General features: G+C 30.5%; 1 protein-coding gene across 1 annotated transcript; it reads right to left on the bottom strand.

Moving 5' to 3' along the window:
- Positions 1 to 9,832: 9,832 nt before the first annotated feature.
- Positions 9,833 to 56,260, bottom strand: LOC129959654 (CTD small phosphatase-like protein 2). Its single transcript, XM_056072542.1, has 11 exons — positions 56,063 to 56,260; positions 46,706 to 46,825; positions 45,427 to 45,498; positions 44,109 to 44,196; positions 41,917 to 41,985; positions 30,627 to 30,774; positions 29,733 to 29,844; positions 20,512 to 20,598; positions 12,737 to 12,879; positions 12,472 to 12,598; positions 9,833 to 9,856 (listed from the first exon to the last, which is right to left on the bottom strand). Exons 2-11 carry the CDS (start codon positions 46,808 to 46,810, stop codon positions 9,833 to 9,835), a joined length of 975 nt encoding a protein of 324 aa, XP_055928517.1. The 5' UTR covers positions 46,811 to 46,825; positions 56,063 to 56,260.
- Between the last annotated feature and the right edge of the window lie 8,855 nt (positions 56,261 to 65,115).

Raw genomic sequence — 65,115 nt, 5'->3', positions numbered from 1 at the left:
TAGCACTTCAAATCAGTAAGACCATCAACAGCAGAGCAAGCATTACATAAGCATTCAAAACAAGTAGACAAGTATTTTAGAACAATTAAAATACAAACAATTTATCAATGAAAAAGAAAACATAAAACCGCCAAAAGGAAAGAATTCGGTCAATTTTTAACAGAGGCATTAAATGAAAAGACCATTTGTAGAACGAAAGTATTAACTTCAGAAAATAAGAAGATAAAAACAACGATGAGATGAAAATTTTTTAAAATGCCTTATGTTTAAAACATGTTTTATCACTTTATCAATAGTAAACGATACTGCTATTTTTGGTTATACATAAAAATTCCCCAACTAATTTCGTTACAAAAAATATTAATAAATAAATAAAAATATTACTGATAAACTTTGGTTGGAAAAGGAGAGAATTTTTATAAAAACTGAAACATGTCTGTCTCATTTTCTACCTATTTTGAACATTTTTGTAATTAACAGCACTTACTTATCTTTAACGCATAAATAGTCAAAGTACGTTTCAGCTTTGGGGAGACATCCTGCATAAAGGCACGTCTTCTAATAATTAAATGATAAATTACAGAAAGTTAACAAGAGAAATCTTTCTATTAATATGTCACTTTAATTCTGTTAAATAACACAAGTCTGTGATGAAAAAATTGCCAGTAAAACAGGTGTTTTTTAAAAGCCGATTACAGGAAAAATAATGAAAAAATTCTATCAAGCACAGTTTTATCATAAATCGCAATCTATTTTTTATTAACTTATTATATTTCGGAATAAAAAAGTATTATTATGTGAATTTGATGAACAAATTTATGGATTTAAAATAAATAATTGGTGAATTAAACTACTAAATAAGTAATTACTTCAATCTAAAACATTCATCTGAATCGATAAACTGTCTTTTGATATATATAAGACCAATCAGGAAGACATTAGATCATGGAACCAAAAATAATCACAGAGAAAATCTAGTTGATCCGAAAAAAGGTGTTACCTCAGCCGCTTCACATAAAATTAGGTTTATAAAACAAATTGTAAAGGCTTTACCAGGAAAAGGGCGAATATTTCAAATACCTTTGTGACCAATTCCCAGATTTGCCTGAAGCAAAACTAAAAGAAGGTGTATTTGCAGGACCAGGTATCAGAAAAATGATAAAAGAAGAAAGTTTTGACACTGAAATGAAAATGATTGGAAATCTTTAATCCTCTAAACGCCGGAGACGAGTTTTTCTGCAAATCAAATCCGCTTCCAAATGGGCATAAACGTCTGATTCAGTCCTCTTCAGTTGTCTTCAAGATGGGTGCAAACGGTTTTTTCCTACTTAGATGCTGGCCGTTGTAATCGGCGAAGACGTCTTTTTTCGCCTTTACCGTCCCCCACCACTAATGGCCTCTTTGACAGTGTTGGACGAGAAAGGCCCCAGATAGTCCGGATGGAACTAATTTGCGCTGACTAACAAATTCCTCATCTTGAAAACGATTTAAGCAGGAAAGTTATTATGTTGCTTTCGGAATGGAAGAAATGTTTCCTTAAATTGTTTTGGATGCAAAATTTTATAAGTATTTATTTTCGGAAGCAAAGCAAAATGTTTTGGAAGATTTTATTACAAAAAGATACGACAAGACATTTTTAAAATTTTACCGATTGCCATCAAGATAATAATAATAAAAAAATTATTTCCACCCTTTTTTTTATATTAAAACTTACACACCCTACTTTGCAGAAAATATCATCCTTAACTCTGGGGTAGAATTCCATTGTAAAATAGAAATATGCACCAATTAAAATGTCGAGAGAGTTTTGCTATATTTATATTTTGACATAAGGGCGGCATGATTTACTCTATTAATAAATTTTTCTTTTCTTTCCAAATACTGAATTAAGTCTTTGTTAACGCCCCGCTTTCCTCTTGGTGATTTCATCTACAAATGGCGCGCCTGTTTATTTATATTGTGTATGCTTCGTTAATAAAATTTAGTATTACCGTCTACTTGCTCGTGTGCTGCGTGAGTCTTTGTGTGTAGCGATTGCGTAAACATTTGGTCCGACGAGCTTTAGAGAATGGTCGGTGACCTGTGGAACTCCATGTGCTGAATTCAACTTTGAAGATTTGTGAGGTAATGTGAATTGCATTTGATTGTGTGAGCGGATTCATACGGATTAATTATTAGTATCGTGCTGTTATTAATTGCTTTATGTGTAGTTTTAGATACTGAATTGTTCTCGCTGGTGGATTTGAGTATGGGATTTTACAGTGAAGTTGTTTCTATTAATATTGCAGTGTATTGTGTTGCTTGCTTTTGTGAATTATTTCTTGTTTAATGGTTGCGTTTGTCAGTGATTTTGATTTTACTTGGGTTCGAAATTTGAATATGAAGTTGGGTTTTCTGTCTAGCTGTTAAGTGTATTGAGTAGTTTAATTCTTGTGAATAGCAGAAATGGATTTTAAATTAAATTATAAGAGGACTGAGCTCATAATGCTGGCGGAGAAAATGGGTTTGAAGATTCCTGCCAAGGGTACGGTGATTGAATTGAAAAACCTAATTGCATCAAGTGATTTGTACAGGGACTATATTAACTTTGTACGTGAACTCATTTCAAATATTCAAGACGAAAATAGAGAGAAAGAGCGAGAAAGAGAGAAGGAATGAAATAGAATTAGAGAAATTAAGATTATCCCAATTTGAAAAAGAGCTAGAACTTGCGAATGCAAAGAAGAGCTTGGCTGACATATCCCAGGTTTCTGAAATAAAAGAACAGAGTTCCCTAACCGATAACTTAGAATGTCTAATTTGAAGTGTTAAAGTTTTGACAATTCCTGTCCCTGTTAAATCAGAATCTTTTGTTTTTCCATTCTTTGGAAAAATCATTCGAAAATATATCTAATGAATTAAAAGCCGAAATTCTGTTAAATATTTTAGGAGAAAAAGTAAATAATTTACTTATGTTGATCAAGACTTGGACGATTATGAAAAAATAAAAGAATTAGTAATAAAGAAATTTCAGCCCACATCCCAAGAATGCCTTAATAATTTTAAAAGAGCTAAAAAACAACTACCAGAAAATTATGTTCAATTTTCTTCTCGTTTGTGTGCTTCCTTCGACTATTACTGTCAATTACGCAAAGTAACAGAATTTAAATCTCTGTGTGATCTTATAGTTTCGGACAAACTTTATGAGAAACTAGATCGTGAATTAATGTCATATATTGGAATCAAACAGGGTGAAGGTTTTTTCAAACCTCAGCAGTTTGGACGAGAGTGTGACACTTATTTGTCATCTAGAGGTGGGAATTCGAATGAACTAGTAAATAGAAATGCCGTGGATGAACCAAAACGAGTGGTAGGAAATAAATGGCAAAGAACTCCAAATTGGAAAACAAATAAAAATGTATCCAAGATCTCCTTGTCCAGAAACTAAAAATACAACTTGTTCTTCGTAAGAGATTATCACACCACCTTTCTAAATGTGCACAATTTAGGCGACTTTTAGTCTGGGATAGAGCGGAAGTAATTAAGCGAAATAATCTTTGTTTTCGCTGTTTTATGCCTCATAAGTTGAGGGAATGCCTTTCAGTTAAAAATTGTTTTTGTTCGAAGCCTCATCATAGTATGATTCACTTCCCGCGTGAAGATTCTAGCTACCCCCTCCGTCTTAGTTGAAATTCAACGCACCTGTTTTTATTCCAAAACAGGGCGAGGAAACTCCGGAAGCGGTTTCGCAATCCCAATTGGTGGCGACTAGCCTTGAGAAGGGAAAGGCAAAAAACGCTCTTTTAAGCACTATTACAACCTTGACTTAAACAAAACCTTGAAACAATTTTGGGAAATCGAGAGCGTTGAAGTAGAGTGTAAGGGAAACACGGAGGCTTCTTTATGTGAGTACCTATAAGAGAAATAGGGATGGTAGATATGTAGTATCAATGGCTTTGAGTAAGTATTCATCGTGTTTAGGGAATTCCAAAGACAAAGCTCTAAGGCAACTTAATTCGTTGTGGAAGCGTTTGTCTAGGGATTCGGAGTATTTGTCATTGTATACGGATTTTTTGAGGAAGTATGAGGAGTTGGGTCATATGGAAAGGGTTGTTGAGTCAAATGAACCGTCCACACAATACTACATTCCACACCAAGGTATTTTTCATCCTGATAAACCAACAACTAAACTGAGAGTTGTCTTCAATGCTTCACCCCCTACAATGAAGCCCTACAACAGGCCTAAGTCTAAATGATATACTAATGAAAGGAGCGTGGTGGAAGATGTCTTTGAGACTATTACTCGATTTCGGAGAAACAAGTTTGCTTTTACTACAGATATACAAAAGATGTATAGGCAGATTCTTATAGAAGCGAGTCAGAGACCTTCAGTTTATCCTGTGGAAGGTTGGACCTGAGGCACAGATCGTAACTTATCATTTGAAAACGGTAACTTTTGGAATGTCCAACGCACCTTTTCTTGCTATAAGAACCCTGCAGCAGTTGGCTCAAGATGAGAAAACGAGATTTCCTTTGGTCTCCGAAGTGTTGCTGTACGATACCTATATGGACGATATCGTTAGTGGAGCGCCTCATATAGAGACTGCCCGCCGGCTACAGTCAGAACTACAAGATATCCTTCAATCGTGTGGAATGGTACTCCACAAGTGGTCTTCTAACTCTCCTGAGTTGTTGAACATTTCATTGTCGTCCGATGTCGAGCATTCCGTCTCAGCTGAGTCTGACTTATCTGTGAAAATGTTAGGCATCAATTTGAAGCCGTTACAGGATTGTTTTGTGTTTAAGGTATCAATTTTGAATAAACCATTGTTTACTAAACGTGAAGTACTGAGTATTATAGCGAGGAGAGCCCTCTGGGTTTCTTAGGCCCTGTGTTAACTAGAGCTAACTTTGCTGCCATAGTCCTTTTACAGAGACTATGGCAGCAAAAACTGGATTGGGATGATGTGCTACCAGATCCAATTGCCAAAGAATGGAAGGAGTTTCTGACCACCTTCAAGTGAATGGAAACAGTGAAAATAAGTAGATTTATTCTGACCGACGCATGGTTAAGAGTCATCCTTCAGGGTTTTGCAGATTCGTCTGAAGCGGCCTACGGAGCTATCGTTTACTTGCAGTGTTTCTATCAGACCGATTGTGCAAAGGCGACTATCTAGCAAGCAAGTCACATGTTGAACGTATTCGAATTATTTCAATACCTCGACTGAAGCTCTGCGGCTGTGTTCTTCTCGCTCAGCTTATGCAGAAAATACGCTCCTGTATAAAATTAGATTAGTGATACTGTGCTTCATACAGATTTAGCGATTGCCTTAGCGTGGTTAAAAATACCTGCGAGTCAACTTAAGACCTTTATAATTAATCGAGTATCAGAGACTGACGGAAAAGTGTAATTGCATTCACGTGCCATCGAATCTAAATCCTGCTAATCTTATTTCGCGTGGGCTACGCCCTCACGACCTCCGGAATCAGAATTGTGGTGGAAGGGCCCACCGTTTCTTGAGCCAGGTTAGTTATCCAGTGTGCAGTCAAGCTTTGGTCTGCTGAACGAGTTTGAGTACTCCAGTGAATTCAAGACAGTGAAGTTTGAAATGCCTAGTGTGAATGTGTTAGCAAATTGAATCTAGTGTGAATGTGTTAGCAAATTGCGAGAAGTCTCTTTTATCTGATATATTGTGTATGAAAAATAATTATGTAAAAATTCTTCGCATTTTTAACTATGTATTAAGATTTTTAAATAATGTGAAACCATCTGTGATACTGCTTGGCCCTCTAAGTGCCTCAGAACTGGACCTGGCTGAAACTAGATTGATCCGAACGGTTCAAGAGGAAGTTTTTTCAGCTGAGATTCGTAACCTCCACGGCCATAAGAGCGTCTTCCCAAATAGTAAAATCAAAAACTTAAATCCTTTCCAAGACAATGATAGGATATTGAGAGTAGGTGGACGCCTCGGAAATTCAAATGTGCCTTCTGTTACCAAATACCCAGCAATCTTGCCCAGTAATCATAAATTGACAAATAAAATCCTTATGCATTTCCACAGGAAAAATCTTCATCTTGGTGCATTCTCCCTTCTGCACTGTGTAAGACAGAAGTTTTGGCCCTACACGGTAGGTCCTTGTGAAGAAAAATAATGCACGAGGGTGTCGTTTATTTCAGAGGCAAACCAACAGCTACAACTCAATTAATGGGTAATTTACTCCGAGACAGAGTAGTTCCAGACTATTCCTTTAATTGCTCTGGTGTGGATTTTTGTGGCCCATTTATGGTCAGATATCGCAATCAGAATAAAGGCGTATTGCATAAAATGTATATTTGTATGTTTTGTCTCTACATCAATTCATATTGAAATTGTAATAGACCTCACATCTGACGCTCTGACATTAAAAGTGATTCTTTAGCCGTAGAGGTAAGTGTGCAAAGTTGTATTCCGATAATGGCACAACCTTTGTGGGAGCAAATCAAGAAATTCAGAGATTTTTAACACTGGTTAAAACGCCTGATGAGAAACTTGCAGGTTTCTTATCAAGTGAGGAAATTGACTGGAAATTCATTCCTCCAAGAGCACCTTCCTTTGGTGGTTTGTGGGAGATTGCAGTAAAATCGGTTAAATACCATCTTAAGAGACTAGTGGACAAGTAACTTAACCTATGAGGAATTCCTGACTGTATGCAACCAAATAGAGGGAATCTTAAATTCTAGACCTTCATGACCCTTATTAACCAATATTGATGACTTAAATGCTTTAACACCAGCACACGTTTTATTAGGTAGACTTGTAAATTCAATCAATGAGCCTAATTTAGTTGATCTAAATGAGAATGCCCTCAAAAGATGGCAACAAGTAACGAGATTGGTGCAGCTTATTTGGAGTAAATGGCATCGAGGTTATTTGAGTGAACTCCAACAAAGCAATAAGTGGCAATTTCTAAAGGAAAACGTTAGGATAGGAGATATGGTAGTTCTCATTGAAGACAATATGCCTCCATTTAAATGGCCATTGAGTAGAATTTCAGAGCTTTATAACGGTGATGATAATTTAGTTAAGAGTCGTGAAAGTGAAGATTGAAAAAGGAGAATTGAAGCCATTTCTCACGTGTGTTTGCCACCTGTGCCAACTTAAAATTTATTTTTTATGAGCTTCTGTGAATTGATATTAGTAAAGATTTTAGTGAATGTGTAGTTTTATTCTATGTGTGCATTTTAATTTATAGGTTTGTTTATATGTATTAATCTGAAATTAGTTGCATGTAACCATGTCAACAGGGGGGGGGGGAGAGAATGTTAACGGCCCGCCTTCCTTTTGGTGATGTCATCTACAGGTGGAGCGCCTGTTCATTATAATATGTATGCTTCGTTAATAAAAATCAGTCTACTTGCTTGTGTGCTGCGTGAGTCTTTGTGTGTAGTGACTGCGTAAATAGTCTTCAAAGAAATGTCTTCTTCATTAATTCAGAAATGGGGTTTTGTTTCAGATTTAAAACTCATTGAAATATCAATGCGTTTCAGAATTAAATTTGAGAAGGAATTCATTTCCAATAAACTTTTAAAGAAAACACCAATTTTTTCCTCTGTAGTGCTATAATATTTTATGAAGAATTATAAATGTTCAATGAGAATATTTTATGAAGAGATAAAAAAAATCTATTCTTTTAAGTTTTTTTATAGAACAGCATTCATATTTCATTCTATTTTTTTAATAATGCTTATGGCAGTTTTATTCGTTCTGAAACACCCAGGAATAAAAGAAAAATTACATATGAGTCTGTTTTTAAGGAAATGAGGTGATAATTAATCCACAACTAATTACATATAGGCGTTAACAGATTATTCTTAATTATAGTTGAAAAAATAACAATCAATAAACTTTTTGCACAGTTATGAATGAAATAAAGTAAGGTAAAAAGGTACGACCTTGGATAACATACTTGTATTTCTTGCAAACATCACTTAATAAATTTTCGCAAGCATCTGATTTTTTTTATATATATACATATTACAAAAGATTCGCAAGTAGACGAAAATTTTGTTTAAGAATTCCTGATTTAAATATTTTAATGTTTTTAAGTTGACATATTTTCTGTGAATAGCAAGAAGCAAAAATCGGTGAAAAATGCGCTCGATAAGACAACTGAGCCTAGAGTAGCTTACTTACAGAGTAAATATTCAATAAAGAAAAAAAAAAAAAAAAAATCAAAACTTAACATTTTTTTAAAAAACCTACTGAAATTTTAATCCATCGAAAATATTTCATTTTTTTTCTTTTTATTGATAATTTCTTTTTATTGTAATAATCGAATGATAATGATATTAATCGAACCGAAAAAGATGTAAAAGTTTTAATAGAAAATATTAAACTTTTTACATCTTTAAAATAGTTTTCAAATAAAAAAAAAAGTTTTCAATGTTATTTGAAAAATGTGATAGCTGATATATTTAAATAGGAAATTTATCAAAAATAAATTCTCATTCCAACGAAGAAGGTTGGACGAGTAGATGAATCTTCAAATGTAGAACATGAAACTGTTTAATTTTATAAGTTTTAATCCTTTAACATTAAAATTTATAAAATTTTTAATCCATTTTTAATGATTTATTAATTGTAATATTGGTTAAAATAACTAAAAAAAGATATTTCATCGAAATCAAATAATTTCATATGTAGTATATATGTAGTAACAATATCATTCCTGTATTATTATGTTCAGGATATTTCAGATTTTTCCACTTTTTCAAACATATAAGTTTGTTTCGAAAAACCTAGCGCTCACTGAAAGTCAGGTACAAAATATGTAGAAATACATCTACAGTAGAGTATCTGATAAAAAATAGGCATTTGTGAGAACATTCTTGAAAAAAAATGTCCTTTCATTGTACATAATCAATTGTATATATTCCATCAATATTAATTATTTCGTTTAATGTAATGTTGAATACCCTACGGAATAAGGGTGGAGGGATAGATGCAAAACATATGGTTCACGCATAATACCACATTTTTTTAAAATAAAAGAATGTTAATTTATGTCTTTGTTGAAGATTACAATTAAACGGGGAATCACGGTAATAGCGGAGTAAACATGTGCTATTCAAACTAAATACTTCAAGTTGAAGTTCATTCAAAGTAAATTTGAAGTAATATGAATAAAATGTGATTAAATTTTAGCACTTCATTGTAAGTATGATTTCGGAAAAAGAAGCGCGAAGAAATCGGGTTAAGATATTAAACACAAAAATTTTCATAAAAATTGCTTGTAAAAATATAATTTTTTCCTAATGACATTTTAAAATATACAAATAAAGAAATAGGAATTTTTTTTAAATATTAGGATTATACAAATTATTAATAGTGTTAATCATATTTAACAATAAAAAATTATTTTTTAAAACTAGAAATTAAATTTTTTTTAATCTTCTGCAATTTAAATAATCCAGTCAAATTCTACCTTTCTCTAAGAAAAAAATATGTAACAGACATTTAATTGGTATAAGCTATTGGCAAACTATACAAAACTGGCTCTGGGTTTTATCCTGAGTGTTACAAGATAAAGATAATATCAAATTTTCAAGTTTAAATTAAACACTGTTAGAGGAAAAATATATAGCAGTCCTTTAAAATGTAATGATAAATTAATGAGATCGGGAGTAAATTTAAAATAAATAAAAGTTTGGAAAAAGCTTTTTTTTCCCTTATGAGATAAAATTTTGAAATTCCATTTAAGCAGGTGCTATATAGAAGGAAATAACTGGTAAAAGTTTAAGATCGATATTTGCATTATTTTTTGAAAATTCAACTCTTTTGAGATTAAAAACCAAGGCCATCGAAAAATGGCTTTAAATGCGTTTATCAATAGAAATCTGAGAAGGAGAAAAAAAAAAAAAAAATCTACAATTTCAAGTAGTGTCATAATAACAGTTTCAAAAAAGTAAAAATTAAATTTGAAAAAAAAAAATAATTAATATTTTATCGATTGATTCTCGAGAAACATTAAAAAATGGGGATCGTGTGCGTAATGATTATAGTAAAATGAATATCCGCTTGATAATTGAAACAAACTGTTAAACGCAAGTTAAATTTTCACCCCTTTTATAAATTTAATTTCGGATTTATAACAGATTGTATTCTGCACGTGATTATGATACACACAAATAAGATGTAGATTTTGGAACAAAATATAAATTAAATCAGATCTAAATATAAGGAGATTATTCTAAAATAGGTACTTTAATTTCTTCAAGATAAGATTCTTTGAATTAGGAAACGATTAAAAAAATTTATATACAGAATCTGTGCAAAAATTTAGAATGAAAATTAGTAAAATAAATTTTGAAGGTTGCTTAGTTGATACAAACATGTTTTTGTTATCATCCTCAATAGTATTAATTTCGGTTTATATTTTATTTCGCCTTGGTTTCATAGATAAATATAGCAAATATGAAGCTATGTCATTTCGAACACTTGATTAATACACTTACATTTTTTGGCATTCATAATTTTAAAAAAGTGCACTTATCTATTAACTTTGATACTTACAATTCTATCAGAATGATTCTAATAATAGATTGTGTTGAACCACTGAAAAGTGATTCAAAACAGACAGAAAGATATTCAGACAAAATCTTTTTAAAAAACAAAACTATATCGAAAAAAAAAAAAAAAAAACAAGAATCGAGTAATTCTTAATTTTTGCAAAAGCGTTTTGCCTTATTTCAGAGCAAAATTTAGATGACTTAGGCACTTAAATATAAATCAAATAAGGAAAACTGCTGTGGCCGAAATAAAAGTTAATATCGTTTCATATCTTAATAAAAATTGATTCTATCACCTTGAAATTTTCAATAAATTAGTGAAAAATTCCTGATATTTGAGCACAAAATTGGAAGATCCCATTTTTATTAAATGTCGGAATATCCCATTGTTATTAAATGTCGGAATGCCCCTGAATGATATTTTCAAGCATTTATATAAATATCTTTATTCCAAAAGCTTGGAAATTCTTTAAAAAAAAAAAAAAAAGTTTGTCAAAGAATGATCGAGGTTATATAATCCTCTATAAAATGGCATCAATAGGTGAGGCGTTATTATTAAAAAGAAAAAGTTTCGCCTTTCAGTGCAAAATATATCTAGAAAAAAAAATGTAGGAGACACAGATTTTGAAAATTAATATATGTTCGAAAAAAATTATTTATTTGCATTAAATATTACATATATTATTTGCAGAAAAAGTGTAAATGTGTAGCATGATTTTAGCACGCTTATATTTTTAAATGCCTTTCTCTGTTTTTCCACAATATTTTTAATGAATAAACAACTTGCAACATAAGGAGCCTTTTGCAAAAATGTGGAAATAAAAAAAGATCAATTTATTTGTAGATTTGTTTAAATTTTATTTTGAAGAATTAACACTTCTAAAGGAAAATATTTTTTCCCTTTATAAGATGTGGCAGTTTATTGAAAAACGAATTCGGATCCGTTTAATTCGAAAAAAAGTTGGGGAGTGAAATGGTCAGTCAGTAAGATAAGACAACCAGTCTCCCCACTGAGGTAATTGGAACCCCGCGGCTGGGAAAAAAGGGGGAGTGAAAAATGCTGATTAATTTTTCGATCTCCCTCACATGTGAAGCTGAAACTTTTTGAAGTAATCTTTTGACAAATAGATACGTTTTAGAAAAGTCATCCTCAGAATAATTAGAAACTCGTAGTATTAAAACTAGTTATTATTAACTACCTTGGAAACAAAAAGGACCTAAACAAATTTATTGTAGAAGAGATGATCAAAAACTTGCAAGATTTTAGAATGTAGTACGAACTTAAAAGTTCCTTTTCTCGATTTTTACCTGGACTATTTTCCTGAAAACTTAAGTGCAGTTTATGAGGAACAAACTGAAAGATTTCATCACGTTATATAGGAAATGGAAAGGTGATATCATGGAAAATGGAATGTCAGCATAATATCGAGACAATCCTTACAAAATTCACAAGAGCAAAGTGGAAAAAGAACTTTTAAGATTAAAAAAAATTACTATAAGGACATGCAAACTTTTATATGTACTTAAAAAATTTCGCCATTTCTACTGTAATCTTACAAATATGAAATCATTTTGTAAAAAATCCTTAAGTGCCAGAAATAAGTAATTTCAATTTTAGAATCAACCCTAAAAATAATATGAAAATCAGGTACAAAAATTAAATCAACTTTCAAAATTTATTATTATTGTTACTGCATTTCTTTTCAATACCAATAATTATGCCAAAACCTTCATAAGTATTGGTATTAAAAGGAAATATTTAATTATGATTCTGTAAATTAAGTCTACATAAAGTTTAATTTTTTAACTAGATAATAAGAAAAGTAATTTCAATAGATCTTAGTTTGAAGTGTATTATATAACAAATTTGATTTTCAGCAATTATGATTTCTATCCCGAAATGCTGCCGTTTGAGTCCATAAAAAATGAGAAAAAAAAATTACTTGATATCCAAATGCCTGTGGAGAGTTGTCAATTATTATGGTTTTTGAAAGATCTCTTCCTAACACTGTAAGATCTTTGATGTAATTTCCAGCAATGCAAACACAGTGTTCTCTATACAAGCGATATCTATAATAAATAAATAAAAATAATAAATAGCAATACAAAAGCTGTCTTTTAAGTGTGTGTCAATCAAAAACACACTGAAAAATAATTTTAGAAGAATGAAAATATAAAAATTAAGAAATGAACTAATACACTACATACTTAATAAGCTTTCTTTCTGGGTCTAATAGATTAAGAAGATGTTGTGCATACACCTTTTTTGATGCAGTAAATATAATGATCTCAAAAATCTTTGAAAGCCTCTCCAAAAATTCCACAATAAATGGGCGAGTGCGAACAAATACCTGAAAAATGTATATATTAATTTCATTATATATACATTATTAAAAAGTATATATTAATTTCATTACAAATTGCGAGTTATAAAGACAGCATTAATCATATGCACAAATATTATGCATATAATTCAAAATAAGGAATGCACTGAAATGTTTTTAAAGCACTATTATATTTTCAATAGATGTCTATAATTCAGAAACACAAGTTTCCAATTTTCTTTATTATTAACATAATTGACTCATAATTTTATGGCTGCTTATTTTCAAGACTACAGCACATATTTTACAGAAATTAAATATACAAAAAAACTTTCGAAGTGTTCACTATAGGCAAATGCCAGACGTACTGAAAGTCTATGTTCCGACCTGTCACTGTGCTGCCCTCTTGCGGCAAAAGGAAAAACACTTCAGTGTATCGTGAGCGAGTGTGTGCGTGGCAGCAAGACAGCGTGCTGCTAGCAATGATGACCAGAATAAAAGGAAAAAGAGTCCAAATTTATTCTTGTGTGGTGATTTTTTAATAATGTGATAGCTATCGACATAAATTTAGTGCGTGTGTGTTCATATGGTCCGTCGAGCCGGAGGTGAAATAGCGATCAGCGATGGATTACGTTTTTTGTGTGTGTGTGTGTGTGAAAATATGCGAAGTGGATTAGCGTAGGCTTAGGAACCGAAACTGGTAGCTTGAGTGGTGTTTTCTGTTTCTGTTCTCTGTGTTTTCGCGTATTCTCTCGTCCCAATTCTCAAGGATAATTATTGTGGGTAAGTGTTCAATTAATTAAATTTTCATTATGTCTTTGTCTAGTTTGAAGAATGACGAATTAAAGAGTTTGTGTACGGAACTAGACATTCAATTTGCATCTTCCGCTAAAGTTGTAGATTTGATAAGTATAATTGAGAATAGTGACATTTATAAGCAAAGAATTGAGGTTGTGAAAAATTTAATTAAAGAGATTTCAGACGAAAGAAGTAAAAATTCGGATCAAGCCGAAAACGAAAGGCGTTCATTAGAACAAAAATTGGAGATTGAAAGGCTTTCGCTTTTGCGTGTAGAGAAAGAAATAGAGCTTTTAAAGCTCAAATCCTCATAGTGTGAGCTTAGCAATAATGAACAGAGTTTTAGTTTAGAGAATTTAATTAAGAGTGTCAAAGTTTTGGCGATTCCTGTTCCCAAAACTGCTGAATGTTTTAACCTCTTTTTCAATTCGCTCGAAAAAGCTTTCAAAACAAAAAGAGTGATAAATTTAAAGCGGAAATTCTATTAAATCTATTAGGGGATAGAATTGGCAATTTAATGGTTTATATCAAAGAAGAAGAGTTGAGTGACTATGAAAAAATTAAATCTATTGTCTTAAAACAATTTCAACCAACTTATCAAGAATGTCTAAAACAATTTAAAAGTGCAGTAAAATTGCCAACAGAAAATTATGCGCAATTCGCTTCAAGAGTTAGATCTGTTTTTGAGTATTACATTCAACTTCGTAATGTCAATGATTTTTCTAAATTGTGTGAGTTAATGGTTTCTGATCAGATTTTTAGTACTCTTCCTCAAGATTTAAAAAGTCATATCAGAATTAAACAAGGAGAATCTGTTTTTAATGTGCAGGAATTAAGTAGAGAATGTGATTTATTTGTGGCTTCTAAAATCGGAACCAAAACTGAGTGCAGTTCGTTTTCCCGCGCAATCGTTACGAATAAAAATGAGCAAAGGAATTTCGGTAAAGGAAATTTTGAGAATCGCAATAGAAATGTTTCTAAAGTGTTCTTATCGAATACTAATTCTAAATGCGTTATGTGCCAGAACAACCACTCAACATTTAAATGTCAGGAATTTCAAAAACATTCTGTTAGTGATGGAGTTGCATTTGTCAAATCCCAAAACTTATGTTTTAAATGCCTCTCACCAATACGCAATGTGAAAAAGTGTTCTGCAAGAAATTGCTTTTGTAATAAACCTCATAATAGGTTACTTCATCATCCCAGAGAGTCTGATCATTTCAGTGGGAGTGGTAAAAGCGAAACTAGTACCATAGTTAATAAAGGGAAAAGTTCAAAATCAACTTTAAACCCGGAAGTTAATTCCTTTTATCAAACTTCATGCGCAACTAATGAAAATGTGCAATCGACATTTTCAGCTACGAGTACGGTTGAAAATAAACAAATGAGAACTGTATTGTTAAGCACGGCTAAATTTTATATTCGAGATAAATTTGGGAATCTGCAATGTGTTAGAGGGTTGCTGGATGTAGGAAGTCAGTCCGATATTATGACTTCGGAGTGTGCAAACAGATTAGGGTTAAAACAAGAAAAAATAAATGTAACAATTTCATGTTTAAATAATTCCTCAATGACTGTTACCAAATTTATTAAAGCTGAAATTTCAAATGCTGATAAGAGCTTTAAGCAAAATTTTGAGTTTCTTGTTGTAGATAAAACCACTGAGTTAACCCCAATTAAATATTTAAGTGTTAAAGAACAAATTCCTTCTAATATTAATTTGGCTGATAATTTTATGGTTCCCCCAAAAGTTGATTGTCTCCTAGGTGCTAAATCGTTCTATCATTTGTTGAGGCCAGAAAAGATCTACTCATCAAATGCAGAGTTGTTTTTTCAAAATAGTGTTTTTGGATTTTTGGCTTGGGGTAGTGTAATGGAATTTGATTCCCCAAAAATTCATTGTGGGTTAATTATTGATGAAGATTTAAACAATACCATGAAAAAATTCTGGGAACTAGAAACTGTTGAGTTAGAGAACCCTAAATCCCATGAGGCAAAAATCGCTGAGGAACATTTTGTTAAAACTCATTATAGAGAGCCTAGTGGAAAATATGTAGTCACAATCCCACTTAAAGAGGAACCTAGTTGTTTAGGCGAGTCTAAAACTATAGCATTAAAAAGATTAAATTCACTTTGGAGTAAACTATCTCGTGATAAAACTTATTTAAAATTGTATGAAGAATTTATTAATGAATATGAAAATTTGGGACATATGAGAGACGTGACACATGAGACAGAACCAGAGACAGTGTATTACATGCCCCATCATGGAGTATATAGACCAGAAAAAAATGACCACTAAGCTGCGTGTAGTATTTAATGCCTCTAGTGAAACCACGAATGGAAATTCATTCAATAGCTTGCAAATTAATGGGGGAATTGTGCAGGAGGATTTAATTTCAATTATGATGCGATTCCGCAAACATCCATATGCATTTATTGCGGACATTGAAAAAATGTATAGGATGATTTACATTCATCCCAGTCAGAGAAACCTACAAAGAATACTTTGGAAGGACAGTGAGTTTGGTTCAGTGAAAACGTTTGAACTGTCGACAATTACTTGCGGTACTAACTAGTGCCCCATTTTTAGCTACTCGAACGCTAATTCAAATTGCAAGGGATGAGGGACACAATTTTCCCCTTGCAGCGCCTGTTGTTGAGAAAGATTTTTATGTGGATGATGTGCCATCTGGTGCTAAGACTTTACCCGTATGCATAGAGATGCAACAGCAGCTCACTTCCATGTTAAAACGAGCTGGCATGAACTTGCATAAATGGCGAGGCAATCATCCTCAGTTGTCTACCACTTCTGGGTGCAACTACGACTTTGCAGACTGTGATAATAAAACTTTAGGTGTCATCTGGGACCATACTAACGACTGTTTTTGTTTTAAGGTGTCCATAACTTCAACGGATGTTCATACTAAACGAACAGTTCTATCCACAATAGCCAAGTTGTTTGACCCTCTGGGCCTCCTTGGTCCTGTGATTTCACTAGCAAAAATCTTTCTACAAAAATTGTGGCTTCTGAATCTTCAATGGGATGATCAGCTTCTCCCGGAAAATCATAGTGAATGGGAGAAGTTTTCAAACGAATTACAGTGCATTAACAACATCAAGGTGAGCAGATGTATTCTTCCATTTTCCGACGTCGAAGCTACAGAGCTTCATGGGTTCAGCGACGCTTCTGAAGCTGCCTTTGGAGCTGTTGTGTACTGCAAATCCCAAACACCTGCTGGTGAGGTTGTTGTCAAGATGGTGGCCAGTAAATCCAGAGTGGCTCCACTGAAGAAGCTTACGATCCCGAGATTGGAGCTCTGCGCTGCTGGTGAAATTGATGCAGCGTATCCAGTCGGCTCTTCGACTGAAAGTGTCCAATACCTATTACTGGAGCGATAGTATGATTGTGCTGTCATGGATTAAAAAAGATACGTCCCAGTTAAAAACCTTCGTGGCAAACCGTGTAGCCACACTTCAAGACCTTTCGTGTCAGGAACAGTGGAGACATGTTTCGTCAGGAGATAATCCAGCGGATCTTATCAGTCATGGTGTAAATCCGTCCAAAATGCTCGAGAGTCACTTGTGGTGGGAAGGCCCTGCCTTTCTAAAAAACAGTGAGTATCCGTGCAGAGAAATCTCTGACTCTGTGATAAAGGACGATGTAGACTGTGAACTCAAAAAAGTTGACTGTGAAAGTGTTTTAGTTACTACATTGAACAATTCATTTGTTACCGATATTCTTAATTGTAGTAATAGTTATACTAAAATATTGCATGTATTAAGTTATATTTACAGGTTCTTGAATAATTGTAGAGCTAATTTTCCTAAGAATTTCGGAATCTTAAAAGCTATTGAATTAAAGGAATCTGAAATGAAGCTCCTTAAAATTGTTCAAGAGGAAGAATTTCACAAAGAAATCAAGTCTCTTAAGGTATCAGGTTTTGTCAATACTGACAGTCAGGTAAAAAATTTATTTCCCTTTTTGAATGAAAATGGCATTTTGAGAATTGGTGGAAGACTTAGCCACAGTGATTTAGATTTTGATAGTAAATTTCCAATTCTTTTATCTAAAAGTCATAGACTGTCTTATTTAATTGTAGAACATTTTCATCTAAAAAATTTGCATGCTTCACCACAATTATTATTATATCTCATACGTCAAAAATATTGGATTTTAAGTTGTCGTGATTTGTGTAAAAAAATAGTTCATTCATGTATTGTGTGTTTTAAGGCTAAACCTCTTACTTTGGACCAGATAATGGGAGATTTGCCGAGAGATCGAGTAACACCTAACTATCCATTCAATGTGAGTGGAGTTGATTTTTGTGGACCATTCTTCATAAAATATCGCAATCAGAGGAAAGGTATTTTAAACAAAGTCTATGTGTGTATTTTTATATGCTTTGTAACCAAAGCAATTCATCTAGAGATTGTGAGTGACTTAACGAGTGAAGCTTTTTTTGCTACACTAAAAAGATTTTTTTGCAAGGAGAGGCAAATCATCAAAAATTTATTCGGATAATGCTCAAACTTTTATTGGAGCGAATAGGGAAATTAAGAGATTACTTGAGATTGTAATTGATCAAGATAAAATTCTTGCTGAGTATTTACTCTCAGAGGGAGTTGAATGGAAATTTATTCCACCCCGTTCACCGAATTTTGGAGGCCTTTGGGAGGCTGGAGTGAAGTCCTTTAAGTACCATCTGAAACGTGTAGTAGGTAACGCTAGGTTAACTTATGAAGAATTTTTGACAGTTACAAATCAAATTGAAGGAATTCTAAATTCCACGCCATTATCACCATTGTCCTCAGATATAGATGACTTAAAGGTCTTGACCCCGGCACATTTTTTAATAGACAGGCCTATCAATGCAATAATTGAACCAGATATTACGAGTATAGACACTAATAGGTTAAAATTGTGGCAAAGAGTAACGAAAATTGTCCAACTTATTTGGAAACGTTGGCATATTACCTATTTAAGCCATTTACAAAATCGCACGAAATGGCAAATAATTAAAACCAATATCAAGATAGGTGATTTGGTACTGTTGAAAGAGGAAAATTTACTAAGTACCAAATGGGCCATTTGTCGTATTTTGAATATTTACCTCGGTAAGGATGGTAACGTAAGAGTTTGTGATATGAAAACACAGAAGGGTGTTTTCAAAAGAGCTATTTCCAAATTGTGTAAATTACCTATGGATAATAGAATTTAATCAGTGTAATATTGTATAGTGATTTAATGTAATTTGTATTTTTCCTATTGATGTGTAATCTTATATTAGTGTTCTTTATTGTGTGATTAATGTTATTACCTTGTAATGTGTAGTGTTTAAAATCTGAACTTGTGTGTTTTTATTCAGCATTGTGCATTGAATTGTGATATTCCATAGTTTTTCCTTGTGTGTGTGTGTGTGTGTGTTGACAACATTATGTCAAGGCGGGCGGTATGTTCCGACCTGTCACTGTGCTGCCCTCTTGCGGCAGAAGGAAAAACACTTCAGTGTATCGTGAGCGAGTGTGTGCGCGGCAGCAAGACAGCGTGCTACTAGCAATGATGACCAGAATAAAAGTAAAAAGAGTCCAAATTTATTCTTGTGTGGTGATTTTTTAATAATGTGATAGCTATCGACATAAATTTAGCGCGTGTGTGTTCAGTCTATGTGAGCGCTGTCATCCATAAAATCAAAATGCACTCACGAAAAAAAAGGCAAACAGGTCTGAAAGATCCCATTCCTATACTTCACAACAATCACATATCTTCAGTTCAAAACAATGATTTGAAAGATCCTGTACCCAGTTCAAACCATCAAACCTCTGAAATGCACTCTTTTTCAGGTATTATTAGAGCACAGGCAAAAAAACCTTTGTTTTTCCCAAATAAACAAACTTTAAGAATTAGTGGTTAAGCTAAACTGTGACTCAAAGAACAGAACAGCTCCCCCATTGATCTCTGATCCAACATTCATGTTACAGTACATGGCAATTACAGAACTTAAAAGGACAAGTTGTAGAAACCTGACTCATTCAGTAGCTTTCTGGAAAAAAGAAACCCTCAAACATGACTTCCAGTGGTTAGATGAAGATGACAAAATAATTCACAATTGCTTTATTCCTGTTTGTAACTGACAATTATTTGCCATGTTCTGGATAATTTAGTCAGTCCTGGATGACCTTCTTTCTGTGGATAAATAATCCATAAGCAGTTTATAAAAGTTGGATACAACTCTGGATATTGCAATTAATACTTAAGACTATCAATTTGCACTTCACTGTTTAAGGATCTTCCGCCTCATTCTACCATTAAAACATTGACGATGGCTTGCTTTAGAATCTAACAAAATGCAGCAAATATACCACAGAATCTGCATAAACAAACAAATGAAAGAAAGTGTTGTGAGCGATAATATATGCTTCTCTAAATGCATGAGTATACCAGCATATTCAAAGATCGCAAGCATTAGTTTTACATTAGGGAAAACATCTTTATAAAAATTCGATAACATCTCCAATTTTTTTTAAAAATTTGGATCTAAGACAACATATAGAATGTATGAAAAACAAGCATTGATTTCAATAAACTCTCGACACCAATATTATAAATGAAGTGACTTAAAAAATTAGAACTATTGTATCAAGGAGCAAAAGTAAGATAGAAAATCTGCCTAAAATAAAGAAATGTAATTTTTTAAATAGCAAACCTTGTTTCTTTCAAATATAAATATAAAAAAGTATTAATATCAAGAAGCATAGTTGTTCTTCATATAGCCGAGCAATTTTAATGTGCCAGTAAAATAGGTAAATTAAAGACCTTTCTATGAAACGTGAAAATAAGCTGCATTAATAGTAACATACCCGATATTGACTTTCTTGAAATACTACAGGAAATGTAAACGAAGCATCATCCAATTCTTCCAAACTGCAGTGAACTAAAGTTTCATCCTATAATATCACAAAAGATTAAATATGTTCTTGATTTTCTTGCAAATGTACAAAATAAAAATTCATTAAGCCATAAATTACATAGAAAACAGCATGTACATTACTATTGAACATACAACCAAAATAAATAACCGAAATTAATTAACAATTATTTTTTTAATAAATACATTTTCTAATAAATTAACACTTCAATAAATACCTACAAAAACAGGTATAAATATATTTCCACAAATATTTACTTGCAAAGCATAAATATCTTATTTACTTAGAAAATGTAGATGTCCCATTCATCACTCATGAAAAGAAAATGAAAACACAATTTACTAAGTAAGGTGCAATGGCTGAAGGTGAAGAAAAACCGATTAAGAGAAAGACATTAAACTATTTATGAAAGTGGGTACAGCTCACTGCATTTGCTTTGCACATATGGTTACAATGATCCAATAACTTTGGATAATGGAGAGGGGTAAATAATATGAGTGACAAGAGATGCTGTTCGTCGAACGATCCCGAGACAGACACTTTTCAACGAACGTACCCCACTAAAGAGTACTAGGAACAAAAACGAATGGTAATTACACATCCTACTTCCTCGAATTTTTTCAGTTCACGCTATTGCTAAATGTAAAATATCCTCCTTTCATCTCTCCTCTCATCTCTTATTTGACGAAAAAAAAAAAGCCGTCACTATGCACAATAATTACCGCCGTCATTAAGCGGAAAAGAGAAGAGATTTCTAATCCAAAGAATGAACAGCACATAATCTTGTAAGTGTACATAAATGAAAGAGCAAACTGTGAAATTACTCACATAGGCATGCGTCTTTAGTACCTAAAATTTCTTATCTACTTCACATGTATTAGTATTTTGAATTTCAGCGCTGACAGCAATAAAATTAGGTTTAAAATGATTAACTTTTTTTTTTTTTTGACAATTTTGATTTGTAATAGAATAAGATTTCTTTCAATATTATTTCGAAAATAGCTTCTTAGAGAAAACCATCATACACAAATTTTAATAGAAATTCTATGTATGTAAAATAATAATAATCCATGACCAAGGTGTAAATGTAATCCCCTTGTTCCCTTCAAGTTAAAATTTGCAACTATATTACAACTATACTTAGATTTCAAAACTAAGTTTAAAAAAATCTTTAAATTGTTCATACAGAAAATGACGCACATGTGCAATTACAAAAGATTTAATGAAAAAAATACATCTTGAGCATAAAGCATACATTCAAAACACAGGAGTGCAGCGGCCAAACAGGCGATAAATGACTGTTTGTTTCGCCAACTGGCGATAAGCATCAATCATACCTTTGGAGATGAACTTTGCTCTCCAACGGATACGAGTGACTCACTTCCTGCCTTCGCCAGCTGGCTTAGAACGTCTGTCTCCTGCTGGTCGATGGAATTACGACCAATGTATCATATTCTATATTTGTTAACTTAATTTGTAATTAAAATTTATTTTTGTTATTTACATGGCTGGCAGTTTTCATTAAGTAAAAATGTTTTAATACTTTAATTTAAAGTAAATTTGGCAATGCGTGTTAAACCACGCACCAAACTGGGGACCCGGTACTTTCTCAATTACTTTTCGTTATGGATTATTTTGGATTATGGTGCCGAGAAGTAATGCATCAAGGATCAGGTATGTGTTCGAATATTATTTTCATTTCTCTGTGATTGGTCAATATTTTATTTCCCCATTATTTTGGCGAAGAAATCGTATTATTTATATTCAGTATTATTTTTCGTGTTATTTTTTGTATTCGAAGTATTAATTTCTTATTACTTTCGTTTTGGCTACCATGTTTACTATTATGATTTTTAACTCCTAAATTTTTTTAAAAACACATGTATTTAAATAATCATAACTTTTTCTGATACTCATAAATATTGTAAAAATTATTAGTTTTCCACAACGAGAAACCAAAAATGCTTAATTCTGAAAACGAAACTGTCAATGCTGACGCTCCGACAGAGTCGCAGGTGTCCCATCTTTCGGTGAAAATACCACCGCTGTGGAAGAACAATATAAAATTGTTGTTCATCCAAGTAGAAAGCAATTTCGCTCTAGCAAAAATAACGAATGACCTTACAAAATACAATCATTTGATTGCAACTATTGATCCGGAAACTTTATCAGCGGTTGCTGATATTGTACTCGCACCCCCCGACACCAACAAATATGATGCATTAAAGGCTCGACTTACAGCAGAATTTTCCGCTTCGGAAAATGAACAGATCCGTCGACTGCTTTCGGAACTACATTTAGGCGCCGATAAACCATCGCAGTTACTTCGAAAGATGCGCGAACTCGGTGATGGCACAGGCATAAAAGACGATTTTCTCAAAACTTTATGGCTGCAAAGACTACCGTCAGAAATGCAGGCAATTTTATCAATAAGTTCTGAACTCCTGGATAATTTGGCCAACATGGCAGACAAAATTGATGAGGTCCGTATTTCCTCAACAGATAGTAGCGTCTTTGCCGTAAGCCGAAACGCGGAAAGTAATGCCATGCGGAAAGCTTCCACTCTGGATGAGTTTACTGCACTCCGAAGCGAAATCGCCGCTTTCAGTAAACAGGTGCAACGGCTTTCCCGCGACAGAAGCAGAGGCCCTTGCCATCGGAAAAACAAACACCGCAGTTTTTCGCGTGGCCGTTCCGGTGATCGTGGGAGAAGATTCTGTTATTATCATGCGCGTTTCGGAGAAAAGGCACTGAAGTGCGTAACGCCATGTGCGTACTCAACTAACGCGGATCCGGAAAACTCGCAATAGCGGCTGTCGATCAACCTACATCGACGGCAGCCGCGCAATCGTATCGTTTGCATGTTTTTGATAAGAGATCACATTTCAAATTTTTGATCGATTCTGGCTCTGATGTTTCATGCATACCACTCAATAAAAACCAAAAAAATCTAAAACCTGATTCTCTGCAACTTTTTGCAGCTAACAACTCCAAAATTTATACTTATGGATCTAAATTATTAAATGTGGACTTAGGTCTCAGGCGAAATTTTCCATGGAAATTCTTAATTGCTAATGTACCTGTTCCAATAATAGGGGCGGATTTTTTACAAACCTTTGACCTATTAATAGATCTCAAAGGGCGCAAACTTATTGATAATGTAACTAAATTTACCCAACCCGGAATAATTTCACAATCAACAAATTATGCATCTCTAAAACTTATTTCTGGTGAATCAGCATACCATAAAATTTTGGAAGAATTCCCAGAATTAACAAAATTAACATTTGGGTTAAAACCTGTTAAACATAATACGGTACATTTTATTGAAACAACCGGTCCGCCTTTCCATAGAAAACCTAGAAGGCTAAATCCAGAAATGTATGACGCCGTCAAAAAAGAATTTCAGTTCATGATGGACCAAGGCATATGCCGACCATCAAAATCACCTTGGTCATCTCCCCTTCGTGTCGTTTCCAAAAGCTCAGGCAGCATTCGACTTGTGGGTGACTATAGGAGATTAAATGCCTGTACAGTACCGGACCGTTACCCCATACCCCATATCCAGGATTTTTCCAATGCACTCCACGGAAAAAATATTTTTTCGAAACTTGATATAGTCCGTGCTTATTTTCACATACCAGTGCATCCGGATCATATACAAAAAACAGCAGTTTGTACACCATTTGGACTGTTTGAATTCCCATTCTTAAATTTTGGACTATGTGGGGCAGCGCAAACTTTTCAGCGATTCATGAATGAAATCTTGGGAGATATTAAATTTTGCTATGTTTATTTGGATGATATTTTAATATTTAGTTCCAGCCAAGAAGAGCATAAAGCTCATTTACGAATCGTACTAGAGAGATTAAATACATATGGACTAACCATAAATGTTTCAAAATGCATATTTGGCGTCTCAGAAATTCCTTTCTTAGATCATTTAATTACTAGTTCGGGAACTAAACCTTTACCCCATAAAGTTGAACCGATTCTCAAATATCCACAACCAAAAAACAGTTAAAGATCTTCAAAGATTTTTAGGTTTTTTAAATTTTTTCCGTAGATTTTTACCGAACATAGCAAAACATCAGGTACATTTAACTTCATATTTAAAAGGTGCAAAAAAGAATGATGAAACGAAATTGGACTGGTCAGATAAAGCGGAAGAAGAATTCCAAAATTGTAAACAATTAATCGCAAATGCTGTTTTACTGGCACATCCAAAACCAGATGCCACATTAATTTTACAAGTCGACGCTTCAGACTTTGCAATCGGTGGGTCATTGTCTCAATTAGTTGATGAAGAATTGCAACCACTCGCATTCTTTTCTCGGAAACTCTCCCCAGCAGAAAGAAACTATAGCGCTTACGACAGAGAGTTATTAGCAGCTTATGCTGCCATCAAACACTTTAGGCATATGCTTGAAGCTAGAAATTTCTCTTTGTTTACTGATCATAAGCCGTTAACTTACGCTTTCCAACAGCGCTTGGACAAATGCTCTCCGAGACAGGCTAGACAATTAGATTTTATATCTCAGTTTACCACCGATATTCACCAAATAAAAGGCTCTGAGAATATATTAGCAGATGCACTTTCGAGGATAAACGCAATAAGCATGCCAAATCCCATAGATTATAACGAAATTGCACAAGCACAACAAATTGATTCTGAATTAAAAAATTTAATCGATAATTCTGCAACATTACAATTTAAAAGAATTGCTTTTCCAAATTGCGAAACTCCCATTTATTGTGATGTATCAACAGGTACAGCTCGACCTTATATTCCTGAATCATTTCGTCAGCAAATTTTTGCATCACTGCATAATTTATCTCATCCTAGCATTCGCAACACTTCAAAATTAATTCGATCGCGTTTTATTTGGCCTTCCATTCGAAAAGACTGCAACAATTGGGCTAAGCATTGCATCCCGTGTCAAAAATCGAAGGTAATTCGCCATACTAAAACCCCAGTAGGAAAATTTGTAGACCAATCACAGAGGTTCGAACATGTGCACCTGGACCTTGTAGGCCCTCTACCTCCTTCTCAAGGAAACTATTATTGTTTAACAATGATAGATAGGTTCACGAGATGGCCAGAAGCCGTACCAATTCCAGACATGACAGCACAGACAGTACCACAAAATTTTTTTAAGCACTGGATAGCCAAATTTGGTTGTCTTGTAAGAATAACTACTGACCAAGGCAGACAGTTTGAGAGTGATTTGTTCCGTGCTCTCTCTCAGCTACTAGGAATTATAAGGATCAGATCTTCTCCTTATCATCCTCAGGCCAATGGCCTGATCGAAGAGTTCCACCGCCCATTAAAGGCAGCTTTGAAAGCCTACAACACAGATCAGTGGTCTGCAGCACTGCCCACCTTGTTACTAGGATTCTGGTCCGTCTTCAAAGAGGATCTGCAAGCAACGACAGCTGAGCTGGTATATGGCAAGTCTCTGCGACTACCAGGAGAGTTTTTCGATCCAACACCTGGAGACGCATCACCCAAGCAGCTCGTGGAGGACTTGAAACGTCATTTTGCAACGATGAGACCAGTTCCAACGTCCTGTCATGGCCAAAGAACAATCTTTGTACATCCTCACCTCAACGTGTGTTCACATGTATTTGTGAGACATGACGGTGTACGCAAACCCCTACAAGCACCATATGATGGACCGTACAAAGTTCTAGTCAGGCGACAGAAAACTTTCGATCTCGAGATCAAGGGAGCTTCCCATACCATCTCTATAGACCGTCTGAAACCTGCTTTTATTATTCCTCCTGAGTGTTCCAGTATACCACCAGCCAAGCAAGAAGCAAGTTCTACTACTGAGTGTACCAAGACACTTCCAGCTAAGGCATCCATCGTCGTTCCAGCAAGACAAACAACTCGCACAGGGCGACAAGTTCGACCCCCACGTCGTTATGTCCATTTCCAATGAGACTGCGGAGGGAGTGTGCAGCGGCCAAACAGGCGATAAATGACTGTTTGTTTCGCCAACTGGCGATAAGCATCAATCATACCTTTGGAGATGAACTTTGCTCTCCAACGGATACGAGTGACTCACTTCCTGCCTTCGCCAGCTGGCTTAGAACGTCTGTCTCCTGCTGGTCGATGGAATTACGGCCAATGTATCATATTCGATATTTGTTAACTTAATTTGTAATTAAAATTTATTTTTGTTATTTACATGGCTGGCAGTTTTCATTAAGTAAAAATGTTTTAATACTTTAATTTAAAGTAAATTTGGCAATGCGTGTTAAACCACGCACCAAAGGAGTAACTAAGTTAAAATAATGACATATGTTTGAAATTCGGGGTTCTTGATACAAAATAGGCACCATGTGGAACAAGAAATGCAAAATCAAAAATGAATTATATTCTGGCAGTTTAAGTGATATGTCACAGAACAAACGATAGAAAACGGGGGAGGGGGACAACACAAGCACAATCGACAAAAAAAGCACCTCTGTAATTTTGTTATTTATTATCGCATCATTACAAAATTGGTGTCAATGGACATAACTTAAAAAGAAGGTTTGTTAAGATAAAAAACACTGATTAACTGAATTAATTAAATACTATCTCAAAATTAAAGAAACCGATCCAGCAGATTTTTTTTTTATGTATGTGTATCAAAATTCATTTCGGAATATATAGTTCTTGATATATACTTTTTGTTTGCGGAAAGTTCCGCCCAAAAGGTGCCAACTCACAGGGGGCCATATATTAAGAAAATCTCAGCTTGTTAATAGTAAAAAGATTTCTCAATTTTGTTCACAGGAGTTTTGGAAGAATAAATAATACGATTCATATTTATCCTTAATATGGTTATGATCTCCAAATTATAATTTTTTTTTCTTTTTTATACGTGGTTTAACCCCCTCCACATTCTTATAAAATATCGCTGATTGGTGAGATGCGAATACTGCATGAATACCAACAAAGTTATTAGTGTTTATTAAAAAGAATGGGTTTTATTTTCTGGCGGAAATGACTATTAATCGGACAGGAGATTTATTAAGTTTCATTAGGTTATTTTGTAATAATAAAAATATTACACATTTGGTTTTTACATAGAGTACAATATTTTAATTCTTTCAATGCTCTAAGAAAATATTAAATATTTATCTGATAACATTATAATAATAAAATTTTAAATTACGAAAATAAAAGTTGGCTAGAAGAAATACCATTTATCTGGTTACTGAACTGAACGAGGACAAGCAATATTTGGAATAAACAATTTTTATTTGTCCATATGAGAATTATGCAGGGCAAAGAGATGTAGTCTTAAATAAAACGGCTACAGATTTCAGCATATTATCATAATTCAAGCCAATATGAGTTCGAGGGAAAAATATATTGGAAATTATAGCCTATCTGTGACCATGTTAACTCAAAAATGGAACGAGTTAGAAGGATGAAATTACAAATGCAAAATTCAGTTTGTAGTTAATATACCTAAATTGCCCGCTATCGAATTTTAAATTCGATCAATCAAAGAGATGACTGAAAAGGTATACTAAATTATATGATCTAAACGAAGAGGTTTAATAGAAGCAAATTTTGGCAACATATGGAAGAATTGTGGAGTTTAAAATCATGACTTGACTGAATATTCTTGATGAACTACATGATACATTTAAGTATTTTAATTCTTACTTAATTTTTAGCATGTTAATATATACTGATTGATATGCCATCCTATATATAATGCCTCATGTAATAAGGTATACGAAAACCACTCAATGAAAAAAAGAGGGGGGCATAGCGCTATAAAAAACTGATAAAGAATGACATATCTCTTAGATCAGAAAGTCTCTTACACCGATTTTCGTTTAATAAGAAAGAAGCTTCATTAAACACCGCTTCTTACACATTTTCCAAGATTATAAATTACTGAAAATTTTGACAATTAAAATGAATCTTCATCAGAAATGGTTGCATGACTAATTTCAGCATAAGCGTCTCCATCGTGAACTTCTCACTGTATAGAAGGTCCAATATTTTTTTTTTTTTTTAAGTCCAATTAAAACAAAGACTACTGGCCAGAATGACCCAAAATTTGACTTGAATATACGCAAAGAGTGAGGGAAAAATACGCTAAAAATGGAAAAAAGTTGACAGTTATTATGTTTAATGTGCATGATTGCAACGGTTTTTTTTTTTTTTACTGAAAAATTCAATGAATAAAATAATGACTTCTAAAGCATTCGATAATTGTGGAACTTTTAGTTGAAAGCTCATTCAACATGACAAGATCAAATATCAGTAATCAATTTCCAACAAACTTGCCTCCAATGTTGACCTGATCTCAATTCTTGTGGTTTCAGACATTGGGGATATCTGAAACATGCTGTGTTCAGTGATCCGACTGCAAAATTAGCTCAACTGTAGACAAGCATTGCATAATACATTCACAGCATCAACAAATATATATTCCAATCTGTTGTAGATAATGCTGTTTCTTGGTTTGAACTTGTAGTAGCAAATGATAAAAAATACATTGAAGTCTAGCAAGAATTAAAAACTGATTTCATTTTTTTCTTATCTAATATAGTACCAACTTATCATAAGATGAGCTTTCAACTAAAATTGCCATGTCTGTCAAATGTTCTAGGAAGCCACTACTTCATGGAACTTTTGTATAAAAAAACCTTTATATAACGCATATTAAACGGTACAATTCGTTTAACTTGCAACACACGCATTGGTTCTAGTACCAACACCATTGGTACCTGCGCCCATGCACATTTTATAATGTGTCAAGCACTATCATTTTTTATACCATACTTTCCACCATTTCTTCATATATAATCAAATCATTTTGACCAGTGTTTCTTATTTTATATCCTTTTGAAAATTAAACTTTAATTATAATCATCCTATAGATAAACAAATAACACATGATGCAGGTTAACATTTGATAGAAGGTTTCAGAAAATATTCAAACAATACTAGTAAAGTTCAGTGCATATAAGAAATTATAACATTTGATCGGATTTAGATGTATTTGATTATTGTTTAAAAACTATTGATCTAACAGTTAAGATATATTATCCAATCATAAAAAATACCAAAAATAATTTGTGTTTTAAATAAATTCATTTCAATTTCAAATTAAAAACACTGAAAAAATATTTACCAAGTCCAGTACAAGAGTAAATTCTGGACTACTTCTTGTTTTTAAAGGTAAAGCTGGACCACGTGCCCGTATTTCTGGAGACAATGGGGGTAAATGTTTGATGAATAGGTACCTAATAAAAGAAAGAAGTTTGAAACATGAATTTTAATTATTCATGCTGCAATTATTTGCTAGAACTATCGAATCGTTAACAATTTCGAATGCATAAAAATTATAAACTTTTTTTAATGAAAAGACTGCATCGAATTATTGCTAATAATCACTTAATATTTAAACTAAACAAGATAAACAAAATTCAAGATTAATAATTTAATGTACAATTATAATTTCTCACTCCATAGTAGAATTATCTGTCAATATAAAATTATGAGAATTCGAAGGAAGTTGAAATCTTTAAGCACTGAAAACACATGAAATAAATTGCATCAAAACCCTTAATAAAAGAAAAAAAATTAATACAATTTTTTAAATCATGATATTAAATTACCTAAGAATATTCATTAACCAGATGAATATAATCATGTTAACAATCAGTTTATTTTTGCATCTTCTCATGGTGAACTTAAAAATCTGATATTCAACTAATTCTAAATCTTATTTTATAAAAAATATACATATGCATAGAAGACAGTCCTTCAGATAAATTTTCACTTAGGTGTGTTGTCATGTTGAATGAAAATTCTTAATTAAAAAAAAATGGAAGTGGGAGTATTTTAAAATAATGGTAACGATTACATGCAATATTTTGGTTCTAAAAATGTGACTGACCGAGACTCATGTCCTAAAAATTTAAAAACTACAATTCCATATATAAAATAAATTAGATTGATAATTTTATATATTACAGGAAAAAAAATCTTAGAAAGTGAAAATACGCGATATTAATATACATACGGATCAAATGTATTTTCCCAGTCTTCCATAACTTCTACTACTTCCTCTGTAGATGAAAACTCCGCTTCATATGACAATGCAGTAGCATTTAAACTTGACTTGCAAATTAATTTCTTATCTATTACAGACTGCCCATTTGTAGTTTCACCTGTAAGAACAGCAAACTTATGAAATATCAAAACATTTAGTACAGCAATTTATTTTCGCATATAAATTTTTATCAAAATTCTTAAGAAACATGCTTACTCTTCAGATCTAGTGTCACTAATATTCATGAAAAAAAGAAGAAAAAAAAAAAGACGATAAATATTTATAATCAATATTCATCGCCTCTGCCACACAATAAACCATCAAAGAAAATTAGTTAAAATAGTTCATATTCATTGAACCAAAAAAATATGAACTTCAAGACAACTATATAATTTTTGTGAACAGAAATTATAATCCAAGATAGGCTAACTTAATAGTACATTGAAAACTACAAAATGTATCATTCCACCTAATGAAATGATTACAGTACATTTTGAAAGTTATTGCTATTTTTGATCATATTTTGGCTTTAAATGCCAATATTCGATAATCTCTGTAGTAAAAAATCTTTTTTCAAGGAGCAAATAGTTCATTTTCCCCCTCCCCCACTTTTGTCAGAGCTGACGCCATTCGAAATCCAACCTTAATATAGTCGTCAAAAAAAAAAAAAAAAAAAAAATTATCGCATTTTCACAAATTTGGTGTCGATGGAAATGATTTGGGGAGACAGGTTCGTTGACAAACTGATTAACCGAATTAATTTAACTATTATCTCAAACTTTTTTTTAATAATTCGATTCAGACCAAAAAGAGTCAACCCAGCGGTTACCGTATACTAAATAAATCTGTTAATAGCAAAATAACGACTTTTTTCGTTTCTTTATTACAGGAATTCAGGAGGAACAAACAACACGACTCATTTATTTTTAATATATAATTTTTTTTAATATTTTCTTTCTTATATAAATATTGAAGCATTTACATTACTTTTAAAACCAGTCCATCATTTAGGCCTTTTTAATCGATCCCACACCCTAAAAAATAAACATACATCTTAATTTTTATGGAGAATGTACGTAGTTTACCACCGTTTTTTTTTTTTTTTTTAATTCCTTAAAATGGTGCTGATTGGGGAAATGCGAATAGCGTAAAGCCAATGAAATGACTGGCGTTTATCAGATGGAGGAAACGATTGTTATCGAAGATTTATTAAGTTTACTACTGCAGGAATAACTGAGCGATGGGCATTCTTTCTGTTATGCAACGGCTGATGTAATTAAGATAAATAAATACAAACGAATTGAGCGAAGCACATTATCATGCTAACATACCGAACTAGATGCTCGAAAACAATATTTTTTAATAAACACAATTGCGAAGAGAAGATAATTTTATAACTCCGAGAGAATCATTTTAGAGATGTTTTTAAAATTATTTTCCACCTAATTAAAGAAATTTATTAACAAGTGTTCAAAAATAAGCCATTAAGTATATAAATAATAGTGCTAACTAATTTCCTTCTTTTAGCGGAACTCCTTGGATTTCTATTTTATTTACTTGCAAATGGTAATTGTCGGGAAAGAGAAAAAATTAATTAAATATTCTAAGAATAAATCTGTCCTGCAACCTAATTTTATATCATTTGAATGAAAAAAAAAAAAAAATTTTTCAAAAGAAAGCAGAATTCATATTAAATTAAAATAGTCTGATCCAGAAAAATAAGTATCTGCTATGTTATAATGGCCATTAAATCTCGTGCTTCACAAAAATTAGACCTATAAATACATATAAATTTAACATACGGCCCTCCCCCCCCAAAAAAATGTTGCAAATCATTTGCGGGAATTTTACAATTTTTGTGAATAATTCGAAAACCATGTGGGGTGTGAGCATAATTTTTTGGATTCCGGCATTTTAGCAAGTCAACTTTACCCTCATACAAAAATTTTACTATGTTACAATTCACTTTTTCCCACATTCATTTTTAAAAATTCATTAAAAAATGTTAAATTTGTATTATTTATGCATTTATTTCTTAACATTATGAAATGCGATAATTTGATTTAGGAATGTGAAATTTTTAAAGAAACATAATAGTTTCCCAGATATCGCTGTAAATTAAAAGAATTCATTTAACATTGGAAGCGTCATTTCTCAAAACTCTTTAACTCCCGAATTTATCATCAGAATTCCACAAACCTTTACTGAGAGGTTAATTTCATCACGGCAAATCGATTCAATAATAATAAAAAACGATGATAGCCATAATGAAAAAATTTTGAGATAGTACAAAATTAACTCGGTTAATCAATTTGTCTACCTCAACATGCCTGTCCCTTCCAGTCATTTCCATCAACACCAAATTTGTTAAGATGTTATAATAAATAACAAAGTTACAGATGTGTTCCTTTTTTGTTGTTGCTGTTATCGTCTACTGTACACTGCAGGGGGGAAAAGCAGTTGGTTTGCGGTCTGGAAACGTCAGGTTTGGCGATTTATTATTCCATTTTTTTCGAAACATATGGTTTTAATTTCTCATTTTCTTTTTTATACATCCTATAACGTCCCAAATACGACAGCTTTTAAAATTATGTATTGATATTTTTTCTTTGTTTTCGTACGAATACAAAATTATACAAGGTTATATATATACGAATGGTGGAACATTCGTATTTGCAAGAATGTAAAGAAAGTCAAAGCAAATTAGAATATTATCACAAAATGTTAGTTAAAGTATCACAAAGAGTTGATTTAAAGCAAAAAGTTAAAATAAGACAACAAAAAAATTCAAAATATTAATAGGAAAAAATTAAGATAAAAAATTTGTACTACTAACATTTTTTAAAATTATTTTTTTCAACATTAAATATAATGCTGAAGGAAATTTTCACTAGCCATGACTCATTATTTGAGCCGAAGTTGTGTCAACTCATCAGCTTCAGATTAGTAGCTTTTAGGAGGGAGATCCCCCCTCCTCCCATTCTAAAGAAATAAGAGAACGATTTGGTTCATTGCGTATGGCGTGTAATATAGTCATCCCTACTCTCTTTTAAATTTTTGGTTTCATAAACTTGCTCAGGATTTTTTATTGCAAATATTATTTCAATGTACAGTTAAATATTTTTATTTCTTTTTTAACTGTAGTATTACTGAAATGAAAGTGGAATTTCTTAAAAATAATTTTCGAGTCATTTTGAACGATGCAATTGTTTTTGATTTGCAGGAAAAATACACAAATTTCGGAATGATTACATGAGGCAAAAGAAATAATCAAGTATTAATACATTCAAAGCAACACAGGTCTCCACAAATTTTGAAAGAAATATATTTAATAAAGCTGTTTGGAATCAAACCACATTTCTTCACTGGAAAATTCGTGCAATTTTTCCATTGCCGTTTTTTTTTTTTTTTTTTTTTTCCCTGCAGAATTTTGACTTAAAGCAAGAGTTTTTGTGTTGAGTTTCTTTGACAAATACCTTTGATATAATGCATATACATGAAACAACAAAAAATTTGTTTCTTCCCATCTAACAAATCCAGAAGAATATAAAATATGTTGAACTCTGGGTTTAACGAACAATTTGGAGCAAAAGTGAACCTGTAAAATACTGAATTCTGCCACAGAAAATACTTCAAGGAAGATACAAAGCTTGTGTTTGTGCTGTATAATAGAAATGTAAAATATATGATGTGCATATCATATTAATATGAAAAAAATTTACTAGCTTTTTTTTTTCTTTTCTTTTTTCAAAACGAAAAATACTATAAACGCAGTTTAAAATTTGTGTTGCAATTTGATATTTATTGTAATTTGTAATTTGAATATAAATTTTATCATTATTCAGTATTAATACCTTAAATATTTTTAAATACTGAAACATTCCATGTATTCTTCATCTCAATAAAACAGTATGAAAGAATAACTGATGCAATCATTTTTTTTGTACAATATTTTGTACTACATACAAATTCAAATATTGTGTCACACTTTGGTTTAAATAGGTGTTTCTCAAGTTTTCATTATTTAGAATTGAAAATAGAAACTTGATTGAAGTTAAACTGAGAATGGAAAAAAAAAATGTACTTATAGCATGCAAAAAAAAAGTCAATCCATCCGTCAACTTTTCCTTTAGGCTTTGAAAGCAAAACATCAGATAATTCAAGTGGTATACCCACAATTAAAAGAATGAATCTGCCCATGATTGATGGCGCTGCGTAACTGAGGATGCATAGAAGCACGAATTGCATCATTCTTTAGAGAGGTGGTCTGTACAGCCTTTTCCATATTGTCGCCTCTCTTAAGAGGCTAGTATAATAGAGAAATTACGAAGCGCTAGCTTACGGACAATTTTTCCATTGCCTTATTTTTCTGCATTTTCATCTTTATTTCAATTCTTGCTATCACATTTTAAATCAGTTTATTTGCTTAGTTAACAAAAAGATGCTAGAAAGAAATTCTATACCTATTTCAAAGGTATTGGTGCAGTTCCATGGCAGGAAGATATATGCTTACATAACTAAATATGCAATACATGTTAGAATGTTTAATCAGTACTTATATTAGATGAGAATAAATCGTCATTTTTCATAGTTGTTAGCACCTGTAACGAAATTCATTGTTACTGATTGTTGTAAAAAATAATACATCTCATTCACTTATATCTTTCAAATTACTTTTTCTTATTCTATTTCATAAAAATGTTTCATATTAAGTTAATATTTTTCTTTAATCAGTTATGATTTTACTTTACAATAAGTTGATTTTCATCTTCGGAATTTTTGATTTAATGATTACCTTTGCAGCTTGAAAAATATATACATATAACTATTGGAATACTTTTTAGTTGTAGTAATGTGTTTTTTTGTTGATTGATTTATTGTTTTTATTTGTATAATAATAATGTTTTAAGAATTTATACAACTAAAATTTTTTTGCAAACATGTCTCAGTTAACTCTCAGATATAATGCTTATGCAAAACTTCTTTCTTACAAACCAGAGTTTATGAAAAAATAATCGATTTGTTGCACACAAATAAAAATTTGTTATACTCGATGAAAATGTTATTTTTACAAACAAAAGCAATCTTTAATATAATATTTAAAATTTAGATAAAAACCTCTATGTTATATTTTTTAATGAGTGTTACATATTTAGTACCATAATGTTTTCCAGTTTCATAATACATACAACAAATGTTTTTTAATCAATTAATCAAAGTTTCACCATATAATACATTCTTTTTAACTTGAAGCAAATCTAACTGTTAGAATTTAAATAAAAAACAGAAAACAATTAGAATAATGAGTTATAACAGTATATAATTTTAATTTTAATTAAAACTAAGCACTGTTTTTCAAAAGAATCAAAATATCATAACTCATTTTATTCTTTAATGCATTTTTTTTGTATGTGTGCTAAGTATAAAAGGTATTTGGCAAACTGAACAGATCCACTCAGTATGTTTTGCATTTTGTGTGTGCATGTGTTGCAATTGGCACATATTCTTCTAAGGAACTTTCTAGCTGATGTATTACAAATAGTTCTTTTAGTAAATTTCTGAAGTATATGAAATACTTTTAAAAGGTGGTTCACAAAATAAATTGTCTTTTCTTCATTAAATGGCTTAAAAACGAAACTACCATGTTTTAAAGAGTTGAAAGGTTTCTTTCAAATCTCAAACTAAAAATATGTAAAAAAGAAAAAGGCAATTGGAATTTAGTAGGTTAATAGCTGTCAAGAAATTAACACAAATGAAAATGCATGAAAATAAGTAAAATTTAAATAAATTTTATTTAGCAGATTAAACCTTGATGGGATCTGACTCGTTCGCCAATGACCACACATAGCGTATCCGAGATCTGAATTCAAAAGACGGATGATATCCAATTTTCCGCGCCAGCGATGACGTCGATTTGGTCGAAAATGATCGGTTCTGTTTCGAAGGGCAAATATTTCGATGGGCATTTTCCGACTTGAGTGAAACTGACCGACATCTATTTCGGCGGTCAATAACGGGTTTACGACGGGCAAATTTAGAGATTGCCCTTGCTCGCCTTTCGTAATTTCTGAAGTGTACTAGGGTTCTTAGACTATAGATATAGATATAAACAGTACAAAATTAATAAAAATTGCATATTAAAATCTAAAAATACTTGCTGAATGAAGATTACTAAAACAATCAACAAAGAACTTGTCCACTAAAAATACAATCAAGTTAAATGAAAATGTGGATATCGTATCCAAAGTGAAGTCACAACAATTCAAATATTAAGCACACATACAATAAAATTAATACAGCATACCGTATTCTACAGATTTGTAAGGAATTAGCTCGGCATCTAAACAAAGTCCTAAATAAAATTACAAGATTAAAAAATTGCAAACATTTATTCTAATAAATAGGACTAATTTTCATGAATAGAGGAAATGATGACTCTGCAAAACCAATATTCTCAATCATAGATTAGATGAATATCATCATACCGATATTTCAGTAGTATAAAAGAATAAGATAAATTGTACTTCAATGATAAACAATTTTCAAGATTTCAATAATAATTTCAATTCAAGATTTCTCCTAATAAGCACAATTTTTTTTTTTAAGTCAACATAGAAATAAAGAAATCTTTTTTTTTTTAATTCTTAACACACACAAAGCACTTTTCTAACTCTGATGTAATTTCCATAAATCACACACATATGTGAACATAAATATTACAAGAATGCATTACGCACTGATTTAAATAAATGCCTTATCAAACAAACAGCACTTTTATAAACTTTGATTTCCTTCTTCACACAACACACGCACAAAAATAGCATAAATGCTACAACAATTTATTGACTATCTCTAGACTGTTTTAAGAAAATTAATTTTTGTTGTAATTCAAAAGTTCAAAATTTTTGTCAAGTTTATTTTTATTACACTGAAAATATCTATACACATTTTTGAAACAAAGAATACAGCGTTAAAATAATCTAACATGCTCTGATTGAGAAAATGTTTCATCTAATTAGCAAAGCTGAATTTAAACAGCATATGAAGGCTCAAGAACAACAGTTTTAGAATCCAAAATAATGTCAGTATGCAAAGCTAAAAGTAATAATAATAAAAAATAGCATATAATCTCTGTCACACACATACAATCTGATCAAAAGTAACTGGATGCTTTCAAAATTTCTTATTTTTCGGAATTTCTCCAAAAATCTAGACAAACGGCACTCGAATTACATCTATGAAAAGAATATGGATGAATTCACATTTTATAGTAAAAATGCGGACTCCTGAGAACAACCAGATATTCAAGAGAAAGGAAATAATTTGGGTCCACTCCTTTTCACAGAAAGCAGATAATAATTTGCAAGCATTTTTGTAAAAGTAGCATTATATTTGAGAAATAAAAATTATTTTAAAATTTCAAATTTTTCTACTTGCAACTTTTTGCTTATAACAGACATAATTTTGAACAAAATCATAAAGAATATTTACTATCAATATACTGTATTAAAAATAAGTACTTTGAATAGCATGGGTATCTTCAGTTAATTTGCTAATTTTTAACCGTGAATATGCAAAACATACCTCATAAGGATTCTTAAAATATATCAGCCAAATAAAATCTGAAATATTAAATTGTATTTTAAAAAATTCCTTCTAAACTGATTTCTGGCAAATTAAATAATGGCGCTCGATATGGATTTGACATATACTTTAAATGTTACCAAATAATAATACAAAAATTGTATTGATTTGGGCATCATTGGAAAGAGGAAAACATAAGGCGTAATGGCGCATTATAGATATAAAGAAAAGGAATTTTGGGGGCTGGCTGAGTTGGCGGCGTGCTCGGGAGGCAGCGTTAGATCGAGTTCATTGCAGCAGTTGTGGCATCAAGCACCAGCTTGAAACAAAGAAAAATGATGATGATATGCAAAACATACTATAGCAAACATGGCAGTTTCAAAGAAACACATATATGACAATTTATATACAAATTCCATTTGAATATAGTTAAGATTCAGAAAATGTAGTAAGCAAGTGCTCTCAAAGAAAAGTTAATGGTGAGGGACTTTCCAAAAATCAATATTTTTTAAACATAAATCTCCAAGTATCTAAATTGAGTTGTATTAAGACAAAAAATATGTTAAATACCCAAACATATTTTTTTTAATATATAACTTAAATTGCAGTAAGTTAGGAATCATACATAACAATTACAATATTTCTTTCAGTTGTAATAACATTAGAATCGAAACATAAGTTATTTGATATGCTCTACATAATTAAAAGTATCCAGATCATTTTAGGCAATGAGGAGTGGAATCAAATTACCAATGTTTTTCTGATTCGGTGAGAAGCTTGCACCATAACGAATTAAAAACATCTTTAAGTTTTACTTATTCTACAAATATAACTATTAGCAATAGGAAATGAGACAGTTTTTTACAGCAACGACATTTGTTATTCTATGAGGGAGACTATCCATTAATTTTTGGAATTGCATGTTTTTCCTGTAAAATAAAACTAATGAGAAATACCTCTGAAGTAGAGCATTGTGGTCTAGTTCAAATTCGATGTTTCAATTCATCTCACTAATGTCTGTGGCATCCACTTTATATTAATAATTTCTACACCATAACAGTAATTGTTGCATCAGAAGGGTAAAGCAAAACATAAATGTATCAGAATATTTTTCATTTATATAATGTAATCAAGTTATAATTCTAATGTTTGTGCAAATAAAGGGAATAATGTAATCGTTATTTAAAATATCTTATTTATTGTCATTTATGTTAGTACTAATTTTAGAAATAAGCAGGGATATTCAAATATTTTCGACCTTCATACATTAAATTTACATACTTGAAGGTAATTTTTTACGAATGAGTGTTTGTAAACACTAATTCATGAAAAATTTTATTAAATTTTGTACAGAGAAAAACTGAAATTTTGCCACTGCAATGTCAACATCTTCCTGAATCTTAACAGTATTCAAATGAAAAACTTTTATACAAATTCCCTATATATCTGGGTTTGAAATTGTGAAGCAAAAGATATGCTATGCCATATATTGATATAGAATATTTCACAATGTGCTAAATTTAAAAACAATTCATGTTATAAACTTAAAACGTGCATTATCACTATCAAGTTATAAGCATAAAACGTACAAAAAAATTGGATTTTTTAAAATAGATCTTAATTTTATGAATATGTGCTATTTTTACAATAATGCATGCAAATATTGTACACAACAAATGAAACGAGTGATTAAAATTTCAAATAATTAGTTACATTTTGAGAAATGTGGCACTCCCAGATAATTCCCTAATTCAATTTCTAATTAGCCTCTAAATACCTTATGACCTAATCTTCACAATAAAATGTAAGGTCGTGTAGAATTCTTTATATGGTTTCAATTCAAGGACAGTTCATCCAGCCTTTCTGAAGCAATTAAAAAAAAAACAATTTCAACAGTGGTTGGATACTTTAAATCAGTTATTGCATACATTATAAAGAATACATCCAATTAAATATGTCATTTTTATTTCTTTTTTATGTGATTATGAACTCTCACAATACTAACAGATTATTGGTTTATATACTCTTATAATAGCAAATTCAACCATTTTCAACATTTCTTTCTCCTCTAAAAAAGTGCAAATGCTATCTTTTTGCTATCAAAAAAGTGATAAATAAATTTCAAAGGTAGATGCTGAAATATGAATGACAATGAAAATGTAGAAAATTACAAAAGAAAAAAAAAAAAAAATTTCATCATGTATAAAGAGCAAAGCAGTTTGAATGCATCATCCGCACATCATCATCACACAAAAAAATCATACAAAACAAATACATTACCTAGGAACAGATTTTATAATCAAATTCTAATAATAACAAGCGTTCAATAGTAATCAATGAAATAAATACAAAAAAATACTGAAGTTATAGATTTCTTTTAAAAACAGAAAACTATTTATGCAAATGAGAGACAAAATTTCAGTTCATCATGCATAATTGTAGAATTAATGCTCACATTGACTTGTTTTTAATCAAAGAATTTGAAGGTTACCAAGAAACCTTTAAAAACAGCTTAATTCCATTTCTTGATGTTGTAGACGACCAAAACAACACTTTTTAGAAAAATAGGGCGTAACTTAGATTTCTATTATAAAATCTAGAGTTGTACCAGATACAAATGGTGGATAGAAATTTGGAAACACTCAGAGCATAAAACAAATAACTCAATAATATGACATGAACTGCTTTGGTATTCAGATCTGTTTTCAGTAGTTTAGGAATGAACAAATGGAGATCCTAAATACTCTGCTACATAAACCATTGATTCTATAATGATGAAGTTAGAGGGTATGCATGAACACTTGTCTCCAACAATAAGTACAAGGGAATCAATAATATTGAGATTGGGTGATTGTAGACTTCATGCTAGAATTAAAATTCCATCATGCTGCTTACATAATCAGTCCTCAAAAATGTGAATAGTGCAAACATGCATTTTATCATCTTATTAACACAGTATCATAATTAGAGAACAGAGTTTGTACTAAGGAATGAATATGGTTACTGAAAATATTTGTCCAGATTGATATTAGCTTGCATGGCAATAATGGGTCCAGTAGAATAAATACTATGATATGGCTACCAAAATAATGACTTATGTGCATAAATTAAGGCAAGTCTTTGGCAATACTTTTAATACATACACTCTAAATATCACTATTTTGAACATATTAAAAGTCATTTTTAGTTTCATCCTAAAATCTTTATAAGGACAGGTGTAAATCGCACATTTTGTAGCCTGAAAAAGCATTTTCCCATGAAAAGCAAAATATCTTGTTAAGGAAGAAAAACCCAGCTTAAGATTTCAATATAACCCTAGAATATTTTATCAAGCCATGGAAAAGTGATCTTAAGAAAACATTCTAAAAGGATATTATACAATTTCCGCTTTAAAATTGGACAAATTTTTCATTATATATAAATTTTTGATAAGCTGAATTTTCATGCACTTTCACATTAACATCCAATTAAATATATACATGCTATGGATTGCCTTTCATAGCTATTATAACTGTAATTTTTGTAATTGTATTTTGTTTCCTTGCATCACTTTTATTGGGACACACTAAAATTTGGTAAAGAACTATAATTACACAAATCAGGCTTTTCATGAAAAAACTCCCAATTTTTTTTCTCCTGTGTTTACTATAGATAGAGAGATATATACTAGACTCACCTTCCAAGAGGCAATATATTGGTGAAAATAAGACTCCATTAGTGTCTGTAAGTTCACATGGAGTTGTATCTGGATATAAAATATGCAAATGATCAAAATAAAACGTATTCAATTTATACTTAAATAAGAAATCAATTAAATAATTTGTTACACTGCTGGTAAGAACTAAATTTTAAACCAAAATTTTTATCAGATAAAATGAAGTAAAAGAAAGTTCTGTTTCACCATATATAAGTCAATTAACACAGTTTTAAAAGAGCAACATACAATAAAAATTAAATACATTTCAAATTCTCTGAATTATCATTTAACCTTTAAAAGTGTGCATAAAGCCATTAAATATAGTTGTAGGAGCATAATTAGTCAACATATTGTAAAAGAACATAAATCTCCTAAGTTAAATTTTCCAATACCTAAAATCCCCACTTTTATATTATATTATTATATAATAATAATAATATATATATATATATATATATATATTATTATATTATTATATTATATTATATATATTGAAATCAGTCACTACAAATAAGAAGGGAAGACATAAAACAAATTTTGAACTGAGGTGCTTCAACTTTCTTTAGAAAGTGCATCGAAATAGTTCAAAATAGTAAATTCTATCAGTTTGACATGGGAAAAAATCACATAAAAATGCAGAGGTTTGAAAAAGACACTACACAGAAACCTCCTAACACGCACAATCAGAGGATGAATGGTTAAAACAATGTTTGTTTCAAACCACAAATTTTATTCTAAGAAAAATTATTTTAAAAAAATTACCCAGCCAAACAAAGACAACATTAAGATGAAGAAATGTCAATATTTCAACAGCATATTTCATCATCACACCACTGAAGAGCGCCTACTAGCACAGAATATTATGACAGTATAGAAATCAATTAATATAATTACATATTAGTACATCTATTGCACTGCAACCTGATTGTTACTGAGAATCTCAAGTATATTCTAAAAATTTATTCTGTAATTAAATAAACAAAAAAGCAAGTTTCAATCTTAAAGGTATCATTTATGGATTTAAATACATATTTTCATAAAATAATAGAAAGATAGAACATGATTAAATGTTTATCTCTGGCAGGCATTCTTCATAACATTAGATCAATATTCAGCCAAAATTAATTTTTTATGAATCTAATCATGCAATATACTTAGCAAATGAATTAAATCAAAAACTTTTGAATGCATAATATTGCTTAAAATAAGATTATAAACATTAAATTTGTAACAAATGCTACTGAAATAATCTCAACATATGGCAGCTGTAAAGACTAAATGCCACATAAACAGCAATAATAATTGAGAAAAAAAAAAAAAAAAAAAAAAAAAAAAAACCTGAAAAGATAATTTTGTAGGAAGCTAAAAGATACAATGTTCTGAAATCTCAAAGTAGCTGATTAAATCCAAGTAGCTCCAAAGTAGCTTAAAATCCATGCAACAGTAAAATTGCACTAGAGTTTTTACATTTCATTCATCACAATTCTTGTTGGGGATTTACCTCCTCTTCAATAAGCCAAATGTTTGTCTAGTCCCTTTCCTTATCAATGTGACCTCACTACTTTACATTACAGAAAAAATGTCATTCGATTATTTTTATTTAAAAATATTATTTCTAGACAAATATGGATCATCACATAGAGCCTTAAACTGGCAACAGATGTAGAATAAATTGTTTTCAAGACTGAAGTCAACTGCTCTTCTTTTCAAATAAATCATTTCATCTTTTAAATTACCTTGTATTGTTGCTCAGCTAATGAGTCAGGCTAGTTAAATTTTCTGAACATTTCAACTAAACTTCAAGAGTTCTAAACAAGAAACTTTCAACATATCCCTATATATCCTAAAGCAAAAAATTTAAAAACTTACCTTTTCTAATTAAATTACTTCCCTCTCTTCTTCGACAACTAGAATTAACTTTTAAAAAAATATCACATGCACAACATCAATTGTTAATATATGAAAACAGCTTCTGAAAAGTCCTCACTGTTTTTGTATATTGTTTGCATGCTCCAAATAACAGGACAATATATGTAGCAAAATGCTCTATATGAGTTTTTAATGAAGCAAATATCTCATGGACAATTGACATGCATTAAACATCATGAATATCATAGCAAAATTTGGCTGAAACCAAAATTAGTCATTTAAAAACACAAAATACGAATTACCTGGTCCCAAAGATTCGTAGTCAGTAAACATATCTGATTTGCAATTTTTCTTATTTTTCCTTAATGACCGTGAACTTTTCTTTAACATCTAAAATTGGGAGGCAGAAAAAAATTATAAATGAGAAAGAAAACTTAAAAACAGTTCTTTATTCGATATGACAATACACACCAATTATACATCTAAACATTTCAGAACTGCAACATAAGATGTGCGAAGAGAATACAGACAATTTTGATATTTTAACAGGTTGTCGACCACTCATTCCAATCAGATTATTTAAATGTCTTGCAACAATAGTAATCATTGACTGCAATTGTGTTGCAGTTAATGCGATTTTAAAATATGAACATTTTAGATTTCACAGTAAAAAATAAGCATATTAAGAAAAGTTACTGTCATAAACAAAACTTTTTTTTTAGAATAATTTGACTGACCTTGTGAAAACCTAGCACCACTTTTATCCCTTAAAGAACAAGCACACAGAAAAGAAGGGTCTTTTATAAGGTTTTCATGACCAAATCGTTTACAACTCCAATTTAATAAGATGTATTGTTTGTTTTCGTTTGTAAGCGAATTGTTGAATTGAGTTGCTTTTGTTTACGATGAATATGTAAATTTTATAGTTATGATGTCCATAGTTAAAAAGGATTGTCTGTGACAACATGATCAATCACATTTAGCCACATGTTTTGTAAATATAGTACCAAATTAGATTTTTAAATTAAAAATGAATTAATGCAGAGGGCTGATATAATTTTATCTTATGTCCTGTTTATTTCAAGCTGAAATAAAGTGTTTTATTAAGTAGCAAGAGTTCCACCACTTATCTTCTATAAAACAAACCCAGAAATATTTTATCCTCACAATTACTAGCTGGATGCACGCACATACCCATATTCTTCTAATGGAAAAAAAAAGAGCAATAAACAAGAAAACATCACTGTGCCGTTAACTCACATGCACACCTTTAAAGAGCCGAAATTCCTAGATTGCTTATACCAACAGATCTATCAAATCTAGAACAGAAATTGATGACTCTACAGGAAGGACATATGCCACCTAAATTGACTGCTGTAAAATCTGTTGAAGTTTAGCACTGTTTAGTAGCATTTAAAAAATTGAAAGACAGTTTAACAGACAACTTTCAAATTACGAATGCAGGACATTGGTTACTAACAGGTTATACTTTCTCACTTTCACAATGCATATTTTATATTAGGTTGTTCCGAAGACAACTGCAGAGATGGTCATAATATTTTGGATCTTTAGAATATTATTTATCTAGAACCATACAAGATTAGAATTAATAATACTTACACTAATATCATCCGTTGAATTCAATCTGTGTGATCTTCTTCTAGCTGTTATGCTCTTTCTAATGGAAACAGCCTTAAAAAAGTTCAGTATTTCAGCAGTACATTTATTTGAATAATTATCTTAATTCACACAGGAAACTCAAATTATAAAATAAAAATCAGGTTATAATATAGAAGTATAAAAATTACCAATAATAAAGACATGCAATACAGATAATGACAGTACATTGATAGGGGGATATGATCCACCTTACTTTAACCAGCTCTCATTCATCATACACAGAAACTAAAAGTACCATTTTAAATGTAACAAGGCCTAATAAAAGTAATTAATGCATGAAATGTTCATAAGGGATTTTCTATGCACCTAAAATAGCACTAACTTCAATATTTCATATTGTAACACTTTTTTTTTTTTTACATGAGTAGACTCCTAATGGAAGTACAAATTTTGGTTTTCATACCATAATAACATAGGAATATATTTCCTGTAAAGGGGTCTTTCGATATTTACATACCAGTTTTTCTCAACCTGTAGGTAATAAAGCTTTTATTTTTAAGAAACTTTAAAAGCATCTTTAAAGTTATAACATTAGTTTTTTTTTTTTTTTTAATTATCACTTGGTGCATTACTGTGCTCAAATTTACTGAAAAATATTTGATTTCTGCCTATGAAAACAAATTAAGAATGTTGAAAGTTCTATTTAAAAATCACCCGAGCAAGAATCACCATTATGTTACAGGACTTATATTATAGCACACCACATTATCTCACAAGAATATAAAATAGTACAACATTTCCTTCAATAGTAACTACACTTGCTCCTTTAATTATAATAAAAAAAGAATGAAGCACATTCAATAAGAAATAGAAAGAAAGAATTTAAAATGTTACTGTAAAATATTAATAACACCATTTTCATTATAAGAAAAAGACAATTTCTAAATAAGAAAATAAAATAAAAAGCTAACATTAATTCTAAATATATTCTTTGTTTTATATCATTTAGAGCCTTTTAAATTTTCCCCATTCATTAGCTTCTTTTAAATCAATTGTATACATTTTATATATATATATATATATAGCTTACCATTTGGCTAAACTAAAAATGATTTTAATCAAAGAATTATCAAAAATGGAAATATTTTATTAATCAAATGTGTGATAAAAGTTTGCATGGCACTTGATAGATTCTGAACCTATAGTTTAAGAAGCCCTGATCTAATTCAAGTACATAATTGCATGCAAAAATAATTTAAAAGTAATACTATTTCCTTACATTATGCTTGTTTGATTCCTGTGTACTTATTCCCATAATTCTGGAGTTAACAGTTGTAAATGCTTTTGAATTTTTATATTGCCTTGTACTTCTTCTTACAGGCATGACAAAACTGAAAACCTGCAAATAAAAATGTCTATTTCACACTCATAAATACAAACTTAAAATACTACGTTCATGAGTTTAAAATGTATGCATATAATAGCAGCAGAGCAGATAAAGTAAATATGCATGACTATTGATAACATAAATGAGTAAAACAATCACTATATTCAACTTAAATTTAACTCATATTTAAAAAATTTAGGTAAATGCTCGAAAAACTCTCAGCAATAATCTAAATTAACTAATTACAGAAAAGAAAAAGCAATCTATATTGTTAATAAAATTAAAGAATTTTCTATACATAAATTTCTGAATGAAATACAATGACTTTCACAATATTTAACCATATATGAAGCTAATATTCTGGATTTGATAACATTCAGCTGTAAATAATATGTAATATAATAATATTTAATATTAATTAAATATTTATTATCAAATTAAAAAAAACACTTTTATACTGGAGATTTTTAAGGAATGTACACCAATCTATATGTTTTGGTTGCTTACTTACTTTTCTCCTGTATGCTTACACAATACAGCACAATTTGTAATTAGATCGAGTATACAATTTGAAGCAGTTCCCCTTGACTGGTTTGACCCAAATTTGATACAAATATATTATTTTGAAGTTATCAGAATCAGAAATATGGATATACATTCTGCCTATGCATCCAAATATAACTGATACTTTCCTGAGGAAAAACTGCTCTAGTAACAAGGTAAATATAGCTGTGCTGCCTCATAGATAAAACCACTACCACCCAAATACTATTTAGAACACAAGGCCGATAAAAGTTATTAAATAAAAACTCGAAATTGATTAAAAGTTTTTAAATTTTTAAAATGCAACACAAAATCTACTCAAAGACTTAAAAAAAAAAAAAAAATGCCTTGAACCATCAGGTTAAGTCCAAGTTTGGATTTTGGATGAGCAACCAAATTCAAAATAACCATTTTGTGAAAGTAAAATGAAATGTATTTCAATCTGATATGTTTGACAGACCTTAGATATAATGGCTCATTGCCAATCACAATCCACTTACTTATTAAAAAGTCTATATTGATAGAATGAAAAGTATTCAAGGTAGTCAACAGGTTCAAATAAGAGCCCTCATGACCTAGTAATAACTTGCTGAAAAATTCTAGATAACGACCTTGCCTTCAGCGAATTTTCTCACTGACTTTGCTATTTTTCCATCATGTCTGCATTTCAGTTCCAATTTGATGCTGGATATTGAAATTTTTTCAATATGATTCATGAATTCTCTTCATCATTTGATCCGCCATTTTGCTCATATAGACAAGAAACTGATTAAACTTAACATCTACTTTAGATCTCAGTAATTTCTTGATCACTACCATAAATGAATGTATTGAAATGTTCAAGTACTATTAATAGAGATTTCGAATTATAAATCTTCTAAGTACAAATCACAATTTCCTCCACAGCTCTCAGGATTGTAAACATCTTCTAAGAAAAGACACTAATTTGATTATTTAGTCTTGTTTCAATTGTCCATTCGACATTATCAACATCAAAATATATCATTCCACATCAAACTGTTTTTTAATTTAGAACCTTCCAAGAAAATCTCCCCCCTGGTTCTACCAGTCTTCATTTTAAACTACTCTCAAGGAGAAGGGTCATATTTGTTCATAATATTAATCTCATCTAGTTGATATGCATAGAACTTATTTCAATGGCAATTCCTCTCTTAAACAGATTATATTTAACTTCATTTAAGGCAATGTCCAAAGGAATAGATACTGTCAGGACCTGAAAGCTTTTGAAGAGACCATCCCATATGTTTTTGCTATTTTGCAAAATGCAATAATTTTGATATTAGGAGGATATACTAAATTTCATTATCCAGGCTGTTGTGCTTTCCAAGTTTACATCCATACCAACCATAAAATGAAATGATAACCAACCCTCTCAATAGATTTCATACAAATTTGAAGAAATCAACAATAATAGTAATACAACTGTATGCTGTATTTTATCTATCTAGCTCATTGCATTTTAGCTTAACCATGTTCATGAGCAGATTAATAGAGACACAGATAACTTCTTATTAAAGGAAACTAGTAATTTTAATGTAAAGACCATAAACAGAGTGCTTTCCATCTAAATTTTTCCCAGTGTAGTTATCGGTTCAAAGACAGATAGACATGATTTCAATTCAGAGATATCTACAGCATGAAAATCCTCAAAATTAAATTGTTTTAAAATTATATTACTTCCTGTTTCTATACTTTATAAAATTGAAAGTAAAAAGATACATTACAAAGTTTCATTTAAAATAAACATGATGCATTTTACAGTTTAGGTAAGAAGGAAGAATGGGAAATCCCCAATTTTATTATGTCATGTCATTATTCAGAAATTTACTTGCATTAATCTTGCAAGGATTCTGGATGTATCTAATCTATGGTGTTCATTTTTATTATTTACAGATAATTTTAAAGGCAAAATACACATAATTTATTTAAAAGTTAAAGATATTACATATTGTGTAATAATATCCGTGAATATCTTTCTTAAACTGCATCTTTACCATACATTTATGTTCGTCCCCAAACGTTACCAAAGGCTTGTAATGCTAAAAACAATGCTGTATAATATAAAGAGTATCCATTTGGTTTCACTTTTATTATTGGTTTTCCATTCAGATATTTAATACATCTACTTTACTTTTTCATAAGCTCATGAATTTATGAGAACTCATGACAAATTACACAGAGACAATTGTTTTATATTCTGCAGGCATTCTATTCTTAGAATAGACATTTATTGATGCAATAACATATATAAATACATGGAGAAAAAGTAATAACAAGAGGATAAAACATTCTAAATTACCTATTATCTGATATTATTAAATTTAAAAAAGTAAGGCTATAATCCAAAATAGCTAATTATTCAAATAAAGAAATTTCTTGTAGTACAGTGATAGTTTCAAAAAAAACAAAAAAAACTGGGTTTTGAATGAAACGTCACATAAGAAAATTTACAAATGCATTAACATGTAATTTTCAAATGAATAAACATATAATACTGAAAATGGTACAATTAATATTAAGAATTACAATAAACATCAATTGAACTGGCACTGTGTTATCTAATACTGATTTCAGAACACTTCTTTTCAACCAATAACAAGAACATTGTTTTAAGCATATCTGAGCGTATTTTCTAATTAAAAAACTTTAAAAACTGTTACTTCATCCTCTAAAAATTTGAATTTGTATTATAATATTCCTATAAATGCAATCATTTTCTGGAGTATAAAAATCAACTAACAAATTATTTTTCTTTAAATTTCCCTATCTTTTAATGTCCAATCAATTTTTTTCATCTCAATTTTTCAAAATTATATATCAAAATGCTATTTCCAAAATCAAGCTTCTAAAGAAAAATATTTTCCAGTTTTATAAGATTAAAACATTCTTCTCCAATAACTAAAATGAAATTCTTCAGTAAAGTATCTAGAATAAATATATTGTGTATTTAGTAATGTGCAGGACACAATTTTTTAAAAAAAGCCTTGAAAAATCAGCTATATTAATTAATGTTTTTAAACTTAATTATTATAAACAAATCAGTTTACTAATTTCACACTACATGCTTCACAAGCTAAGAAGACTGCCCAGTATTGCTAAATGACAGTGTGGATGGACCTGTAGAATGCTCAGACATGCCTCAGGCTTGGAACAAAAAAAGCTGAATTTCGTTAAGTAATTGAGTGAGTAATAAAATGAATAAATTTAAATAAAAAATACTTGAGATATTAAAATATTGTACAAATATTACATAAAAGAAAATTAACCGATTTCAAGAATAATGAAATTGATTTCTAAAAATGCTGAAATATGTCATGTCTGGAAATGGGATCAAGATGAAGTGGATTTTTGGACTCTTCTCAATCAAGAAATCCCCATATTTTACATACACATAAATTTTTTATCCAATATGTAAATTAAATTTGCTTAAGACTTTTGTCTGTTTGATCTTTACAATAAATCCTTTTAAAAATTTAATCAGTAGCATATACACAATATGTCATTCTATTTAAGAAGAAATCTCTCCTTTTGATTTGTTCTGTGTCTTTGCTGTTATTTAGATATCTGTTCCTCTTCCTCTCTCTTTAATGGCGATAGGTTCAATATGCAAGTTGTTTGTTTAAAAAGACTGCAAACTTGAATATATTCAGAAAGATTCTTTTCTAAATAAAAAATTACCATTTATAGATATATTTGGTTTTGCTGTTTCTTAAATATTAATAAACTATCAAAGATGTGGGCATTGTGGTTTAATCAAATCCCATGTGCAAAGACAGTAGAATTCATGGATTAGTGAGAATTAGAATCTCAATCCTAATTGAATGTTTGTGCAAATAATGTAAACAACATTATAAATTTAATGTTATTTATGATGCATAATTTATTGCAATTTATATTAAGGGGTTTATGTAGGGGTATTTAGCAGGTTTTGAACATTTAAACAATTCAACATAACTATTCAAAGATCCAAATTTTAAAAATAATTTTTTTTTAGTATACCCCTCAAGATTTAGCTTATCTTAGAAAATAACTGAAAATAAGTTCAATCCAATGACAACATCTTTTTAAATGTTAATGGTGCTTTTTATTGAAGTTGCCCTATATATATGCCTAACACGGAAATATTAGATGAAAAAATGAAGAGTATCCACTGGATGGAACAAAACATACAATATGATGGCACTGAAGTTAAAGTAGTTAAATTACACTTTTTAGAGTCTAACACATTAGTGAAATTTCCTAGAAACATCATAAGGTAACTTGAGATTTTGATCTTCAAAATAAGCTTTTGACTGCCAAAATGAATGAAGGAATTTTTATAGTTTTGAAAATGCTTGATGAAATTTTTACTCTTCAAACTGAATCAATCAATTTCAATTTGAATGAGGACATCACTAGCATGGGAAGAAGGAGATAACACTTTTCTGAATTTAAATCCACAATAGATGCAAAACAATACACATAGTTCACAAATTTAGAAAGCCCCTTTTTCATTTAAATTTAAAGTATGCAAAAAATACAAAATTAAACTGCTTATAGTAAAAGTTACTTAAATCTGAAATTCATTTTATGCGATAAAATTTGTAATATTAATTTGTGTTAATTCATATAGTTAATAACTCACTAATGTTTCAACTATCTTTTTTCATATATATTTTTAGTTTAAGATTTAAAACAATCCATTTAACAACAAAGATTTTTAACAGTAAATTCTGTTGCATAAATTCTAAAACATTTACTAACTTCAGATATAAATGAAAGGAATTTTACATACAATTGAATTGAGTGAAAAGAAAAATATGACATACCAAATATATTCCAGTAGCTTTATACATTTTTACAAATTAAGTGGAAATAGTTAAGAAAAAATGAAAATATAAATAAAAAGAAAAAAACAAAAAACTTATTTAAGAGTACAGTCCAGCATACAAATGCATAAAAAAAATACTGACTTGGCATGAAATACAATACTAAGAAATTTCAAGGAATTTAAATACACTGTGTGGGAAGGAGTCCTTTACAAATCCCTTCACAAACAAAAATTTATGTTCTGCATTCTTTCATAATTATAAGTTTTCTTTAAATCAAAAATTAACAGCATTCCCCCCCCCTTAGCAGATGAATTTATTACAATCTTTTTCATCACTCAAGTTCATAATTCCATGGTCAGCAGTAGAGTTAAACTTTAGAATTTTGGTTTATATTTAGTAATCAGTTACTGGCAATAGTAAAAAAAAAAAAAAAAACATTATGAGTATATCTTATAATATTTTTTACCTAAACATGATAATTTAATTGCTAATAACAATTTTTTTTGGTACAAAACGGAAAATTCTTTTAATTTATAACTCTAGCTAAGAAGCATATTTGGTTTATACTTTAAAAGTTATGGATGGATGAATGAATGGAAGAATACATTTCAAATGCAAGAGCAAAAAGATTAAACTAAACCCAAAAGTGGAAATGAAGGACCACAAAATAAAAATAAAAAATAGCCTAAAGAGCAATTGAGAATTATCAAAGTAATCCTTTCATTTATCGGTTGTTAGATTGAACATTGCAATCTCTGACTTGTACTCTCCAATGTCATACTTTATTTGCAATCTTTTTCAAATATTTTGAAAAGATTTTTCTAAACATTTTGCAATTTACAAATATATAAATTTGTTTCTTTGTAAGTTGAATATGAAGAATGGAATTAAAAGAACTTAGCTACTTGTAGGATTCATCTTTGTCATTCAGAAGGTCTTTTCAGCTAATATACTTAAAATATTATATATATATATATATATATATATATATATAGGATAAAATACTTCAATTCAAAGTAGTTTAGAAAGCTTTAAAAGTTGTCAGAGCTCCTGAATTCTGAAACAAATATTAAAAGATATTTAAAAAATTGTTTTTAATAATTATTAAACTAAAATTCTAGTATTCAATGGCAGATGATAATTTTTCTTTGTTTTAAAATAAAATGTCTCTTTAACTAGTTTTGTTTCCAGTTAACATTAGTTTAAAATTGTATTTCAAAATTATTTTAGTCTCCTTTAAAGAAAACTATCTTTGAATAATATTTGATATATTACAAGAGAACAACTATACAACTAATAAAGATGATTGTGTATGTATGTGTTGGCAGCCTACAGGCCAGACCATTTGATCTACAGCTACCATGCATATCTTAGAGGTTAGGAATGTGCACTTTGTAGTGATTTCTTTAAAATTTTAATTAATTACGCTGTATTTTAACATTTTCCCACAATAATTTTCAAAAACATTATTACACAAAAATTTATTTTACATCATTTCAAAATTAAAAATATCTTTTTCATGATGCCAATTTACTAGTTGAACTTCATAATTTATACAGATTTAATTGCAGAAAATAGAAATTGTGTGTATTTTTTTTTAATTCAGAAGTTTTAGTGTCAAGAATATTTCATATAATACGATTCTTTAGGTCAAGGGACTAAATAAAATTTAGACCAGAATTTTTAGAAGTATATTTTTTGAATGAAACAAAATAAAACATTATTATTTATGTCATTTAAATCCTTTTGAAGGTAAAACTAGAAGCTAAATTTGATGATAAATCAGAGAAAGTTTTGATTGAATAATTTTTTGAGATATTGCATTAAATATGAAAATTTTGTATTGCATATAAGAATTTCAAACGACTCTGTTTTCTGTAGCCAAAATTTTTTTTGGAAAAAAAGGCTTATTTTCAGCAAAAACATTTGTATTAATTGGTTTAAACACTCCCACTGTCATTTAAAGTTCAAATTTTATGGCTTGACCAAAAATTAAGAGATACATAATACAATGAACAGAATGGCTTCTATAAGAGTATGAGCAATATGACTATCAAAATTTGAAGCTTAAAAATACTTTGCTGAGGAGGTCACATTACATAAAATATTTAACTGAAAATATAAGCGAGCATTAATCTCAGAGAGCCAGCTGGCCACCAAAGGCATTAGTATATTAAATAAGATTGAAATAAACAGGAAATATAAAACCAAAATAATTAAACAGCAAATCAAAAGAAAACTTTAAAAAGAAAGAAAGGAAGGAAGGAAAGAATACCAATTTCTTAATTTTAGATTGGGGATGCACTATAAGCTCCAAATCTTAAAAAGAACACATTGTTTCTCGCAATTTAAAAGCCGTTTATATGAAAGTCATTTTGAACACACATTCAGAGCTGCAGCAAAGAGCAACTCTGAAGTATTCTTTCAACATGAACAGATTTTAACAATAGGCTATCAAAACAGATTTCCATGGCCAACTGCATTAACAGAATATGACCAAGCAAATGGTTATATTAAACTATACAGGATCATTGAAATATCAGTTGATTTCTTTTCCAGGTACAATTTTAAAACATTTTATTAAAAACAAGTGAAATTTTAAAAAATTCATCCACAGTAATATCTATAAAAAGTTCCAGTTGAAAACAAAAACATCCTAAGTTACATGTCCTTAGTATAAAAAAAAGGATATATATGATATAAAGTACTAAAACATTCACTGCATTTATAAAAGAAATTAGATAATAAAAATACAACAGATCTGTAGTACATTTGAATCCGATTCTTCAGATGGCATATATTTTATTGAAAAATGACACATTAAAATTTAAATAAAAACATAAAATTACTACTTTAAAATTATTTTCAAACCATAATAAAAAAATTAGTAGCTCAATATTAGTGAAATATAACAATTTTTCATAATATTAGAGCTAAAGAAAATTTTATATTAATTTTTAACCACATGAATAACTTATTTTACAGTGACATATTTTAATAAGAAATTTATAAAAATATTTTGTAGAAAATATTTTAAGTATAATTAAAAGTTGATATCATATGAAAAGTAAAATTCAATTGATCAAGTCAATGCAATCAAATTTTAAAAATTTAGAGTAATTCAAACAAAAATCAATTATTCCAATTAAAGCATGGAATTTACCAATGGAGATTTTAAATTAACCATAAACTTTTCTTTTAAAAAATTAAATTAACATCTTGATATAGTTAAAGATTCCATGAAATTCCATTTAAAACTATTAAAAAATAATTTTACATTTGAAATATCAGGATATGCTAAAATAAGTTTCAACAGTCAGAGAAAATTAAGATAATCTATAAATAAAAAATAAAAAAAAAACCTCGCAATTAAATTTTTTTCCCCTAAATTTTATTTTCTAGCTATGTTACTTTTAATAAACGGCAGTAATTATATATTTTTTCTATGCAAAGTCGGCACTTTTAGTAGGATACAGATTTGGTACATTTTTTTTAACATACAAATGTAATAATCAAAATTATGCTTAAAAAAACTGTAGACTATATATATAAAAGCATTTTATCAAGAAGATATAAATTTAAAAGAAATGTATACATTACATTTCAAACCAACTACACTGTTGATGAAATCAACACAAAATTGTTCGATTCCCGCCATTTCCAAATGACATAAGGATAGATATCATTTGTTACTTTTCAATTATTTTTTTTCTTTTCTGCATTTTATTCACAAATTATACTGAAGATAAAAAAACTTCATAATATTGAACTGACAAAAGATTAACATAATTAACTGAATACGCATATATATTGGTTATATAGTGACAGACCTACGCATTAGCGACATCGGGACGAAACAAGCGCCAATATTTACCTTGCAAACATGCTCTCAAAAATCGGTGACATTCTCGCCAAAAAGCAGAAAAAGAAACGATTTATTGCCAATAGTGAATTCTTACAGTTACAGTTTAACTCAAATTAGCTAATAAGAATTATAGAAACGAAAAATAAGCAGATATACCGTTTATATTTTGCAAAATTTTAAATTTTATGTCTAGAAGGATATCATTTAAGCTCCACAAGGTATTGATGCCAAAACATAAGATATAAACAAAACGTCACATGACTGATGCAATAAGCAATTGGCAAACCCGATGCTTAATTTTTTTTATTTTTTTATCTGGGTCCAAACTGGAATCAGCTTTGCATTGTATAAATACACATTCAAGTGAAAGAAAAAGAAAACTGTATTGCAGCAAAGCAAAGTAATGAAGTAATGATAACAATTCGATAATAAATCGAAGAACCCCACAGGAAAGGGGCAGGAAAAGTTCCTGTCTCTTTCCTTTTTCTCTAAATAAGAATCAAAATTTGATATCTGAGAAATAGTGAATCAAGGTTTATCAATAGTAAGTCAGCACTTAATTTTTCAAAAGTAAAAACCTTCCAGAGCTACTAACTGCCCCTTAATTGCCGATTTTGTTTGGAGCTGGCCGCTGTAAAATTGAGTTTCAGTTAGAATAATGTCACGACCAATACTTGTAAAGCAAGAAGGAACATCGTAATTGTGAGTCGCAATCAAATGAAGAAAACGACATCTGAACTAACGCTTTCCTCTCAAGACTTCCGTTCCATATTAGCAGGAGGACATTTGGTTCTGTCGGATTTGACATGCACTAGGTCCGCTTACACGGCGGTTCTTCGTTGGGATCGGTACCGAATCTGATGCTCTTCAATTCCAAAATTGAGTCCTTAATTACCAGACTGAGTGGCTCTACATAAGAAAATTTAATTGAGTTAAATTATCTTATATAGAGCCATCATACAAGAATTTGTACCCATTGTGTAACTCTTCCAAGTTATATCTTGGCACTGGGAAATTTTTTTTCTATTCGAAGTACATTGGAGGGAGAATAATATTTTTATGATTGTTTTCATTTTTTTGAATAAATTATATTGGAAACTCTTAACGAGAATAATTCGTTCCCGAATCTTACTTGTAAGCAATTTTAAAATAATGTATTTTATTAATTATAGTGCATGCTTTTTTACCAAAAAATTCTCAAAGGACATTTATTTTTGGTTACACTTCAAATTTGGCCAAAAGGAGACACATTCTACTCTTTAAACGTATTTGTAGCGCTCATAGCTATTGCCTTATTACAGTGATGATTCTGAATATATATGATGCAATAATTTTCTCATTTTCAGTATCTCCCTTGTTTCATTGGAAGGTTGTTGCTCGACTGAGTCTATTATTTTTTCCTCGCCTGTCCAAACCTCATCTACAGCTTTTTGCTATGATACAGAATGCTACTCCATAAGTTCTTTAGTAATTCTGGCTATGCTTTTCCACCTCATCAGTGACATTGCTATTCATCTTTAGCCACATAATTTTGACTAGAGACAAAATATTGATAATTAAGGATCCACAGGCACCTCGTGATCGCGTTCGACAATGTTATCTGACCAGAACATCTTCCATGTAAATATAAAGGTTCTTTTCAAACAAGAGAGTCATTTTTTTTTAACATTTTGTTTTGCTCATTATGCAAGACCCTCGTTAAGTCATGTTTGACTGTATATGATCGTGAATGCGCTAAATTAAAGACTGCGAATTTGTTGAAATGGAATTGAAAATGGAATGAACCGATTAACTTGGAAATACAACATGAAACATAATTTTGATGTAAACAATTCAATTTAATTTTATACAAAACATGTTTCGGATTGTTTTATTATTTTATTGCCTTTGATGTTCAGATGACTGTTTTTAATGGATTAACTTGCGGTTTTGAAGCTGCAGGAAGAATATTTCAGGAGGGACTCCCAATTTTAAATAATAATCAAATGAGGAGGAGGATGTCTAATCATGCATCCCATATTCGATGTCATTTAACCTGAGGGTTCTTAATTCAAGAGAGTGAAACCATCCTTGTTGATGCGTACGTAAATTTGGAGAGGAGATAATGGCCTAAATGTTATCTTCGACATCTGCGCATGATTTTAAATTACATATTTGAACGAAATCTGCCAGAAAAATATTATCCTCTTCTTTTAGTTAGAGAAAAATGGTTTGAAAATTTGAAAAATATTAACTTAATATGCGAATTAATAATATGCATGAAAAAAGAACAGTTTTCCTTATAATAAAATATTTAAAAGCTGATACAAAGAAGGAATACAAGTTCAAGCAAAACTTTTACAATCCGACTTTTTAAGCTATATTTTTAGAAATAGAAATTTATTGATTGAACTCTAGTTGTTCAGTAACAGTAGTGTAATACCTATAGAAGAGAAAGCTACTAACAGATAGGCAACATTTTAGGAGTATTCTCATATTTTGCATTCTCTGAAAACAGTTTTCAACAGCATTTTATTTCGCAGATTTGTGAAACAAATGTGAATTAGTAAAGCATGTCACATCCTTACTTTCAGTCCAAATATCCCAAGGAAACGGATAATTTGTATTTGAACATATAAATTCGAGTCCATTATTTAATAAAGCATCTGACGTACCACATTATGGCTATGGATGGTTTTGATTGTTATGGGAATACAATTTTTTTAAACTTCAAAGTAAGGAACGAGCCGGTTTATGACAAAAGCCATGAGAAAATATATATTAATCTCTACATATTTTTATTTTTTATTTTGTTGCTAAAACTCGATAAAATATTTTGCAATAAATCTTATAATTTTATGAATATCTGTGTTCTGCAACCGGCTGTACATACATAATATTTTTTCGCAGTTTACTCTCTTTAAAAATGCTTATCGCAAATTCAGAAGAAATAGATATCAATATTACATATATGGTAGAGACAATATAGTTAATGTCAACCTCTTTATAAGAGAGGATAATTAGATGCAGATGATGCTCTTTTAATGTGGCATAATTAAATGCAGGTCAATCTCAAACTCTGTTGACTTATATTAGTTACCATTTAGTTTCCACTCAGCCTTACATCAGTGACTTTTTATGGCCTGACATCAGTAATTGCTCAAATGCACTCATCTACTTTATGTTTCTTTGTACATCGCCAGAAAAACTATTAGGAAATGACAGAATGCCAGAATGCCTTTGTTCCAAAGTACGTACCATTTTAAGTGAGTACTAAAAAATCACGAAACACAAAGAAATGCTTTAGAGAATATTCTTAACAATAATGCTTTTCTGCATGTTAGAATGTATTATCTCCTTACTTTTTCTATGCAATGCATTTTATAACGTAAAAAAGAAAGAAAATTCGCTTTTGTTATTCTAACAGTTCCCTCAGGACCGGATTAAGCCTTCTAAGGGCCCTTAATCAATACAAATCTCGTGCCCCTTTTCCACTTTCAACCTCCCAAGTCAAATATTTTTTTAACAGTTCTTAATTTAATCTTTAAAAAAATTAGTTGTCAGTAGCAAAATTTTGATAATATTTGATAAGATTGGGCATTTTTTAGCATTACAAAATAGCACTTTTTAAAAAATTATAAATTTATATACGCTACATATATACAAATAGCATTTAATCCGGAAAAATTAATTAAGACAAAAAAGTAATTTAAACTAATTTAAATTATCTAATTAATCTAATTAACTATCCGTCTAATTAATTAACCAAAATTAATTAAAACAATACTTGATTTTAACTCAAATATGTTCTATTGCATGGCCTTTATAATTAAATGAAAGACCAAAATTAAATAACTTTCGAAAATTGGGTATTTCATACAAAAAAAGAAATCGACTAATACATGTAAAATGATGTACTCTTATCACATATTTGCAACAGGTTACTTATACAATCGATATAAATTCGCTCATATCAGCGAAACCTCTGTTTCTAAAGCAGTAAAATTCTTAATTCTTCACCTACATTCTAAGACTTATGCCTTTTGCGGTATCTAAAAATGCAGAGTATGACTTTTGAATGTGATTTTTCTGTTATCAAGCAACTAAAATGAAATGTAATAAAATCTGTCTATAATGATATTATAGAATCTGGATAAAATATTGTGGTAGACAGGTTATCGTTATAGCATAAAATTATATTTTTGAAGCTTTAAATTATTTAGACTTTCTATAAGAACTTGAGAATGGAAATTTCATTAATAATAAGTGAACGGTATAAAAATATACATAAAACAGAGAGCATATGTTTATTTCATTACAAACTTGCAGAAAAAGAGTTTTATTTCGAAAAGAATAAGTCTTAATTTTGTTTGCTAACTTCCTGATGTAAATAATGCTTGCATGCATATATCTCAACTAATCTGACAAGTTCAGATGCAAATCGAGAACATTAGATATTGTTGCAAAAAACTCCTGGTGAACATTAAATTCAGGATATGACATCCACAGGAGAAATTGGAGTTTTGTTTTGAGAAAGCTGCCTCTTCCGCATTACTCTGATCACCTGGAGTTGATTCTGCTAAAATATGTGCGTCGCTGACGCTAGTAAACATTTGCGCTGAATTGGGTCATAAAAAGAAATGAATCGACAACAGAGGTGGGGAAACAATAAGTTGCTATTTGAAGGATTGGTAATATCTAGTTTGTATATTGTACGCTCTATAGGTAAGAAACACTTCTGCAGATTCAAATTATAGCTCCCCCCGCACCTCCCTTGATCCCCCTACTACATAAGAATCAAAACAAAGAGAGTGAACACCTGAATATGGAAGCATACACCTTTTTCTTTGTTATCTTACTTTCTAGAGGATGAAGTGTTGGTTTCCAAGGTATATATATATATATAAATGGATTACATGTTTTAAAGTGCAAAATTATCTTTGTATACAGGTGCAGCTATAAAATGATTGTCGTTGTACTAAGGTTCAAAATATATTGAATAGATAAGAATTTATCTAGTATCAAAAAGAAATATTGTTATAGAGAGGTTTATCGTTAGAGACAGTATCATTATATATAAGGTACTCATACGCTTTCAGAAACCAAAATTAAAATGTATACAACTTTAGAATAAGGTCCATTTCCTTTTTAAAACTTTATGCCCTTTGCAAAAACTGAGCATTTAAAGTATTATTTTTTTTTCAATATTTTCCAGTTGATCAGCATGTGAAGAAGCAGTTTTTGAGCCTTATTAATATCTGATAATAATAATAATAATAATCGGATGTTTCTCGCTACTATGTTGACACATCACCTGTTGGTATACAAATTTTTTTATTATATTGACCTAATTTAAAGAGTTTGCATGCATTGATCAATTTCTTCCCGATCAAATCATTAAATGCAAAATGATTATCTTCTGGAAATAATCAAAAGGTTATTTTCAAAAGGACAAAAATATAGGTAAAAAAGAGGGAAGGACACTTTGGTACATTAAATAAACGTTATGTGAAATGCTAAAGTCAATATCAATTGCAATGTGTACTTGGACAACAATATGTTTAGATCTGAGCATCTAACCTTTGAAATTTACAAAGTGACTGCCGAGCATAGTGTGTAAAATTGAGGAGATTGTTGTAGAAAAAGTGTGTTGAGGAGATTCTTGTTAAATTAAATGGAAATTTAGAAATCGACTTCTTATAGTTTTATCAAAGCATTGCCGTCCCCGTCGGATTTTCTTCGCATAAATAATTGACACAATTGCACATGGCTGTTTTAAGGTCTTTAGAGATCTTAGGTAATAGACATTTGAAGACCCTCTTTTACTCCTGGGAACTCCAAAATTATACACTTTTTATTGATATTACCAGCCACCTTTGGGGACCAGCTGGTTCGCCAGGAGCAATATTCTCTAAAATTTTCAATTAAATATTTATGTACTTTGGTCTTTTAAAAACTTCTTCAGAAAAATATTTTTAAGCTTCGAATTTCGATAGTCACATAGCTCACATTATTATAGAAACTTTACAGAAAAGGACACTTTTTGTATTACGTCTGTCTGTCTGTCTGTCTGTGAACATGATAACTCAAAAAAACTTTGAGCTAGACAAAAAAAAAAAAAATGATATATGAACTTACAACTAACTTCGTAGATTTCTGTCAAATTTTGAAGGGAATCCATTTCGAGGAGTTTAGTTATATTAATGTCCCGTTTTAAAGCAGCACTAGGGCTATTTTGGGACGGAGCTTGTAATTTCGAACCGTGGTCAGATGACGATGACGATACCTCAGCTTCACAACACACCAATTGTTGGACGTTTTGTTCTGACGGATTTAACGTGCAACAGATCCCCTTACAGAACGGTTCTTCCGTGGAATCGGGTCTCGAACTTAAAACCCTATGGCTGATGAGCCGAGACCTTACCATCAGGCCACCGTGGCCCATCCATTTCGCGGAAGTTACAAAAGAACTCGATAATTCCAAAACGCAAAGAGTTGGGTAGGTTAAATTTGGTACGCATCGTACCGAATTTATAAATTCTTATGAAAGTGGGAGCCAAATCAGTCAAAAGGTTGATCATCTGTCGATCTGTACTTTCGCATGCATTAAACGCAGTGACTTGAATCAATGAATTTCGATATGTTATTTTGTAACTACAGCTGTAGTTTCGTGTCGAATTTTGGTTTCATTCGGTCGGCTAAAAGGCGTTTAAAATACTTATTCGTATGATAGATTCAGTAAAAATGTTAGATTCATTACAAATATCTAAGTTTCGTTACTAAGAGTATTATAGTTATGCGTTATATATGGCATTAGCCATACGGCCTCACTCAAGGTCCATAACTTTATGTGGGGGAAAGGGAAAAAGAACTGAATAGGAGAGTATGCTAGAAAATTGCGGGGAGATCATTTTTAACGCTTTTTTTTTCTTCTTTTGTTTCATTTATTAATTTTATCTGCTCGTTTTAGAATTTCGTAAGTTCGAAATACATATTTTTAGAATTATATCTATGCCTCTATCCGCCCGAACCTGAACGCGATATCACAAAAGCGTCTTGCTTCAATCAGATGAAATGTGTAGATAGGATTTCACTCAAAAATAAAGCACATATGACTTTAAAAGATATATTAAAATTTTAAAAAGAAAAGAAAAAAATTCCAGAAAGATATTTCGAAAACCATCACAATTCAACATGAATCTAATTTTTCGATAATTGTGTTACAAATGAAACTATTTCAAAACTTGGCTGTTGTGAAAAGCAACGACTCGTCAAGTGATTGACATTTCTTTTCATATGTTACATTTGGACGTAGAAAATGATGTGTAGGACATACATACCTAGAGAATGATGGCTCCATTGAAAAAGGTAAATGTGTAGTGCAAATGTTGAATATGTGGTGTTATTTCAGGACAGTATCACCTTTGATATTGATTCATCTGCTCTTTGTTATAATCTTTCCACACTTCATAACACCTCATATTTCACTGTCATCGACTTGCATTTAAACTCCTAACAGCGCCTCTAAAACTTCTATTTTTAATTTTTAATAAACTGTGATCTTGCAAGGAAAAATTATAAAAAAAATCACCAAAGAAAAAGGAAAGATGTATGAATTATTAAATATCTTGTTTTGGTCATCTTACTGTATTGTATTTCAATATTTAGAGTCAAATTAATCATTGTTTTATAACTCACTGAATGCAATAGCTATTCATTCGAGTGTTTAATCAAAGCAATTTTACTTGTAAAAAGCGAACTGCTTTATGTTTCGACTAAGTTATTTCGATAATACTTAACGTTAACTACCTATACTTACTTATTTGTATTACCGAATTACAAATATATCATGAATCTATTCACTGAATTCAAAACATATTAATTATTAATCAAGATTAAATATTAATATGTTTAATTAGATAATTGAAATACAACAATAGAGTAATAATAAAACTCAATTATTGCCAATGCAAATATAATTACTGCGAATAAAAGCACGCGAAATTATCTAATTTTAAAATGTCACGATAGACAAATCGAAATTTACAAATTGATATGCACGATGCTTTCAGATGGAACGTAAGAATTGTAGTGCCAGGAGCTTCCAACAAGCTTATTCCTCCCTACTTATATCATATTTCGTATAATATATTCTTGACAAACTAACATTTTAAACAAAAAAAATTCTCATTCCTTTGCAAAAAAAAAAGAAAAAAAATACTTGGCTAAGTTATGATTTTGTTTTTAATTTCATTATTTTAAGCTAATCAATAAAATCATCAGAAAGATCCCCTCGTGACTGGTAGATCTTATTCGAAGAGGTCATTGAAATGATCTAAAATCCTCTAAAATAGTAAATTCATAACCGGTCAGTTTTAGTCGCAGAAGAGTGAAATTAATTTTATATTCAAAATGTTATTGTGCAAAAAATATTTTACTAATAATGATTAATATATCTAGAGGACTGTATACAAATTAAATTTCGTAATATCTTTTCAGAAATGTATTTATTGACTCAAACATCATAAATTTCTTGCATAATTTAAAGCATTTTTATAATCGGAAATATGCACTACGCTCCAACAGATTAGAAATTAATTAACTATGCCACAATTAGAATGAACCCCCTGTATATACTTGTGATAAATAATTATACATTTGAAAATGAATCATTGCAATTTGGAACTCTAATATGTGAGTTGCACGATCGATATCTAATGGGTATGAAAATCTAAATTTGACTCCAGAAACAAAGTTTATGTGATTTAGAAATAACCCCTAATGTAATTACTGACACAAAAATGTGGCAAATGCTTGAAAAAATATTTAAGGGTGTCAATTAAATTAGTCTGCAATTTGAAATAATTATAACTTTGTAGATACATGTAATATAAATTATCTGATTTATCATTTTGTCTTTAGAAATCTTATTTTGTAAATTTTTAACTAAAACTATTTATTTTTCAAAAGCACGGTTGACCACGGCTTGTCTTAGTTGGCTGAAATTTACAACTGTTGTTCGAAGGAGATTTTGAACCTTTAAATTTAGACAAAAGCATCTAGCAGGAGTTCGGTATCTATGT

Source organism: Argiope bruennichi, chromosome X2, assembly GCF_947563725.1.
Source record: "Argiope bruennichi chromosome X2, qqArgBrue1.1, whole genome shotgun sequence".
In the NCBI taxonomy this organism is placed as follows: domain Eukaryota; kingdom Metazoa; phylum Arthropoda; class Arachnida; order Araneae; family Araneidae; genus Argiope; species Argiope bruennichi.
The sequence above is the reverse complement of the archived record's forward strand: the minus strand, read 5'-3'. Positions and strand labels throughout refer to the sequence as shown.

Coding starts and splice junctions, on each gene's coding strand:
- LOC129959654 (XM_056072542.1), bottom strand. CDS start 46,810: ATGCCTGTAAGAAGAAGTACAAGGCAATATAAAAATTCAAAAGCATTT. Junction 45,499..46,705: donor AGGAATCAAACAAGCATAAT/GTAAGGAAATAG, acceptor AACTTTTTTAAG/GCTGTTTCCATTAGAAAGAG. Junction 30,775..41,916: donor AATATATTGCCTCTTGGAAG/GTGAGTCTAGTA, acceptor CTGTTCTTACAG/GTGAAACTACAAATGGGCAG.